Raw genomic sequence first — 72,089 nt, forward strand, 5'->3', positions numbered from 1 at the left:
TTATTTGTGTTGATTTTTTAAATCATTAATAATTTGATTTTTATTAAGAAGACTAAAGTGCTCTTTTATTTAAAAAGTAGCAATAGCGCTTCCTGTTATCTTAATGCTTTCTTGGGGTGTGATGGTTTGTATATGCTCGGCCCAGAGAGTGGTATTATTAGAAGATGTGGCCCTGTTTGAGTAGGTCTTATTGGAGTAGGTGTGTCACTGTGGGCATGGGCTTTAAAACACTCACCCTAGCTGCCTGGAAGCCAGTGTTCTGCTAGCAGCCTTCAGATGAAGATGTAGAACCCTCAGCTCTGCCTGCATCGTGCCTGCCTAAATGCTACCATGCTCCCATGATAACAATGGACTGAACCTCCGAACCTGTAAGCCAGCCCCAGTTAAACTTGACTTGGCCATAATGTCTGTTCATAGTAAAATCTAACTAAGACGATGTGGGAATTAAATATTGAAATGAACAAAAGTTTTGTTAAACTTCTGGCACACAGAAAATGTTCTACCATTATAATCTAAAGCTAAAAGCAAAAGTTCACAGTTAAAAAGGACAAGGTTAGATGCAGGTTATATCACTATCAACAGGGCTCATGAGATAGATGTAGGTGACTGCCACATGTTCTTTATGATTTCATGTTGACTTTGTTTATGCTGCTATAACAAATTGTCTGACTCTAAGGGGACTTAAGAGGGGCAGAAGATAATTTTTTCACAAAGCTCTGGCAGCTAGAAGCCTAAAATCATACTGGGTTTGGGAGGTGACAAGGGCGGTTCTTGAATTCTATGCGATCCACTTATTGAGGACCTTACATTGTATAAGAAAGAGAACAAACTCTCTTCCTCCAGCCTCTTCGTGCAGCCTTATGCTCACCTCCTACCTGAGAGTTCTACTCTCATGGCTTAGTTACTTCTTGGAATCCCACTTGCTCGTATTATAACTCAGGATAGATAGTTTTAACTTGTGAATCTTAGCGGTCCATTTGAAGCACAGCCTATACGTATATGAAAGTATTTAAAAAAAATTATAACTGGGACTGGGGATGTAGCTCCATGGCAGAGCACTTTCCCAGTACTGGAAAGGCCTTGGGTTCAATCCCCTTCCCCAGAACTTTAAATAAATAAGTAAATAAATAAAGAATAACAATGTCTTACATTAATTTTTAATGTGAATCAGATATAATGGAAACAGGAAAAGAATAAAAAAGCAAATGTATCCTCAAACTTTTGTTTGTTTGCCTGTTTTTTTTTTTTATTTTTTGAGATGGGCTTTCTCTGAATACCCTGGGCTATCCTAAAGCTCACTCTGTAGACCAGGCTGGCCTCAGAGCAGGAGATCTATCTGCCTCTGCCTCCCAAGTGCTGGGATTAAAAGCATGCACCCACTGCTGCACCCTATCTTCAAATTTCTTCTTGCCCCAGCCACCATGCCCAAACTTTAATTTTATCTGGTGTTTTGTTATTTAAGAGAAAAGTCTGGAAACAAATATCACAACTTGTTGGCAATATATTCTTCTGAGAAGCAGAATTATAAATTGAGCTTGTAGTTTATAAACTGCATACAGCTTGAAATTTGTATCAATGTGAAAGGAACAGACAAAGCAGCATGCCTCTGTTTATTCCATGACGTTTTTACTGGCTTCAGGGTAAAATTTTGCAGAAACTAGAGAGGGTAAAAACCAGTCAAAATGTGGTGGGTCACTGGTCTTTGTCACACAGTCACATAATAACCCAGGTCAGAAGTCATAAGATATACTAAGTAAAGATATTGCTAACCATAATTAAAGGAAACACTTATTTAGTTACAAACATGAATTATGACCTGAGCAATGGCTCAGTGGTTAAGGGTACTTACTAAGAACCCAGGGTCAGTTTTCAGCATCTTAATAAGATGGCTCACAACCAACTGTGACTCTAGTTCTAAAGGATTTGACACCCTTATCTGGTCTCTGTAGATACCTGCATACATGTCACACACACACACACACACACACACACACACACACACACACACAGAGAGAGAGAGAGAGAGAGAGAGAGAGAGGGAGGGAGAAAGGGGGGAGGGCACACTCATACACATAAAATTTTTTAAAATGGTTAAAAGAAAATGAATTAGAAGTAAATCAGAACAATCTACAGACAGAAGACTCTTTTATCACAGAAAGACTCAGTTTCTTCCATTCCTCCTTCCACATCGGGCATCTCCTCTCTGTGGGTATGTACTGGCACTGCAGAGTGTCCGGTCCTAGGACTTCCTCCAAGCCAGACACCTGTTAGGAGCATCTCTCAGTCCCTTCTCCAGTTGCATTAGTCATCGTTCTTAACCAGCCCCTCCACTGTTCACCAACAGATTCGCATCTTTCGGAAAGTCAATCTGTTTCCTTCCTATGTTATTTAAAAATAATTGATTGATTGATTTTTGATGTGCATGTGCCTACCTGAGTTTGTGCAGGGCATGCATGCAGGTGGCTGTGGAGGCCTGGAGAGGGTGTCACACCCCTTCAACTGTAGTTACACGGAGTTATGAACAAGCCGTTGTAGGTGCTGGGCACTGAATATGGCATCCTCATAGGAGCAATAGGTGCTCTTAACCACAATTGATTCCTCCAAGCCCTTCCTTTGCAACTTTGCCTCTGAACCATTTCTACACATTTACTGTTTTTAAGGGAGAGACAAAATAGTTCACTTTATTTTAAAATACTTCAAATTAATTTGACACGAGTAAGCTCTCTTTTGTGAGTGTGATTAAGACACACAGGATTTCTCACTAAATCACTTAGCGTACTGTACAGTAGAGCTGGCAGCTTAAGGACAATGCTTCTGGCAGAGCTCTAGAGAGTTTCCATCTTCTATAACTGAACCTCTGCACCTAATGAGTAAAGAGTCCTCAGTTTCCCTCCCAGGACCTAGCAGCACCTCCCTATTGATACAATAACACGTAGCTAGGTCTCGGGATAAAAGAGTGCCCCCCATTTCCTCCCTAAAATTAATGTACATTGAATTGAGAATTTCGTTCTTTGGGTTCTAATCTATGTGTTAGTAAATCTGATGCTTGACCTTTGGGAAAACAGAAACCTGCTTTATCTCTTGGCCTTAACTGAGAGAGCATTCACCATTGCTCTGCATTTATACCCCTCTCCCTGCCACACATTCTCACCACCTCAAGGTCCTTCACCCATCAAAATGCAAGTCAAACATTTGGCAAGGAATCACCTATGGATGCCTCCCATTCGCAGTGACAGGCTTGACTTGGTAGTGGTTTTGCATCACTGAGAGACTAGCAAACAAGGGGCTAATTGATTGACTGTTGTTTATAAAGCTGCAAATGCCAGAACTTGGAAAGTCTGTTTCATTCAAGCAGTATTTATAAACATCTATGCTCCTGAGAGGGTTCCAGTGTGCTCAGAAATAGAGGAATGAAAGCAATCACAGGACGACTCGGTTCTTTAATGTACAATTGCATGTGTACACCATAGAGAGAGAAATAGTCAGTTAGCACTTGTTAGTTAGTTGTTAGTTGTGACTTAAGAAAAAAACACACGCACACACATTCCGATTATGACCTATTCTGATTATGAAGGAAATAAGTATATCTGGGAACAAACTTTCCCAGAATGAAACTGTACCTTCCAACTGAAGTCCAGCTCAGGGCTGATTAACTGGTGATAAAGCGGCTGAAAGGTTGTGAAGGACCCTAGTTCTTACTGAAGCATAAGATCTATTAGAAGGCTTGGCCTGGTAGAAAGTAGGTAGGTTATGAGGACCCAAAGGGCTTTCACCAGCTTTACACCCTGTCCAAAGAATTTAGATTAACACCCTGCTCCAGGAAATGAGCTAACCTCGAAGACGGAAGGGCCCTTAGCAGGCCCCGATTCGAGTGCCAAAGATATCTCACCATTGAGGAGTGAAAAGGTCAATGTGCATCATCAAGGGCCAGCTCATGCTGTTGCCAAAGGCTGTTCTCCACAGTGTATAAAAAGTGTGTGCTTTTGCTACTCGGGATTGCCTCTGTCCCGATTACAGGGCCACCCCAATGCACTGGATCATTAGACCTCTTGCTTGATTACATCGCTCTCTGTCTCTGTTTTCATGAGTGGGACCTCCCGGATGTAGGGCTCATCAGGTTCTACATTTACTGGAGCAGAGACAAATTATAACTTATCTCAGACTCTCTTTAGGCCCCTTTATGAACCATTCTTTACCTACTTTTGAGTCAGACCTAACATCCTGTGACTAACAGACAAAACAAAAAATAACAACAACAAAGAAACCTGTGGAATGTAGTAACTTAAACAAAACCCTGAATTCCACCAATCAAAAAGTTAAGAATGCTGACAGATATAGCCTGCCTACCGCATGTGGGTACTCATGTATTTGAAAAGTGTCTCGATGACTTCTGGCTTATTGTTATTGTTGTTGTTGTGGTGGTGGTGGTTCTATTACTATATAAAAACATCATGAAATTACTATCTATTTCAACATGTTATTTGGGGGGATTTAAATCTATGTTCCCAGGCCATGGTCCCACATATTATAAACTACCTTAACTCCCATTTGAGAGGAGAACTGTTTTTTGGGGTTGACAGTACTAAGTGACCCAGTGCACATATACATGTTGATAAACACATTTTTTTTCCAGAAAAAAAAATTGTTTGAGTCACTACGTTACACGCAATTGACTATGTGTTTTGTTTTCTTCATTTGATTTAAAACATTAAGTCAGAATACACTGATTTTATAAGTTGATAAAACTCTTGGAGAGTGTTGGGTCCAAAGGAAACTCCAGTTCCCCAGACACTGAAAGGGAGCCCAAATAACCAGAAAGGAGAAGGCTTGAACTAAAAGATGAATTCTGGTGGTTAGATAAAAGCCAGCATTCCTTGGGAACTTGTGAAGCTGGTTTTCCTTTACCAAAAGGAGTCATTTCCTTTGGCTCTGACAGCATCAGAAGCTACCCCTGGTGTTAGGCTCCCTCAGTACCACAAGAGCTTGGTCTACATTTCAAAGTCCATGCAAGCTAGCATCCTAGCCCTTCTCAGCTCCTGCCCTACTATAAACTACCCCAGCTCACAGACTACCATGCCCCCCTACTCCTTCTCCTTGTCATTCTGATTTTCTCACTGTGTACGCCCCTTCTCCCTCTGCTCCTACTTCTCCTACTGTAGTTTTCTCACACAGATAGCCCTGGCAGAATTCAGTCTGCTCGCCATGCTACATTCTCTCTCTCCTCTTGACTCTTCTGGATGCCTCTGGCTATTCTCTCAGATCTACAATCAAAACCTTCCCCTAACCATATAATGAAACAGTCATGTCATCAATTTATACATAGATGTCTGAAAAAAGTTGCATGAGGAAGGAATTCTTTGATACAAATAATTTCAGGGAAAAATGGGTGAGGAGAATAAAGTTTAACACCAGATTCAGTTCTTCTTGGGGATCATGAAATGGGACTCAGCTTTCACTATGGCCTACTTTAGGCATCTGCATTTACATACATTTACATATTAATTTTTCTGCATCTTGAGCCTCAGTGGCCCAAAGCACAATTAAGGGGAACTTTAGTCTAAATACGTCCAAGAGTGACAAAAGGCAGGAGAGATTGAAGAGGGAGGGAAGAGAGGTCTACTGAAAGCATAGGCAGCAGAGGAACCCCATTGGTGGGTCCAAGAGATTACCTAGCCATCAAAGTAAGTAACAGAGTAACAGACGTAGCAGCCTTCTGGGAAAGTATCTGGTGGATAGAATTGTCTCTCTTCTCTTGCCACTTTCATCACACTCCATCCCTACTGAGATATTGATGTGGCATCTTCCACACATTTCAAAATGCTTTTAGGTATATATGAATTCATAAACAGTATCCATTTGGCTTTGATTTATGTAAATTGTCATTTTGTTTCCTCTAACCCTGAGCTCCAGAAAAATCTTCCCTAAAATGGTAACCGACCTATCTGGACTTTAAGAAATTAAAATCTTCCCAGGTATCTGCAGCTGGGAGAGGAAGTGACTGAAGCCCTGGGGCCATCCAAAACAGGATTTCATCCCCAGTAGAAAGACTAATGACTCATCAGATGATCATGCAGTGGACAATTTGACAGGTGAGCTTTAGAGCTGGGACAGTTAGTTGTAGGCAGAACTATACTTTGCCCGGCTGTCTAGTTATGTATAGCTGCTCCCCTCACATGAAGAGCCCCTAAAATGACTTTGGGGTACTGGATCACTTTGTCCCTTCTCTCAGGGCCACACTGAATAAATCTCCCTTGACTGCTGTTCACTATTAACCCTGCTCCCTTAGTTGACTTGCTGAGAATGGGTGGCTGAATCTGCCTGATAGGGGACATAGGCTGAGACTGCTAAGTCCAGTCATAGTAAGAGGACCATGAATGGACAAAAGGCACATTTGGGAGTATTCTGGCCACAGCAAGTTGGTCCCAAATGAAGAGGAAAGATGGGTTGTTCCAGCAGCTACAGAAGTCCTTTTTATTCCAGGGATATTTTTCCACGTCATCTTTCCACGTCAGCATTCACCTTTTATCTCTACTATGTGAAGCAGAGAAATGAGCGTCTGGACTTTGGTTTGGAGTCTCAGAGAGTCAACCTTTGTTAAGTTTCTCCCCAGTCAGTATATTTTGGGGTTTGATTTCCTGTTTATTGAGGGATTTTTTTGTTTTTGAGCAAGCTTGGGTTCTTTCCAACTATCTGGGCACCTGACCTTTGATGATTGTGCTTGTCCTTTGGGCTCCTCGTGTTGAACTCTTGGGATATTATTAAGTAGAGAAGCACAGTGATCACAGTGGCGGAGGAGGCAAAGAGAGTTCTCAAAGGCACTAGGAACTGCAGAGCTGAGGAACTCTGCTCTACCATTCATGCGATCAGAGACTTCAGGAGAGGTATGGTTTGGCCTTCTTTATCTTGGGTTTGCTTTTTCCCTGCCAGGACCTGTAGATTTTAACTGTAGGAAAGAGTAAATATTCGTTGTTATTCTGAAAAACAAACAGAAACATTAAAACTTTTGGTTTATGACAAAAAATTAAAGTATTTTTTATCTTCCCTTCTTTGTGAGGCCTTTACAAAAATGTGTTACTACCCACTCCCCACCCCCCACCCCCCACCCCCCACCCCCAGTCAAACTTTTGTTTACACAAAGGCCTCACTGCCTTCTCAGAACTAAAGTGTCCCATAGCCAACCCTTTCTTGGCTTGTCTTCATTTCTGTTGGGAGTGTGCCTATATACCTAATAAAGAAATTGTACTCAAGTCAATGGAGGAAAGATACAGTCGTTCCCTAGGTTAGGATAAAAATCAGGTGCGCATCCTGCTCCTGTGTGAATTCTCTTCTGCTCTTGTGAGTAGCACATTTCTCCAGTCAGAAGTGTATTTCCACACACTCTAACTGGAGTAGGGATCTCTTATTCCTATTGTGAGTTTTTGCCTAACAAAATCCTCACAGGGGCCGACTTGCTAGAAAGAAACACGGCTTGCTTTCTAAGACAATGAAGTCTGACTTTCTAGGGTGAATTGTCTAAAAAAAACAGGCCCACAATCAATCAATAGGGCTGTTTGTAACCAGATCTTGACAATTGAGAAGCTCTTTTCAACAAATTTGGAGTTCTGTTGAACTACTTGGGGCATCAGCATGTGATGGGAATGGTTCGGTGTTCTGCTGACCATTTAAGACAGAGAAACAACGGTGTTGAGGGAATCTGTCTCACTATGAAAATATTGAACCTTTAATATTTTGGTATCCCTTAGAAAGAGTTGTAGCTGACTAGTCTTGTATAAATTCAGAGTGCTTTGTAAGACCACATTGACACTAAACCTACAATTTTTGCCCTAGAGTAGAAAACTTCTGCCCACTTCTCCCCTTCTCTTCTCTTCTCTCCCCTTCTCTTCTCTTCTCTTCTCTTCTCTTCTCTTCTCTTCTCTTCTCTTCTCTTCTCTTCTCTTCTCTTTCTCCTCTCTCCTCCTCCTCGTCCTCTCCTTCTCTCTCTCTTTCATATATATATATATATATATATATATATATATATATATATATATATGAATTAAACTTACTCTTTGCTAAAAATTACAGTTGGCATGGAATATGTGTGAATGCGTTTTGCAATTTGGGGACTGAAAAGGTCCAAACTCAGCAGAGAACGCACCAAAACCAGTCTCTCTGCAGAATAAAAAAAGATTTATCTGCCCAGAGAGACAAAAGGCAGGAAATAAGCAAAATCAGAAGATAGAGAACAAGGTGGGAAGAAGAAAAAAAGGGACAAGGGAGGGCGAAGGGATATTTGCCTGGAAGGGACAAAGGACTGCATCTGGATCGAGAGGAGACAGACTTGGCCCATAGGCAAATGGCAGGTTATAAAGGTAAAAGGGGAAATTCCTTGTTAGGATGAGTTGGTTAATTTTGATTGGGCATGTTAATTATGGTAGCCAAAGGGGGGCTTTTGACTGCTGAATTTCAATTCTTTGATAGCTTGGTGGTCACCCTCAGGAGGAGGAAGTGGCCAAATAAAGAAATAGACTTTCATGACTTGCTTTAGAAATGTAATCTAATGGTTTAGCAAGGGAGAGGGAATGGAGGAAGGGCAAGGTCTGACCAAGCCCGGGTTTCAAAACTTGGGTCTGTGTTGGGAATGCTCAGGCCTGCTTGAGCCTCCCATCATAGGCAGCACTTGGGAGAGAGGGCCCTGCACTTCACCTGGGTGAGAGCAGAAGAATTGATCCTGCCTCCTGTGAATGGTGGCATTGTGTGGCCTAGCAGGAGCAGTGTCAGTGAGCTGCCGTGACAGAATCAGCCACTGACTGGCTCAGCTACCGCCGGATGGTAGATCCAGGGCTCTGTCTTGGCCTACGCCAAAATCTCTATCATCTGCCAATGGTTAGGATGCATAAAGGTGTCAGTCCTGCTGACCCAGGTGTGCAGAATCTCCATGACACAGGGCAACAACAGGACAATCAGGAGGAGGCCTAGTGAGGTTCTGGAAAGTTTACAAGTGAAGATGTGATGTGTGGACAGAAGGAATATAAGGTGACATACTACAACTTCCACAATGAGATGTTTTCTATGCATTGTGTGTGTGTGGTGTGTGTGTGTGTGTGTGTGTGTGTGTGTGTGTGTGTGTGTGTGTGTGTTTGTGTGTGTGTGGTGTGTGTGTGTGTGTGTGTGGTGTGTGTGTGTGTGTGTGTGTGTTTGTGTGTGTGTGGTGTGTGTGTGTGTGTGTGTGTGTGTGTGTGTGTGGTGTGTGTGTGTGTGTGTTTGTGTGTGTGTGGTGTGTGTGTGTGTGTGTGTGTGTGTCTGTGTGTGTGTGTGTGTGTGTGTGTGTTTGTGTGTGTGTTTGTGTGTGTGTGTTCATTTTAGGGGGAGGTTACAAGGGTAAGAGCAAAGGGCAGATGTGAGGGGATGGGGAGATGGGCAGGATCAGGGTACACGATGTGAAACTTGCAGAAAATCAATAAGCTAAAAAGCAAACAAAAGAACATCGGTTTCCTGCCTTGCTTTTTGGAGCTAGTTAAATGTTTGATATCAAAGCCAGGACAAATGGCCAGCTGCGGTGCCTACTAACACTAACCTGACACCACCAGGCTAGCCCAGCATCCCTCAGTCCCTACCTGTCACAGGATCCTCCTGCCTCATACCCAACCCCCTACCCTAAACTCCTCAGCCAGGAACTGGGCTGCCTTTACCTCCAGAAGCTCTCCCCTAGATAACACAGCCATTTTCTCTACACCGTTCTCATAGTCTCTCTTTGTCCAGACTTCCTCTCCTGGTTGGAGGCTCCTTCCTTGCTCTCCCTCCCCATCTTTCCTCCCTGGGTCTGGTTTAGTTTGCCAGCCACGTTCAGCCCGGACTCTTCCTTATGCCTGCTTCCTCCCTTACATCTATAATACAAATCTCCATACTTGTACTTTAGGAGCAATTATCTCCTCCTCCCCTCCCCCTCTTTTTTTTATTTCTTTTATTTTTTTCATTCATTAAAATGTGAGGATTTAAATACAATTTGAATTAAGGACAAAAGGGACTTGCTTTTGTAGAATACTCCTTCCGGGAGGCTCAGCTAAAATACTAATTGAAATGTTAATTTTAAGATTACTCCCTAATGATTGAGTTCAGTGCTTTTGAATGTTAATTTTTGAAAGTGAGGCTGAGTTTTGATTATAGGATTTAGGTGTCAGACTTAAGGCATAATTTTATTAAATGCTCATAGAGGCTGTGAGTCATAGAGGTGTTAAGTCAACTAAACTACTTGATTAAAAAGATTAGTTTTAGGATTGATGTGTAAATCAGGATAATTTTGGCTTTGTTCATTTAAAGTGTATGTTTTGTCAGTATTGCTGTGGACTAGTTGGCTTTGAGGTAAGTGTTGGGGGACTATGCAGTGCACTATAAGCAATGTTGTAAAAGTATAAGCTTTAATATATAAATAGTTGCTGGGGAATCAGCAACCCAAAAATAGGAAGAGAATTAAGAAGGAAGTTTGGAAGGCCTTTACTTTGAGAGAAGAGCAGAATGGGTAACCTCATGATCTGCCAGACATGAAGGATTGGGAAGTCTTCACAGCGTAAATCAAAATGTCCAGTGTCCAGACAGTCAGGCTTGGCAGTCTGTTCAATGTCTGAAGAAGAGATAGGGGATTGGGGATTTAGCTCAGTGGTAGAGCGCTTGCCTAGCAAGCACAAGGCCCTGGGTTCGGTCCCCAGCTCCGAAAAATAGAAAAGAAAAAAAAAAAAGAGAGAGAGAGATAGAAAGGGGTAAGAAGGAAAGTTTTCTTTTTGAGTTGGAACGAGAAAAATGCAAGCAAGTTTAACAGTGAAGATGTGTGCCTAGCTGTACTGAGGAAGCAGACCACAGAGCACAAATCTGAGATCTTTGGGACGGTTGGGAGTGTGAGGTTGCCACCCAGGGTCACAGATAGCACTCGGGGGTCAACCTTTTGACCAGGAGAAATTGCTGTGACTTAATGGGCCTTGAGCAAGCTCAGATGCTTGCATCCTCCTTTCCGCAAGGTATTTTGGGTCTTCACAATGAGCAATTATGTCACTTCCTCTGTGTGTGTGTGTGTGTGTGTGTGTGTGTGTGTGTGTGTTACCTGCATAAAATAAAGTGAGAAGGGGTCCCAGGTGCCCATGAAGAGGGGGGGTCCAACCTTACTTAGCTCCAAGCTTGGTATTTGCTTTCTCCCTTCCAGCTTAACACTTTGAGGTAAATATACACCACAAAATACATAAGAAAAAGATACTGCTCACCAAGGGGCAGTGTTAGAGCTGCTGCTTAATTTATACTTCAGATTCATATTTATAACTAGAACATTCTCGTGACACCTGCGATGCACTCTATTACTTTGGCAGATAAAACGTGATGAAAATGGCATTAGATCTATTTGTTCGGCCGTGTTTCCAAGATGCAGTGACCACACAAGAGTATCTGTGGGCACAAGCATCCTATGGCAGAATTCCAGCATCAAAAATTCATTTGGGAACCTGCCTTTTGTTCCCAGCTTTGGATAAACCCTGATGCCCTCTTTGTGATTCAAGGGGCTGCTCCTCCCCTCTCTGTCCTCTCTCCTTGGTCATCCCAGTCAATAATGCCTTGTTTGCAGGGAAAACATGGTCTTCAGTCTGGCACTGACCTGTGTTTTGAGTTTTTAGCCTTTTTTTCCAAGTCCTAATCCTGTGTATTATAGTCTGGACATAATTCGGTCGAAGAGGCACACTCCCCCACTGTTACCCTGTGCAGCCAAAGTATTCCTTGAGAGTTTTAGGAGCCTCAACTCAAGTCTAGCCAAGATCCCTGGTTTTGATGCTCCAGTGAGTTTCAGTACAAGGTAGGAAGATGGAGTTGGGAAGATATTTTTAATATAGACTTAAGCTTGTTTAAGATGCTTTTGGAAAATGTCAGAGAAAAGGAATGAATGCAGTCTTGCTCAAAACCATATGTATTCAGGCCTTCAACCTGCGTCGTCGTCGTAGTTTTAGCATAAAAAAAAATCTATATTGTGCCCATTCTCCATTCTTCAGGGATCATTGCAGAAAGGGGGACAAAATAGCTGTAAGAGTCAGAGGCCATGGATGACTGTGAAAAGGTTGTGTTGCCAGGACATAGGAGGACATCTGAACTTACGAAATCCCAGCAGCTATGAAAGCAGTCACAAGGCTTGCATAAACCAGAACAAATCCTACTATGGAGAGAGGAGGTGGGCTTAAAGTCCCACACCTAGTTAAGGAACTCTAGGCCATTTATAGCTTCTGGGAAAGGAAGGGTCAGCTTTCTTTAAGGCTGTGGTCTGGGCAGACTGACTCTAGCAGAAGGCCACACATACAAGTGTCTATGGAGAGCACCAACTGAACTGGTAAGTTGAAAATAAAGAGGTCACAAGATTAGATGGGTAGGGAGGGAGTAAGGGTGGGTTTCGGAGGAGTTTGGAGAGGGAGCAAATATATCTACATACATCGTACAAAATTCTCAAAGAATTAATAAAAATGAGGAAAATATATATTTGTGAAAAGAACTTTAACGTTTGTGGGAAGTCTTTACAGTAAATGTTAACTGTGCTGGAAAGCTTGCTTTTCAGTGTCAAGAAGCTTTACTGGGACTCTAGGATAAAAGGATTCTTTCCCTCTCATGTTCTTAATTCCCCTCCCTCAAAATTTAAAAATGTAGCGATATGAAAATTTTCAAGTCATTCAAGGATTGTCTTGTTACAGTGGGAGACATAAGAAACATGACTGGTCAGTTGCTTGGCTATTAAAATGAGTAATGGGTGGGCACACATTATCGCTTATAGAACAATCTGTGTGCTTTGTACAGGCTTTGTCATTTGGAAGGCTAGAAAAAAAAAACAGGACAATTTACTTCTGTAAATGACTGCCTGTTATCTTCTGACGTTTGGAAACTTAAACATGAATAGTGGATGGAGGTGAACCCTTCTGTATTTGTTTGGTCGGCTGACTGGTTTTCTGTCAACTTAACACAAGTTTCAGTCCTCAGAGAAAAGAAAGCCTCACTTGGGAAAGTGCTTTCATCAGATTGGGCTGGGGCTGTAGGTAAACCTGTAGGGCATTTTTCTTGATTAGTGATTGATGAGGAAGAGGTCAGTCCATTGTGGGAGGAGACACCCCTGGGCTGGTGCGCTGGTTTCTATAAGAATCTCACTAAGCAAGCTATGAGAAGTAAGCTAGTAAGCAGAGGTTCCTGCCCTGACTCCCTTCCATGATGAACGGTGATGAGGACATGTAAATCAAATAAACCCTTCCTTAGTTGTTTTTTGTCATGGTATTTTATCACAGCAATATTAACCCTAACTAGGACAGTTAGGGAATTTTTTTTCTGCCTTTGAAAGAAGACGAAGAAGAATACAAGCAATGAATTAGAATACCCCCATTACTAAATATCTAAGATTCGTCTAGTTTAGAAAGGTTTATGTTCCTACTTTTGTGAGAAGTTTGTTTCTATCAAAGGCAATGAACACAGCAAGGATTTGTATTAACTGAGCCTTCTTCTACCCCTCTGTACATGTCAGCAAGTTGTGTCAGATCATGAAGCTGAATGAACTCCAATGAATGGGACAAGACAGTCATAACCTATGTCAGTGAAAAGAATGAAAGCCATCTTGGGCAAGTGTGCTTGTCAGCCTAGGTTGGGACTTGGTGTACCCCTTGTACAAAAATAATTTCCCTATTAAACTATTTTCTCTCTGTGTGTTCCTTGACTCATATGACACCAACAAGATTCTTTATTTCTAACATTAGTACCATTGCAATTCACACAAAAGGCAAAATCTTTTATGCTTTGTAAAAATAATTTTTGATGTCTACATTTCAGACTTTTATCCTAGAGAATTGTCTTAACAAAGCCAAGGTTTATTTAAGTATCTGTGTTGAAGTCTTTTAAAAGACCTCTTTGTAAGCAAGTATTTCAATACATTTAATGCCCTACATCACTGGAAATATGTAGAGATGCATATTGGACTTTACGTGGGCAAAAGCATTGCACAAAACTTCCTCTGCAACTATGTGTGCCTGAAGGAAGTACAATGACTACAGCTGCAGCCAGAGGCAGCCTCAGCAATGGTCACAGAAGGCCAGAGCACAGGGGCCTAGCCCTGAGTCAGGCCAAATAGCTTGTGTTACTCCTGATGACCCTGGATAAATGCAAGGTAACCCCCAAAACACATGACAGTACCCTGGCTGAGAAATATGGACAACTCATGGTATTTGTGGATTCTGGGTAGCTAGTAAGGAAACTCCTCCCATCCACAAAGTTGTGTGTAACGTTGACTATTTCAAAGAACAACTGACACAAATAAAGGAATCTTTTCATGCTGTACTGGGACTTGTTAACATTTTTCTTTAGTTTCCTTAACAACTGACTCCAGAATCCAACTGGAATCTGCTTAAAATGGGTAATGCTGGATTTTCAGAGATCCTGGCCACCCTCCAAAGAAAGGTTTCACTGCATGTGTGGTATAATGCTGACTTCCTAGTATCTTCAAGACACTTAGACTTAAAGAGACCTCTTGGAAAACTGCCATCTAGATAACCTCTGAAAAGCTGGTACAATCCTCTTTGTCTAAATAAGCATTGTGTTAATGTATGGGCTCCACTTATACATAATTTTTTTTAAATAACTAACCTGGGTCCTGAATAAGTAAGAGGTTTAATATTTTGATCATCAATGCTGTAGACACAGGCAACTAAACCAAACACCCTAGATTGTTCTTTAGAAGTAAGTCAAATTAGTATGTAATAGGCTTCTATCTAGCTCTTCTGTATAAGGAAGCTAATAGCTACTGGCTCTTTACACTGTATATATGTTTCCTGTACTGTGGAAGCCTTCTAAGGATTGGTTGGCATTAGAACTTTGTACCATTAGAAGTTTGTACCAGTCACTTAGCACTAGAAACATTACATGTTGTGTGGCTTGAAATAATGTAACACCTGTAAAATAGGAGCTGGCCACCACGCACCTCTAATAAGAGATAGCCACCAGAGGCAAGATCTGTTGTGTTCATAGGACAGCTCAGATATGAGCTGAGATCAAAACATGTTTGGATATGTTAAGGAACTAACCCCAAGGTGGCATTGATAGCGTAGTGAACCAGCCTTAAGCTGTGAGACCTGATAGCACAAAACTACTGCCCAATGAGAGATACAAAAAATGAAACTTTGGAAATGATCTCTAGGCTTGCATTGCTTTGTTCCCAAGACATGTCTTCTCTAGCCTGTGTATTGCTATCCACTGGCAAGAGGACTTCAAATGGCCTCTGTGTGTGTCTCTGACTTTGGTGACCATTGGAGTTTCAGCACCATTGCTGGCTTACACATGCCCATCTGTCAGTGATAGCTGCTGGCCAGATACTCTCAAGGGCCTTCTGGACTTCCACCAAAGCCATCTTCCCAGGGTCTGTCATAGCTAAAGGACTTCATGGCAGACATGGGTTGAGCTTGCAAGCTTCTGATGCTTCCTCACTGAAGCATTCTCCAGTGGAATCTGCAGCAGCATTTCCCGCCCACCCAACTGTTCCCTGCTTGGGGAGATGTCTGTTTGACTCTTACAGTAACATGATATTATAAGGAATGTTTGCACGAGTAAACTGAGCGCGTTTGAAAGTCAGATCTTGTGTGGACATCCCAATCCCTGACTGCCTCAGCCCACAGGCTGTGCTCTCTGCACATCAATTTTGAATTAGGGTTATTCTTGTTTTTTTTTTTTTTTTTTCATTTGTTTGGTTTTTTTGTAAAGCCTAGTTTTTTTGTTATTATTATTATTATTATTATTATTATTATTATTATTATTATTATTATTGGTAAAGCCTTATAGCGTCACAAAAGCCACAGGGGACTCTACAGAAAGTCTCTGGAAAGAGTACCTGTCTTAGTTAGGGTTTTGTTGCTGTAAAGAGACACCGTGACCATGGCAACTCTTACAAAAGGAAACATTTAATTGGGGGATGGTTTACAGGTTCAGAGGTTGAGTCCATTATCATCACAGTGGAAAACATGGCGGCCTGCGGGAAGACACGGTGCTGGAATTGGAGGCGAGTGTCTTCATCTTAGTCTGCAGGCAGCCAGGAGAAACTGTGAAACGGTCAGAACGGTCAGACTTGAGCTTGTAAGACCTCAGACCTGCCCCCAATGACATGCTTCCTCTGCCAAGGACACACATGCCCCAACAAAGCCACACCTCCTAATAGTGTCATTCCCTACGGGCCAAGCTCTCACATACAAGAGTCTAGGGGGGTGATTTCTACTCTAATCATGACAGAATCTAAACAACATTTTTAGGATACTAAGGACAAACAGAAAGGATCCCTGTTACCCCTTACCTAAGAGATACTCCTTTTATACGTCTTAGGGCTTCCTTAAAATTGGCCCACAGGGTTTACTGGCACTAACCTCTAGATATCTATCATTCCTCCCATCCATGGGATCAAATCAGACCAGTCAGGACTAGTCTAATCATGGTTACTGTCAGGTCCAAAGGAAACTCCATTTCCCCAAACTCTAAAAGGCAAAAGGGATAAATGGTTATCTGTGGTGCCTATTAGCACATTCTGGCCTCCAGGATCACTTGGTATCACACATTTCAGAGTCCATGCTAACTAGCTTCCTGGCTCTCCTCACTCCCTCTACTGCCCTAAACTTCCCCAGTCCACAGACTTCCCTCCCTACTCACTGCCCTTATAACCCTGTTATTTTCAACATGTTCATTCTCTGTCTTCCTCTCTCAGTCACGACCTCTCTGTCCCTCTCCGTCTCTCTCTCTGCTCCCCTGTGCTCTCCTTCCTGCTCTGCTCCTCTCTGCTCTGTGCTCTGCTCCTGTTTGTCATACCCAGGTCCAGTCTGCTAGCCATGTTCAGTTTACTTTCTCTCTCTGTTCTGGCCTCTTCCAGAGGCCTCTGGCTGTTCTCTCTCTCTCATAGATACAATAAACCTCCTTACCCATACCATAGAGGGGTCGTGTAGTCAGTTTATACCGTTGCCAGGGACAGTGGAAAACAAACCATCAGATGCCTAATCATGTCTTCAGAGAACACTGTGCAGAGACAAAGGGGAAAGTTGTCAGGATTGAAATGGAGTCACACGGGGCAGAATAGTGGCTGCTTACAAACTCACAATTTGGGAGGCTGATGCAGGGGGAACAGAAGTTTGAGGCCAACCTGCCATTTCATGGTAGAGAGACCCCTTTCCAGGTCAACAGAAGGGATGTGTTTGTCCCAGCCTTCGAAAGGAAACTAAAACCAAGAGTTATGGGGAAATGGTACTTAGTAGGGAGCGCCTGAGCGTATTCTAACCTTGGTGCCTACTCCTATTCTCTTTGTGACTTGTTTTCAGTTGCAGGCCTATTTCACTTCAACACTAGGTGTTAAAGCAAAGAGTGGGGCAGGTTACAGACCTATCTGCCAGGAACAAACATTCTAAGGAGACATTTGTCTTCCCCTCTTTGATTACCAGACTGCTGAAAGAACTCTGAGCAATTACTCTCTTCCCCCTTCTCCTAATCTCCTTCAGGGAGAGGAAACAGCTGAAGCCCTGGGGGCATCCAGAGTAGGAATTCCTCTCCTGGAGGAAGATTTACAGCTTGTGCAATGACCTTGACCTAGTGTCAGACTGACTCGAGGGAGACACTTGGAGTTGGGACATTGGTGGGCAGGGGACCACACTTTGCCTTGTCTCTTTAGTTAGGTGTGTCCCTTGCTTTCTGTTTACACCCTACCCTACGTCATGTCAGGCCCTTAGTAGGAGTAGGGCCACATTGAACAAATCTTTTTCTGAATTTCACCATTAACTTGGCTCCCTTAATTGACTCACTGAAGAAAAGAGGCTGAGTAGAACTTGTTAGGCACACAGGCTATGACCCCTAAGTCTGGCAACAAAGTGCCTGGGAAGTTGTTGCTTATATCTAACTGCACCAAGGTATCACACATCTGCATCACCCGAGCCTGGGCTGGTTGGTTCTTTAGCTCTGAATTCCTAGCATCCATCTCAGTGCTCCTGCAGTAAGAGATCCTCAGGTACACACTCTCTCCACTGTGTGGAGAAACGTGGAAAAGAAGCAGTTTCCTCCACTGTGAGGTGGGTTCAGTGTTGTATACCCAGGACCCTTGGCATATCTGAAGTGGCTCAAGGTAACCTGCTTTCGATGAAAGCGCACATCACTGTTCAGGCTGAAGTGGGCTTTCAGGCTTCAGGCACTAATGATCTTATCTCAATTTAGGGTCTAACTCAGCCCTGACTAAACAAACAAGAGACTGCTGTGACAGAAGCAGTCGGAAGTCTGCCCAAGCAGTTCCTGCAAGCAGAAAGGGCTCCCAGCCCCCACCTAAGGCAAATTGTTGCTGTGCTCCCGCCCACAATTTCCTCCCAGGCTCCCAGGAGCCACAGAGCTGTGAGAGAGCTTGTATATATTCCTCAAAGGGAAAGGCTGCCCCAGACAGTGTTGAAGTTTCCACAGACTTTACTTGTTCGTCTGTTGAGAGGTTCGTGCTCAAGTTGAGGACCTGAGCCGCGCGCCAAAATGTGTAAGGGACTGGCAGCTCTGCCACACTCATGCCTGGAAAGGTGAGAACCGAACTTCTTCAGTGTAAGAGATGAAGGTGTGGCGAGCCTTTATTCAAGGGAGGATACCCAGAGGCACTGTGGGATGGGGTCCCACTGAGATGAAACAGATGCTTGGTGATGATAGACTTGGCATTGTCTTATCTGTAGCAATACAGAAATTTAGAAAGATCTGAGTTACGGATTCAAGAGAGGATAGTCCACGTGCCATTTAAGATACAGAGTGTCAGAGTGTTGTTTCCTACCAGAGGATGCCTATTCTGCAGGTGGTTTTGTGTGTGTGTGTGTGTGTGTGTGTGTGTGTGTTTGCTCGCTCGTGTGCGCTCGTGCGCTGTGTGTGTTAAAAGGTAACTTCCAGCACTGAAGAATAAAAGCATCCGGGTTTGAGTTGTCTCCCCTTATTTCTTGGGTAGCTTTGAGCAATTTCTTTAACCTCTCACTTTCTACATCTGTAAAGAGGGGGTAGGAAGCAAGTCTATCTCACAGGCTGGTCTTGAGGGCTGAGTGAGTGTTCATGTGTGTGAAGTGCTCAGAAGAATGTCTTAACTCAGTAAACTGTGGGAAGAGTGACCTGAATTCACACAGAGATGGGGTGTGAGGGCTCTGCAGGCAGGTTTGCAGTGGGGGCAGAGGGAGCTCCCCATTATTCCCTACTGGTTAGATAGGAGTAGCTGGATTACTGGGCAAAGGAAAAGCCCCTGGGAAACAAGGTTTGTTTGTGACCTGGAGCTCTGAGACACACGGTTGTCCAGGACTGTGCTATGGTCTGTAGAGAATCCCACATCTAAAGTAATCATCTCACTAGAAGGGGAGGGGGGAGGGGGATGTTTGCCCGGAAACCGGGAAAGGGAATAACACTTGAAATGTATATAAGAAATACTCAAGTTAATAAAAAAAAAAAAAATAAAAAAAAGAAAAGGCAATAAATGCAATTTGTTTAAATTAGTTCTGGATAGGTAACAGATATAAAAGGTCAAACTTCACTGATTCAGAAATAAGATGGCAGATGTACTTTTGTGAGATACCATTGTCCAATTATTAAATTCCTTAAGACTTGGTTAACACATGAAAAAAAAAAAACTTAACCGGATGTGATCTGTTTAGGTAGAAAGGTTCTGCGCTGTTGGTGATTGGTCCTGATTGGATTTGCTTTGACCTTCAATCATTAAAAGAAGTAAAAATGATGGTATTTTTGCATTTATTTCTATTGCTGTCATGTAGTAGGTTCATTATCAACAGTAGAATTTATTTACATTTTCACTTACCATTTATTCACTAAAGCTGAGACTTTCTAGTTGGGGGTTGGTGCTCTTCTTGCTGGAAACATATTCATTTGAAACCCACTGCAGCTGATAGGCTAGTGACATAATTGAACACATCTCAGAATTCATAATGTTAAGAACACAGTAAATTAATCATGGAGAGGAGAGGCCACAGAGAAACTGTGAAGTCTTAATGATGAAACAATTTCAGTTATTCCAAGCCTGTGCCCATCTCTTAGGCATCTGGATGGCAAGCCATACCCTGCTCACAGGACAGTGTTCCCTAGGTAGGAAGGTAAATGAGTATTCGTATCACTGAGTGCTGTGGGCCAGCAAAGAGGAGTAGGTACAGAGTACTCACTAGAAGTAAAAGGTGGGGACCTGGATGGGCCTCAGAGCCTTTGACAGTTGGGGAGGACTTCACAAGGGGTTCAAAAAATGACGCTTAAACTGATCTTCCAGGGTAGAAGAGTCAGGCAGGTATGTGTAGGAGAAAAAGATGTGAGGAATGCCTTCAAGGCCAAGGGGACAGGCTGCATGTACAAACAAGAATGTAAGAGGGTGCAGAAAGTTTGGCCAGTGTGAATGCAACCCGTACCAAGATTCAGGCGACATGCATTTGTTGTGTGTCCACTGTGAGGACATACCATCTCTGACTCTCAAGGTCCTGCCTCTGAGAGAGTCTACCATCTTCCAATAGCACCTCCTACAGAGCGAGCATTTTGTGTGGATCTTTGGGGAGGCATTCAAGATACGAACCATAACAGGGCTTAGTAGGTGGTTCTCATGAGACCCCCCCTCCCCTCACTGTGTGGTATTTTCCTTCATATTACACCCTCTCTAATGCAAGCCTCAGGGACATATTTATCAAGGAGGGGCACCCCCAAGTTTTCAGCCATACTTGGCACAGCCTCAAAGGCAGCACTCCTCACTCTTTATTCCATGGTTTGGATTTGCTTTGTCCCCCAAGGATGTATGTGGTAGAGATCATCTCATAGCGCCATTGAATATTTAAGAGCTGTGGCTGTGGCTGGTGGATTTTCATCCCAATAACAAAACACCTGAGAAAATCAATTTACAGAGAGAAAGGGTCCACTTTAGCTCTGGGCTTTGGGAGTTCTAATCCTTAATCAACTGGCTACACTGATTTTGATTTTGGACCGGTTTACAAGATGGAGCACATGGAGCAGCAAAGCTCCTCAGCCCATTCCCACGCTAGAAAGGATGGGAGGCTGGCGGCCTCACACCCCTGTGAGGACATTACCATCCTTGGCTCTCTGGGTCCTTCCTCTTAACGACCCCCTCCCTCCATTAGCACCTCCTGCAGACCTAGCATTTTGTATGCATCTTTGGATCTCTGGGGAGAGATATTAAAGACACAAACCATAACAGGGCTTAGTAGGTGGTCCTTTTGGGACCCTCCCCTCACTAAGTGGTGTCTTCCTTCCACACGTAATGTGATCCTCACCAGGTCCAAGCTGGCACCAGGACCATACTCCAAAACCTCAAGATCCTACAGAACTGGAAGGCCTCACGTATTTTGCTACAGTGAGAACTAAAGACGTTTGCCTGGAATAAGATTCTTTCTTTGCCTGAGTTTTACAAAGACCATCAGCCTTTGCTATACAGTGGGCTTTTGATAAATACATTCCTGAAAACGTTCTTGACTAATTGATAATAGCTGGAGACAGGGCTGCCCAATGTCCGCCTGGCACTTTTCTCTGCTTTCCAGGGGGATCTGGAAAAACAAACATTAGCAGGGACATGCTAGGTCACAATGGGGGAAAAGTGATCATGTTTCTGAATGATGAGGTATTGAGGGTTTCCTGCAGGGTTGGGGGAGGGTGAGGGGAAGAAAGTGAAAGGAAGCCCAGCATTTCTACAACCTGGGCAGGGAAGGTTTGGTCAATAGGAGCGTAGTCTGTTTCTGAGGATGGCAAAACTTTGGCTTTTAGACTTTAAGGAAATTCACAGCCCCGTCTGTTTCTCTGGGAGCCACCACCACAGCTGCTTTTGTGGCTTCCTATATTCCTGTATTCACTGATCACCTCTCCTCGCTCTCCGTCTCTATTAACCGGTTTATGTTGTCAGTTTCCAGAAGCTTAGTCAGGAAGGGTCTTTGGAAGGTTATCTAATATCTTCTTCCTTTTCTAGTAAGAACTACAGATTAAAGTGGGTAGATGATAATAAAATGAAGTTTATTGATGTTTCTTGGGCCGGTGTCAATGGCTTGTCTTGCTGGCTGGAGAGAAAAGGAGTGAAACTTTAATTAATCCAGGCAGGATCAATCATTAGCAACAGGAAGCAGGATGTGAATGGAAGCCAGCCAATAGCGGTTCCTCTTTCTCCTTTTCCTTTTGAGTTTCAATCAGCTCCCAGATAACATGTGGACTGTGGACCATAATTTAAAAGCTGAGTTCAGTTGCAAGGCAGCTATAGACTGACCCTCTGACTGCCCCAGAAAGTGACTGGGGGACAGACACACAGGCAGCAGAAGGAGGAGGATGCTTCAGGGCAGGAGAGGTAGCTTTGTAGTCTCCCATCCCTGCATCTGCTTTAGCTCTGGAACAAGGATGCAGAAGAAGCAGAGACCACACGGTCTTTCTCTCACTTCCCCCAGGGAGCCAAGGAAGCCCTGGCTCTCTCTGAGCCTCATTTTCTCACCTGAAAATGAGTTAAGAATCTTGTTGAAAAGAAGTACCACAAGAAAAAAGCCACAATAAAACCCACAAGGTAGGGTCACACATAGACCCTACCAAGAAATTCCCCGCCACCATCCCTCTCTGTATTGTAGGCAGCCCTGAAAACATTCTTTATAATCAGTTCTGCATCAAAGCCTTTGTCAAACATTTATTTCATACATAATCATTCACCATCCTGAAGTATTCATGTTTCTCTCTCTCTCTCTCTCTCTCTCTCTCTCTCTCTCTCTCTCTCTCTTTGTTTTAGAAAACACACTGAGCACTTTGTATACAACATTAGAAAACTCATTAAAAACCATGATTCTTATCCAGAAATTAACAGCAGTGCTCTCTAACACTTGTGACCATTCTACAACTGGGCTCTTTGAATTAGGATTCACAACTTGACATACCTTAGATTGGACTCTTAGATCTCCTAATAAATGCCCCAACATCCTCTCCCATCACTTAACACATGATTTGCAGGTACAATTTAGGAAGCTATGCTTATGCTTTAGACAGTTTTTAGAAGGGGATTGGGCAGAGTCCTGAACTATAATCTTGGCTTTTAATAGCTAAGGGCCAGTCCTGAGCCCCATCTCTAGGACTCTCTACCATACTTACAAAGAGACATGATCATGCATGATCCTCCATACTCCTAGCCCTGCCACGTTTCTTTTCTAAATTTGGACTTTATATATTACTATTTTTCATTTTCTTTTAATAATTTTCTGCACCTAGATCCAGTGCACATATTTAAAAGCTGTAGCAATTATATCTCACTAGATGTGTACCTATCCACAGAGCTGTCTGAAATGTAGAATTTAAAAAAATATTACATGTATTTGTTGACAGTATTATATTGTCTTCTACCAAACAAGTCTCATGCCTACTTGTCTGAGGATTTTTGTTTGTTTGTTTGTTTGTTTGTTGTGTGAGTGGGTCCCATGTAGTTTAATTGAGATTGATTTCGTGAACATGGAGTATGTACTGTAGGTGCACCCATACCTCCACAGGCACACAAACACATACCTACCTGCTTACACACCTCTGCACACACACACACACACACACACACACACACACACACCAGGGTGGGGTGGGCCAATTGGGTCTTTCCTAGAATATCAGTGGTTCTAATCAGCCTGAAGGTCAGAAGCATGTATTGTCAACACATCCAATCCACACGTAGCTTTGGGCTACTCACCTGACTATAGAGCTCCAGGAATAACCACAAGATGCTTCCAGGAGACGCATTCTACTGTTGCTGTACCCAGGAAGATACCTTAACTAGCCACCTAATATTTTCTTTAAAAAGGAAATGCTTCAGGGATTAAAGGGTTGAGCCAAACAACTTTGGAATTCTTTGGACAGTAACAACTTGAGCAGATCTACACTGTGAATAGCAAGTTAGACGAAGACCGGTGTTCTGTCCTCTCTCATTGCCTCTCCTGACACTTCTCAAGCAGCACCAAGTTCAACTGGACAGATTCTCACTTCTATTTCTTAAACCCCATATCTAGAAAGATGTTGGAACTGTCTCTTTAGAATCAGAGGAGGAGGAGGAGGAGGGGGGAGGGGAGGAGGAGGAGGAGAAGGAGGAGGAGGAGGAGAAGGAGGAGGGGGAGGAGGAGGAGGAGGAGGAGAAGGAGGAGAAGGAGGAGGGAGAGGAGGAGGAGAAGGAGGAGGGGGAGGAGGAGAAGGAGGGGGAGGAGGAGGAGAAGGAGGGGGAGGAGGAGGAGGAGGAGGAGGAAGCAAAGTGCTTGTGACAGTGTAAAGCACCCTGCTCCCTAAGCATTTATTATTAGCAGTGAAGTGCAGACAGCTATTTTGGTCAAGCTGTGACTTCTGTTGATTTGTGTGTGTGCAGAACATCTGTTTTTTTGGTGAAGCACTCATCTACAGGATTCAAGAAGTTTGGAAAGAATTAAGACATTCCATCTAAAAAGTGGCTTTCTGTATTTTGGCAGCTTGCTTTAAGTGGTAGCTTACAAGGGACATTTGGGTCTCTGGACCTATGAGACCTAACATGCCTGGGGGGGATTGTGTAGATAATCTGGTGTCTGGCCCTTACTGTGGTATAAGTTTCTAGAATCTTACATCTGCTTCTGAGTCCCCCATGTCTAAAACAAGTAAGCCAGTTGAATGAGTAAATTAATACATGAATCCTTGTATGGTACTTTTATGACTTTGATAAAAGATGTTTCTTTTGTTGAAGTCAGGGGTTTACTCAGACACTTTGGAGAACTGAATGACTTTCTCTTACTGCGTTTATTTGTGTGTGCAGGTATGTGTGTATGTGGTGTGTGTGTGTGTGTGTGTGTGTGTGTGTGTATGTAGTATGTAGTATGTTAGACTGGCTTTTAGACTCTGCTTTATGTGCAGTTAACCATATCTCAAAAGCAACCATGAGACGATGGTAGACTTATTTCCTGCTGCCAGTGTAACAGTTGCTATGAGTTCCGTGGCTTGAAGCAACACACATTTATTCTCATGCAGTTCTAGAGACTGAAGTCTAGAATGGTTCCCCAGGGCTGCTTTCATTCTGGACATTGTAAAGGAGAATGACTTCTTTGCCTTTTACAGCATTAGGAGGTGACTGACCTGTGTTCCTTGGCTTATGGCCCTAGCTTCATCCTTAAAGCCAGCGATTTCCTAGCATCTCTGCTCTCATTGTCACATTACCATAAGATCACGGTCCTCGTGCCTTCTTTAGACAGTGACCGATTTACAGTGAGCTCACCTTAATTTTATCACATCTGCAAAAACTATGTGTACATGTGGGAGATGTGAACATGAAACCAGATGTGACTCACTCTCCTCCCGTGTCTGCTTCTATTCTATCCTGCCTGCTGTCCATCATCTTCATCGGAAATATCTCAGCCATAGGCCATGTCTTTTCAAGGCTTTTCACAGATTTTCTTTTCCTTCTAGAAGATGTTGCTCATTGCTTCTGTCGTCTGTGGGATGCTCCTAGGCTCCCTCTGGCATTGCTTCTCCAAATCCCCAGACCTTTCTTTTTTCTTGGACAGGCTTTGTATCAATTCTGACTTACAACACGTGATAGATAGATTTATGTCTTTCTAAGCTGGCTAAAGTCCCAGTCAGAGGAAGGTGCTCAGTCCAAAGGCTGACATAATATGTGCTCATGTTTGTCAACATCATGGCTCCTGGCTTGTGGCAGCTGAGTGACTGCCTGCCTGGTTCCTAGACCCTGCTGCCACAACAAGCCCAGATCTATAATTTAGTAACAACTCCACGCACTTTCTATTCTTCAGTATTCAACATGTGAAAGCTATATAATAGACTGCATGGGTCACTTTGAAAATTTTAAAAAGTGTTTAAGGAAAATGCAAACTTCCACTTAAAGTTTGGGAAGAATCTCTGAAGAGTTAGGGCAAGGGTAAGAAGAAATTGAGATTTCTTGGGTTCCAACAGACACCTCTACACCCTGGCATACAGTCTTATCAAATCACGCACCCCCAAACAATGGTCCTTCTGTAAGTTTCTTAGAATCCTTGTAATCCCCCTTCCCCTCAGGGAGAAACCATTCTCCCTCTCTTGAGTTCCCCCACAAAAGTTTTTTACCTTCTACACAGCTCATACCACTTTTGGGGAGAAAGGGAGGTGGGGTGGGGATGGCGTCACACCTGTAATCCCACTGCCTTGACCTCTTGTGCTGAGGTTGCAGATGTGAACTACCATGCATCACATCTTCCCCTTTGGTTGGATATTTGGTATCGAATTTTCATAACAGTCATGTGACATAGATGTTGTCGTGTCGCTAATTTACTTAGGAATAAATGTCTGCTCTTAGTCAGACAAGGAACCCCACAAACCTCAGTTTGACCACAGGTATGTTAACACCAAGTCATCTTCAAGCTGCATTCAAATAAATCACTCCATCCTGTCTCAATATACAGGGGAAGCTACCAGAAGCCAGAAATGTTTCTTACTAATATTATAAAGTATTCCCACACTATTTATCATAGACTATGACAAACAGCAGCTGCTTCATTAAAATGGGATAAGTAAGTTACTATAGAAATAAATTTATGAGTCAATGGGTAACTATTTTTTTTAGTATAGAATAGAGTTTATCTGGGACACGGGCATGGGGAGGAGAGTTGAGGATGAAGTAGCATGGATAACTCTTAAAAAGAGAAATCAATAGTTTTTTTCAGGGAAAGAGAAAAGATTATTTAAAATCCAATTCTAGCCATGGAAGCCATTCTCTGGTTCCTCATTGCTAAGCCATTATTTCACTTACCAGACCCTTTTAGTCATTTGGCAAAGAGAAGCATTGAATAAGACCCTGAGTGTGTCAGGGTGGCAAGACAAAGTTTGTGAACTGATACAAAGCAGGCTGGTCTTTAATAAGATCTCCATCTTGGTGAATTCTCCTCTTCTCTTTCTTTCTCTCCTTCTTTAGCACCCTTTATTTATTCTTTCACTTGGGATATGCTAAATGAGTTTAAAGTAGGAGCCACGTGCAGGAATAAGTGTTTAGTCTGGGGAGCCTCTCTGTGATTGAACACAAAAGGATGTGTGGTGGTTGTGGGTACCACCAGTGTCTACAGAAGCTCTCGTGGGAATATCGCTGACCCTTCCACCTTTGGAGCTCAAATTTTCCACAAATATCTCTCTTCCCCAACTGCAGGACTGTTTCCCATTATCTATTATCTGGTTTCCAAATGTAATTACCAAAAGTCCAGCATTCCTGCCGACACTATTTAGAATAAGATGGGGAACTGAAGGTCAAAGGGGAATGAGTTGTTCTGGCCTGACCATCTTGTCCCTACACTGTTTCTTCATTACACCCAGTAACCTACCCTGAGTGATGAGTATGTCAGAGACAGGCCATAAAATCTTGGGAAATGTCCCAAATATCCTGGGAATTTTTGAGTAGGGAGAGACAGAGCTTGGGAAAAGCAACATCATTATAAAAATACACAGTAAGCCAACAACACAAGGAAAGAGATACTACAACATCATTGCATTGCACTGGGCAGCCATAGGAGCCTTACAGCAGGTAACCTCATAGAACAATCTCTACACATCCTCCAATGCTTTCAGAGTTGCTCATGTTGTGAGGTAGAGACTATCTGAAAGAAACTGATCTTAAGGTCGACTAAGCACAAACCTGTTGGGTGTACACTATCTTCTTGTTCAATGCATGTCTATCAACCCACACAGACCATGACAGACAGCAGCTGTTCCCCTGAAGTCTGACATATAGACCAGTACAGAAAGGCTGTAAGGAACCTGTCTACACAATGCTATGATAGGGACAGCATTAGTAACAACACACATGCTTTTCAGATATTTACTGTGCACAGAGGGCTACTGTGGACACCTCAGTGAGATAACCATATCACTGAGGTGTCCCCACAGATCTCCATCACCATTTTGTTATGCAAAGTGAGTAGTGATGCTCAGTGGATGGTGGGAAGTAGAAGATGCAGCCATGCGGTGTGACTCGGCTGGCTTCCATTTTCCACTCCACCGCAATAGCTAAAGCAACCTGATAGGCTGAAGTGGTAACAGATTTTGCAGGCAGGAAGGAGATCAGAAGGGTTTTTAAACTTGTGTGTGGTAGAAGAGAGATGATGGGGAGTGCATGTAAGAAATTATGGGAAGACAGTGGGAAACAAGACTGGTAACTGGAGATGTGGGAAGCCAGAAAGTGATGTTTTGAGTTTGGGATAGACAAGCAGCTCATCCAGCCATGATAAGGCTGTGTGTCATGGTGGTGGGTGATACCATGGGAAGGGAAGGATGAGGATAGTGAGGCAGGCTATTACATGAGGCAGGATGTCACACGAGGCAGGATGACACTGCAGCTCAATTCTTCAGGACTGGTAAATTTAAGTGTGGAGGACACATTGCAAGAATTTTCTGGAAAGAAAGAGCAATCAATCAGCTGTTGGAATGAGGAAGACAGTCTGTAAGGATCGGGGATAGAGGTTATGGGAATAAGATGGTCGTAGTTACAGATGAAACAGGCCATTGAAAAGGTATAAAAGGTACCACTCACAGCTTATAAAGATTTTGGGCCCTTGGTTTTCTTATTTATATTCCAAAGATGTCAAGTGTTAAAACCATGAAATCTCACTATAGCTAGAAGGTCAGCAGGAGTCTTACCACCTACCCCCCCACCCCTTTTGACCAGACCAGAGAACTCAAATACTTACCCAAGATCACTCAGCAAATTGACTAGATTGTCAGAAGGATTTAATCAAAGGCACATTGTCACAACGTGTTTCCCTTTCTGCCGATTGCCTTTTGTCCTGTGACTGCCCTAGACATGTTCCTTCCTTAGCACAGGACTTTCTGTAACAACATTAGAAATTATAAACCCTGCAATTTATGGTGTGCCCTGGTAGATGTACTGGGCACCAGGGGAAAGGCCTCACATGCGGTAGCTCATTTCACTCTCATAAAAGATACTTAAAACGTACGCACAACTATTTTTGTTGTATTTTAGAGATCTGAAAACAAGCAAACAGATCAGGAAGTACCCAAAGCTGTGCGTGAAGCAAGGTGATCTGAGAAGTCCGAGGCTGCCATGTCTGCCTTGGGTCACTATGCTATTCTGTCTTTTCCTTTGAGAAAAAGGAGCTTGTTTAGGATGCAATGAGAGCTGTCTGGTCAGGCGCTCAGTATCCCCTTGGCTTCTCTCAAGGAACATCCCTTCCGACGTTGCTTTTGGTCCCATGATCTGAGGTGGGATTTTTACCAGTTAAAGGCAGATGGGTCTTCTCTGCCAAGTGCAGGGCAGAGATTAAACAGGGTTCGATGGATTGTTTGTAAGTATAAGCTGGACTGCAGATCTGGAAAGTGTCATATGATGTCACTGGGATGGTTCCAGGTGGTCACATGACCTGGTTATCCAAAGCAGCTGGCTGCTACTCTGGCCTTGATGGCTTTTCTCGGTAATGGAAACTTCTCCGCATTTACTGTTCACTGTTTCCACGGTTTCATCACAGTTACAGCTCATAAGTTCTCCTAAACGCCTCCTGTTTAAATCTGAGCAATCTTGCTCTCTTCTGCTGAAACATTTTTCTACTTACCAAAAAAAAAAAAAAATACTGATTGCTTGAATCATGTTAAATGGAGACCATTATTTTTAAGTTTCTTGTTTGAAGCTCCAGCATCTCTGGCAGTCACTCCAGGGTCTCAGGGCTAGGTCTTGGGTCGAGCTGCAAGCTCTGCGGCTTTGGGTTTGGAATTACTATGGGCACTGTCTATCCTTCTTGCCACCAGTGCAGTCCCACCATCATCCCAGTGTGTGTGAAAATGGGCAGAGACGTGCAGCTGCAGTAATGGAACTGACTAGTTCTGGAGCCTAGTAGAGTATTGTGGATCTCTCTCTCTCTCTCTCTCTCTCTCTCTCTCTCTCTCTCTCTCTCTCTGTCCCTCCCCCCTCTCTCTCCATATATATATTTGGAACATATATGTATATATACACATATATTTTCTTTCTGTGTCTCCAATACTGTTTATTGGAGGAAGTCATAGTGTCCCCCTGTGGAGGAGAAGAGAGACTGAGGTGGAATACTGCCCTCCCCTTCATCATCATCCATTTTTATAGAAGTTCAGGGTTACAAGTCCCCAAGGCAAAGGAATATTAGAGTTAGAGTTGGCACTGGGAGGGCTCTGCTAAATGAATAGACATGGTGATGATGGTGACCATGATAACAATGGTAGTAATCACAGTGGCCAGCACAATGGCATACTGTTTATGTACCAGGGACTGGACCAGCCTGTACAGTCATCCCTTGCTCTCCTCGAAGAAATTCTTACATCGTCTCCTAATTCATCCTAATCTTACAGATCTGTTGTTGAGGCGCAGGGGTCCACAGCTTGCATCGGTTCACTCAGAGAGTAAGTGGCTAAAGGAGAGTGAGATGATCCGTTCAAGGCCAATTCTAGGTTATCTTTGGCAGATAAACAAGTCTATTAGTGGTTAGTCGTGGTTACATTAGCTAGACTAGTAGTCATTTCTCAAAGCTTCACCATCAGTTTATGAAAGCAGGACCACTGTACCTGCAATGGAATCAAAGTGAACACATACCTTTTCTAACAAGCTGATGTAAAGTGTTTATATAATTCATTCCTCAGTATCAACAAAGTCCTGGGTGTCTGTGTTCTGCTTGCCCCTGTATGAAGGATTTGCTAACCCACAAGAGGATCTGAGTTGAGATTCTGATGCCCTCGTGGTTGATACTAGACAGGAAACCTCAGGAGTCAATGACTAAACCACAGGGCCCATCTCTAGGAGTGAAAGGTTATCTCCATCTTTATAAACTTGGTTTAACATGGTCCACAGTAGGCTTTACCAATCCAAGTCCGAGCATAGCTCCTGTGACTAGAGAGATTATTATTGACTGCACATTTTTTAAAAAGTCATTTCTAGCAAACATTCCATTATCAATTGTCTTGATCAGACCAGCAGGAACAGTTATAGAAGGCCTGACCAGAACCTGGACTTTCTAAAAAGGCTTGCAGATCACCACTGAGAAGTACACATCGGGTTAGAGCAGACACCTACTGACCTACACCCATCTCACAGAGTATCAACTGTAAGCGGCTGAAAGTATAATAGCTAACAGATTTCATTGTTCCTCATCCTTTGGCTTTTGCCTTTGATTCCACAGAGTTCCTTACAAGTGGTAGTGTGTGACATGGGCAGGCACACTGCAAAGATACTGCTCCTTAGTCTCTTAAGTAAGTAAGTGAGCGCAGAAGAAACTGCGTGTGGCCTAGGTTTATAATTGACACTGTCTTATGAAGACGTTAGCTTATCTGGACAAGTTTTCTGTTGACTACCTGTGCATGCGTGTGTGTGTGTGTGTGTGTGTGTGTGTGTGTGTGTGTGTGTGTGGTCTGTACATATATGTGCACATTTGTGGAGAGGTCAGAGGACAACCCTGGTGGTCATTCTTCAGGGTTCGTTTATTTACTTATTTGTTTATTTTTGAGACAGAGCCTGTCATTGACTTTTAGTTCATAAAGTAGCCCAGGCTGACTAGCCAGTGAGAAACCGAGAACCTGCACGTCTCCTACTATCCTGCATGGAGACTATACGTGCACACCACAGTGCCTGACATTACCTTTTACACCTAGTTTCTGGTTTCTTCATGCCTACAAAGTGAACACTTTCTGGGCCCGAGCCTTTCCTAGTGTTTCGTGGCCTTTGCCTATGAGGGCATCTGAATGACAACGGTTTGGGTACAGCTCAATTAAGAGCACAAAAAATGGCAGTTGTTATTAAGTCTAATAGGAAATGGTGTGAAGTAACAAGAGCTTGAGGGATGTGAGAGATAAATGTTTTCTCCATAAATATGCCATAGTTGACAGCTGCTGTTGTCAGTTCTATTATTTTCCAACTGTCTCGTAGTTCAGAATGTCGTCTAATGCAACTAATCACATGAGCGCTGGGAGAGAGCTGTCATTGCTGAAGCCACATCTCAGTTTCTTAACAATGATGACACTGTATATTTTTTGCCAGCCTTCTTCACCTTTCTACTGCTTATGTCACCCAGGGATATTTTATACAAACTAACTGTAAGGTCATTTGCCTAAGATATCATAAATAAATTATGAAAAGCAGGTAAGACATTAGGCAAATTTTCATATAACACGCTGTGTTAGATGGCTAAAACAAAAGCAATGGGTGTTTTGTTTTGAGTCAGATGGAATAGTAGAGTGGTGGAGTTGAGTCTTTCGCCATCTATATGGTCCAGCCCTGCCTTCTCCCTAGTCTTGAGAAGTCGAGCTTGATTTTTAGCAGTCATGTTCAGAAGATGTGAGAGGAAGTAGCCAAAGACAATAGATAGCAAGCATCTCGTGTGTGTGTGTGTGTGTGTGTGTGTGTGTGTGTGTGTGTGTGTGTGGTGTGTGTGTGTGTATGTGTTGTACACATATTCTTGGGTATTTATTGGGGCAGCAAGATTCTTTTCACTTTTGTGGATGAAAGCCTGCAGGGTTTCCTTAGCCAGATCCAGGGCTCTTTCTACAGCAATTGTAGCTCATGCCTCTTCATGGCCAGCAGGGGGCATCTGCAACACAGATTTGGGTTGTGTTGAGTTTCACTGTGTCCAAGGAAAGAGCAAGACTTTTGGAAACCAGTTTTGAAACAGAGGCCCAAGCTGCCGGCAAGTGCTTTTCTTTGTGGGTGTTCTTGAAATGTGTCTGGTGTCTAGGATTAAACCTGTGTGTGATTGCCAGATGTGTCCTAAGCACAGGACCCTTACAGCCCCTCTGTCTCTTTAACATGGTGGGATGTAGGTTTCTCATTATATTCAGATTTCTCTTCTCATTAAAATATACCCTATATAAGTGATATGAATAACTGAATGCATGTTCCACTTAAGCCCCACTCACCAGTTTTCATCTTGCTTCTTTCTTGTTTTTCTTCTTCTTTTTCTTGTTTTTATTTCGGGTGCTGGAAACCTACCCAGGCCTTTTCCCACGCTAGGCAAGCACTCACCAAGCTTCATTCCCAGCCTCTGTAGCTCATTCTCTGACTCTGATTACTTTAAAGATAGGAACAGAACTCAGCCATTTTATGGTCCTTGCAGTCATCTAGTGGCCTTATACATCTTTGGTCATATTAGGTGATTGTAATTTTAAGCAGTTATATTCAGAAGATCTCAGGGAATTGAGTGTATGTGTGTGTGTGTGTGTGTGTGTGTGTGTGTGTGTGTGTGTGCATTCCCATAGAAATTTATTGTTTTTTTTATGAAGCAAGAACACACATCATATCTTCATTCTTGTGCTCCATCAATACTTTTAATGATGGGAAAATGCCTACTATGAGTTTATGTGTATACAATGAGCTCTTTGGAGTTGTTCCAGATACCACCAGGGCCAGAAACACCATCTTAATCCTTGAAACATCTAGAATCAGAGTCTCTCTATAGGCTCTCAATCAAGTTTTCTTGAATATAGTTCTAGCTCTTAAAAGTCAGCCATGTGTTTGTTTATAGTGAGTCCTGGTGCTGGCCTCGCACATTCACACATATATCTGAAGGTTAAAACTTGCCTCCTCTTGGGTTCGGTCCCCAGCTCCGAAAAAAAAGAACCAAAAAAAAAAAAAAACTTGCCTCCTCACTGGCAGAAAGGACTAAGGTGGTCGGTGGGTTTCCGGGATTTCTATCCTCTGGCCAACATCCTACACTGGGAGCAGATTCGCCATTGCAGGAGGCTACTACTATTTGGACCTTGAAGCTTGAGAATTATCTTCTCTGATTAAACGCTCCACCAGGCATTTCCAATTGACTTTATTTCAAAGCAAGTTTTCTTTTTCCTTGTAACACAAAAGGATAACAGACCCAAGCAGACACAAATCATCTCTTGTTAATCAACATTCATGTAATTTAGCCAGGGAGAAATGCCTCGTATGCAGTCGAAGAAAGCTAGGGACCACAGCAGATGCGGTGAACACATTAGAAAGTTCTCCTCTCCAGATAGAGATGATTTTGAAATTCAATTAATGTCAGATCTGTCCAAATTATCCAGAAACGGGAAACGAATTTGGCCGAGTTTGAGCTTATTCGGTTTTCCCATCGATTTGCACTATCCCCACTCTGTGTGCGCCTCTGACAGGAAGGAAGGCAATCGAGGGTGAGGCTGTTTTCCAGGAACTCTTGAGAGCCATGTAGCAAATCTGTGGTTTTGTTTTTTGATTTCGGGGGTTTTGTTTCCTTGCTTGCTTTGTTTTTGTGAAGATGCTAAGTCTTCAGAGTGACTGGAACTGTTTTAAATGGTTACTGCTCGATGAGTGTGAATAGAATCCGACTCATCCTTTTCTGCATGATTACACATGAATAAGTAGGTCAGTTGGACTTCCTGATGACTTCTCAACGTTTCCTTGAGCCTATGTAACCAGACCAGGAATGAAGCCTTGGTAACAGTGCTCTCCGAAGCACAGTTTCCCCTCTCTCGAATTGCCAAGGCGAAGAGGAAAGGAGGACCTGGTGTGTGCTAGTATAGGATGTCAGGTCTGAGAAGAGGAAGACACATGTGTGCATGGTCTTTCATGCACATGTGGGCACGCGCACATGCATCTACCTGCCTTGGCATCCTATATGGTGGGATTATAGGCTTTGGTCACTATGCCCAGTTTACATGGTTCCAAGGTTCAAACCCAGGACTTCTTACACACTAGATAAACAACCAACTGAGGTTTATCCTCAGAACATGATTTAAAAAAAAATAAGTGATGTTAAAAACAGTACTTCTTTTCTAGATCCCACAACACACAAAAATGGCCACTTGACAATTGATATAAATAAACTCTGTCTAGAGTTTTGTTTCACTTGTGTGTGTGTGTGTGTGTGTGTGTGTGTGTGTGTGTGTGTGTGTGTGTGTGTGTGTATGTACTGTCTTAGGAAATGAGTGGCCATTTATAAACACTCCTTCCTGGAATGTGCATCCAGCAATGGACTGCCAAAGACAACTTGAACCAACCCAAGTTAATAAAATAGTTGGCCTCCTCTTTACATGGAAACATGGAAGCATCCTCTCTCTGGTTTTAACTCTTTCTTGCACATGTGCCAAATATGTCTCAAGCTAGGTACAGCATACTGGTCCCTTGTCATTCTTCTTCCATTGGCCTCATTCAATACAACTTTGAATCCCTACATCACATTTCACAATCAAGCAGTCCATTCATCTGGCCTTCTCTGTCCTGAAAGGTCAGTCAGGCTATTGTTAACAGATATGTAAGAAAAAAACAGACAAACAAAAACAGAACTTGCTCAGTTGGGCGACAACTGGCCAATCTCTAACTCTACTTCTGCCTCTTTTGAGAAGTTCCCTGGATTCACCCTAGTGGGAACTGGGACTATTTCTTCAGGGTCTGCTCCCTTCTGGAAACCCCAATGGAAGGACTTCAATAGGCTATAGGGATCTTAAAAGCAAAGACCAAGGCCTATGGGTGTTTGTACGATTATTATGTACTTCCTGGTACAGCAAACATAGTCAATTTGTAAATTAGCAAGAATATTTTAACTCTGTTGTTACATTGTCATGGATGCTTGACCGTTGCTCTTGCATGAAAAATTATAAAGCAGAACCTTTCTGCCTTTACAAAAGCAAATGGCCCTGATGAAGCAAAAGAGAAAAGAACAAAGAATTAGAAGAGGAGGAGGAGGGGGAAAGGGAGGAAGCCTAAATTCTAAAGGACCAACAAAACTATTCAAAATCCCCAAACATGAGAGCTTATCACTAGTCTTTATGCAAGGGTTGGTGGATTCAACGTTGTGTCAAGACCAACAGTGATAACAGCTTTCTTTATGTGCACTAAGGGAGCGGCATGTGGAGACCAGGAGGCAGATGACTCTTCTTACTGGATAATGAGGTGTGCCTGTGAGAAGACAGACCTTGTATTTCTGAGAGCAGTGCTTCATACTGACCAGCAAAGGGTAGTCACAAGTGCTGGACACATTGCCCAAGCAACTCCCAATAATACATTTTTTATTCCAGATATTATAATATGGATAGTCTTACATCCAGAGTTAGAATGTTAGAAAAACCTTTTACGACTTAAAAAAGTAACCTAGCTCATTTTCTTTCTTTATGTTTATTTTCTTTTTTTAATATTTATTTATTTTTAACTATTTTTATTAGATATATTTCTTTACTTACATTTCAAATGCTATTCCCTTTCCAAGTTTCCTGTCCATAAGCCCCCATCCCCTCCCCCTCCCCCATCTGGGTGTTCCCCCTCCTTCCATCCTCCTTACCCCCTCCCCCACACTCCCCTGCACTGGGGGTCCAACCTTGGCAGGACCAAGGGCTTCCCCCTCCTATCTAATTTCCTGACCATTGCATTTGGTGCTTATCGGTGGGAAACAGAGGCTCGAGCTGGATGAAAACAATGATTGTATAATTAAAGCTAGCACATTCCATCACCACAAAAGTCTGAGAACTTAACCATTTCACCAGTCCCAACTTCCAAGCCAGAAATACTTAACATGAGATAATTTATGTAACTTGTAGAGCCTGAACTCAAAGGAAGAGTATATCACTCACTGTGTGATGTAAGCCATCCCCTCCCCCACAACCCTCCCAGCAGATCATTCTCAATTCTTATCATAACACTTTGTTTAGCTGAGCTCTGCCTGATGGTAGGCACTCTGGAGCTGGGTTCACTCACTGGGAAGTGTCTGCAGAAAGAACAAAAGCAAAAAGAAACACAAACAAAAAGATAGCACAGACTATTTCTAAGTCAGTTTCCATATCATATTCTGAGCTAATAGGACAGTCAATACAGTAATTGGGTATCTGTGGCTTTTGTAAGTTAAAAACGGGGCTTTCTCTAAGATGCAAAATTGTTAATATTGGTCTGTGTATGTCACCTCCTCGCTATCTCTATGCATCAAATAGGAAAGTAGGTTTGCATTATCAAAATTCTGTCTGCTTATAACGTGACACACACCCCCGCCCCCCGCCCATAGCTCTTTAAGGCTTTGCTTCTGATTGGCACTGACTTGGAGACAAATGTTAACAGATTGGTAAGAAATAAAATCGAGATAATTTCAGTTCACATTGACAAATACTATTGAATATTTGCTAGGTTGCCAAGCAACCGTGCCAGGCACAGAGATTAAAAGGCATTTAAGACTCAACTCCTACCTTGAAAGGGTTCTTCTGTACAGCTTAGAAAACAGGCACAAATCAATAGTCATAATGCAATATGATAAGCCCTATCCTAAAAGTGCACGTGAAGAGCCACAGTGATAAAGGACAAACACTCTGGGGTTTCCTAATACACAACTGAGCTCTGAGTTACTATTTGAGATTAAGGTTTTAGGACTGGAGCGATGGCTCAGCTGATAAACACACTTTCAACACAAGCTCCCATAATCTGTGTTCCATCCCCAGAAAACAAAACAAGCTCGTTCCTGGGGCTCAAATCTGTAATCCAGCCATGCCTACAATGAGATGGGAGGTGGAAACAGGAGAATTATATGGAATAGGTCAGAGCATTTAGATTGGAGGATCAGAGTCTGGCTTCTGGAAGATTTCCCAACTTGATCTTGATCTTCTTGGCCCTGAAAGACTAGATGTCAGGGGACAAGAATGTCAGAGTAGCAGAAATGAAAGACCTTTGCCCAAACGAGGAGGTAGGAGAGAATCACCTACCCAAAGTTGTTCTCTGACCTTCACAGATGTGTCTTGGCACATGTGAACACACACACACACACACACACACACACACACACACACACACATACACACACACACTATAGATAGATGAATAGATGATAGATAGATAGATAGATAGATAGATAGATAGATAGATAGATAGATAGATGCATAGATATATGCACAGAAAGAAACATAAATGTTTATACAAATTTCCATGGCCTGTTTAAAGTATAATCATGAAGAAGACTTGCTTCAAAGATTGGTTTTAAAACCGAGTGAAAATCATTGCATCCCAACTTATGATGAGAGACTATCCAGAATTCTGACCACATCTGCTCACTAAAATGCTGAAGTTAAAGGACTATGAACTCTCTAGTCTATCCACTGAACAGGAATCTCTTCTGGGAAGGTTGCGGCAAGTAGGCTACTCTAACAGCTATAGTGGAACAGAGCAAGGGTTTTTAGAACAATTAGGCAAAGATACTGCAATGTTAGGATTGCAAATGGCTTTCTAAGACAGCTAGCTTTACTCTATGCTTTCATAGAAGGGGAAAAGAGATCTGGCAGTAAAAATAAAAACAAAATTACTTGAATGTAATGCATCTAGTTGATGGCCAGAGCCTGAGCCCTCAGGAGACTGATAGACATTTCAGTTAGTAATTACACTTGGGAATTCTGGAGACAAACTACTTGGGCTTGATCGCACACTTACTGGGCTGTATTAAGATATTTAAATTTTCTGTCATTCAGTTTTCCCCCTCTACAAAATGGGAACAAGACCATATTACCTGCCATATAGAAATTAGAAAATATGAAAAGAACAATTAAGATTGGAATAAGATAATGCAAATAATTGGTGTCTTCTAAACCATGTGGAACCCATGTGCCCTGTTTTCTTTCTTTATGCGTTTTTGTTATTGTTGCTGCTGTTTTTGCTGTAATAGAAATGGAAGAAGTGAAAGAGGTTCTTTGCATTTTTCTTTCTCTGATGCAGAAAAGAAATCAGTGTTTTAGATTTGTGTGCCCATGTGTCATTCCTGTCCCCTGACATTTATTTTTTCAGGGCCAAAGAGATCAAGATCAAATTGGGTATTCTTCTCCAGAAGCCAGACTCTGCTGTTGACCTTGTCATTCCATATAATGAGAAGCCGGAGAAGCCTGCCAAGGCGCACAAGTGAGTTCCGAATATGGGATCCTCTCATTCTCCCCAAGATGATGGCTGTTTCTCAAGCGTATGCTGCTGCCACTCATCTGTACAACCACCCCCTTCAGTTATTCACTGAAGAACAGCTGAGTCCTCTGAAAGTTGCTTCATAAATAGTGTGTGTGTTTTTTAATACTCCCACGTCTAGATCCTAACATTAAATAGTTACAGAATTAAAAGAAATCAAGCCTTGCCTCATCTTTGGAAAGATGAACTGTACTTTATAAAATGGCACCAGCCACTCAGTTATTGACTAGAAGGTCAAAACCTCTGATAATTTATTGGCTTGGGTCAAGCAATCCTGATCCAATTAATTGTAAGCCCCGGGCACTCAGATAAAGTAATAGCCAAGGCCTCTTCCTTGGGAGGGATCTGTGAGCAAGTGCATGCTGACGAAAAGGCAGACAATCTAGGACTCAATAGTTTCTTCTTGAGTATACTAGGTTCTCTTCAAGGTCTGGCGGAAGAGCCAAATTGCTACTTCCGGGAGGAATGAAGACTTGCCTGGCTGTTCCCACTTAATGCACACCAAGTGTTGCCTTCCCAACTCATAAAAAAAAAATCATATTCTTGATCGTGGTTTTAGAGTCAGCTTGAGCTGTGTACATCATACCCACTCCCTCTCTTCAGTGAAAGCATAACAAGAAAGTATGATTCCAAAACATGAAGAGGCTATGCCCATGAATTCACCTATGTTAACTCAGTAATACCACCCATACTGTCACCACTGTCCATCATCTTCCATTAGCTCCCTTACTGTCTGGACAAATGCACTGAATCCTCCTTTTATAGCAGACGTATCCATAGAAATGAAGAAGGGAAGCTGGACCATCCGAAGGATGCTAATTCCTTCATTCTAAAAAGCTCCAAGATCACAGATGAGTGGGAAAAGTAAAGTACTTTTTTAACTTTCGTATCTCCTTTTAAATCCAATATTTGTATAAATTGGCCATCCTATCCTTTGTCCAAATGACCTTCAACTTAATATAGTTGATTGGCTGGGGGATAGAGAACTGGGTTATTCTGTTTTTAAAGTCATTTTCCATCATCCTAAGTGGATATTTTCCATTTTCTTCCTTTTATTACTTCAAAGTGTTCACAAACCGGAAGTGAGGCATAATTGAATTTTCTGCCTTTAAAAAGGAGAGGCTAATTCAATGTGGAGCAGCAGGCTGCCTGGACTGGTGGAGAGCAAGAACCACCTCATAGCTAGCAGGTCAAAAGGTCTATTTTGAAGCAAACAATGTGGTAATTATTGATCTGTTGGGATTAACATTTTCAAATGTAGCCCTCTATTTCCTACCTTGATTGTCTACTTAAGAATGCCACACAGACACTTGAACCACCTGGCTCTTAGGGAATCAGAAGAGAAATTGTTGGAGAAAACCTGGGGCTGAAACTTATTGACTTACCTTCTCTCCTTGCCTTTCATTCCTTCCCTTTCTTCTTCCAAAAATATTATTTCTTTCTGGGAAAGACAACACCCTCCCAGCCCCCCACCCCCAGGGGATGCTTGTATGTGACAGCTGCTTTCCACAGTGAGGAAGTGCTCCTTGCAAATATAAGTGCCCTATTCTATCTCTTCCCTTTGGATAGATTTCTGTGCTTTTAGCCTTCAGGGAACGACCTTGCTCTTGCTCTGCATGAGCACAGGCAAACTCATTTCTTCATTTCCACATTTCTCTCCGTGGGGTTTTTTTTTTTATATAAAACCCGTATCTTCTGAGGAAAAAATAAACCTCTTGATGGAAGGTATGTATTTTTAGCTTCTCTCATCTTTGGGCAATTGCTTTGAAGAAGTGCTTCTATTTTTTAATATATTTTAAACTCTTCATCTGATCAAAAACTTGAGCCCCTGGGGAAAAAATAGAAAAGAAGCTGTCTTATTTGCTTGTACCCAGTCCCAACTTCTCCTATCATTTTGGTATTTCAAAATTGGCCCTGGCTCGTCTTCCATTAGGAGAAAAACAAGTGTTCTTATTCCATGCTGGAAAGAAATGTCCCTCCCTCATCCTTTTGACCCTTATTCCTTTCTCTTTGCTTTCATTGGCTTGCCTGCAGACTTTCTCCTTCTCTAAAAGGCCTATATTCTGGATGAAGATATTGTTTCTAAGGCTGGCTGGCTGACTTATATGGCCTGCTGTCATGGCTTCCTCTTTATCAGAACTCTCTTTTTTAAACTCATTTAAAAATTGTTCTCCCTCTCCTCGTCCTGCTCTGCCCAACCCCTGCATTCTGAGAGGCTCTGCTCCGGGTCTTCAGAATAAATAATAACCAGAAAGGTAAGCCACATACATTGAGTTTGTAATAATATTATGGTCTGTAATACACACTGAATTGCAAAATGCCAGGGGCAGACAGTCTTTCAATAGGTTTCTTTAAAGTTCTAAATGTCCCTCCTTGACATCTGTTACCAATTTTAACTGAATGCATTGATCTCATTGTGTTGGTCATTCTAAAGCCCAAGAATGGCCTCCAAAAGTCACCAGTCAGAACACCGGCTGATGACTAGTCACAGCAAGTCAGTCATCCTGTGTGTTCCTGCAGCTGGTTAACTACAGAGTGAGCCTTGAAAGAAAATGTGTACAACTTTACGGACACAAAGAAGCGGCCTTTCAAAAGTCTGCAGGAGTGCCACTGGCCGTGGAGCAAGGACTCAATCAACGGGCATGGACTTGAGCCTGCTTGGACTCTGGAGGACAGGAAGGAAGAATAAATCAGGCTTTCATAAATAACACTGAGGAACTCAAGGTTTGATTTCCTTGTCAAAGGCAAGAACATGGGCAAGCATGATCAAGGATAATGAAGTATTGTACAAGACACTGTAGAAGACTAACCAAACCAAAACCAAACGGAAACCTACAAACCCCAGCCACTGGTGCTCAGCCAAGCTACCTTCTTTTCCAGTGCTACAGATAATATTGGCCAGTATCACCAGCAGGGGTAGCAATGGCTTGTTTGTTCATTCAGATCTAAGTATTGAACTAGCTGTGGCTTTCAAGAAGGTTAACTCTGGGTAAACTAGGGCAGACTTTGCCTTTCAACTTGGCACCTGTTTACTAAAAGATGTCTCTGCCCCTGACCCCTCAAGCCTATAAACATGGATTGGGCCCTCATCCAATTGCCATCACTGAAATACAAACTATACTTGGGTACAGATGAAAAGTCTTGCCATATTTTGATGTCCATAATTGAACCTTTATCTCTGATCTTTGCAGCCAACCTCATTCATTCCTTCAGACTGATGCTGTGGGGAAAATCTCCAGGAATAACACAATCTCTACAGGGGTTATGCTCACTGTTACCCTATGAAAGGTCCTTCAAGTGAAGGGCATTTAACAATGGGAAAAGCTCCGGTTTCCAAACTGATGTGGTCACTTCCTCAATCAGATGGCATTTGCACTGGGCATTAGAAAACACATAGCTAATGACTCCTAAAACTGTCCATCTTGTCTTTTATCTGTGCTACCTTCCTTTCTGTCCCTCACACCCACACAGGGAGAGAAGACTCTGCTTGCCCTCTATGGTCAGCAGTGACCTTGGGGAAAAGGATGCTCATTGGCTATTTAGATCTGCATCTATCTTGTTTCCAAAGAAGTCACACTTAATGAGGGCTGGCAAATTCTGAGAATCAGGACAGGATGAACCTGTTTCCTCCTAGACTGGTAATCAGAACACTGGGCTACATGCCGCGGGGGGATGTGTCCTGTTCAACTACACCCTTAAATCAATTTGGACTAATTTCACCCCCAAGCAGACTCGGCACATGTCCCTTTCAGGAATTTAATCTTGGCCGTGATGTGCTGCTGATATTGACCATTACTTGGTTTTATAATGAGACCTTTTGGGACAGATTGCATCTGGTAATATGTTTAAGTCAGGGACACTTGCTTGTGGCATTTTTCCTGTGTGCCTTTATACTAGCCAAAGAACATGGGCAGAAAAAGCTATTTCATTTTATGAAAATACATATACAGTCAGGAGACTTGTGGCATGAACCAGGCCTACCCTTTGCTCTAAGTTAGTTTCTTATTGTTTCATTGAACGTGCTCTGGGTTCTGAGAACACTTGGACATGAAAATGTTCTGCTATGTGTAAAGTACATACAAAAGAATATGCATGGAGCCAAAGTGCTTGGTATGCGGTAACACCAAGTGACCAAAAGGAGTTATCGGCCATATGAAAACATGCCATTTTGTGTTATCAATGAAGTGAATGAAAAAGAACATACTTGTAAGCCATCTTCATGCTATCTCTCCTCTCTCTGTTCCTTTATAGTAATCAGGGGGGAAGGGGAAGAGGGAAGTCAGTCCATGTGTGAGAAATAACCTTGTGAGGAATTCATTTCTTTCATCTGAGATTCATGTGTCCAGCTAGAAAAACAGAACCTATCAAAGTTTATTTCACAAGATTTATTTCCCCTGCTTTTTGTTAAGTTTGGCTTTCAAAAAAGAGAAGACACAAATTTGAGAAAAAAATCAAATCAATTTAGGATTTAATTGACACATAGCTTACAAAGAGATTTTAGGAGGTGGTCACAACACTGGAGTTGAAAGACCATCTTGGATTCCTCACAGAGATACAGTGAGAATGCATAAGCCTGAGAAGTAAAATACAGACTGAAAATTATTTCAGTAACATCAGTTGCTACTATCAATGACTTTACTCTCCAAGGATATGATTTCATAAAAACTAGAAGCAAGAATGTTTCTTAGTTGTCTGGAACAGTTACTAAACAACCTAAGACCTAGGGAAAAACACCTTATCATTTTCGTCTCATAATAAATGTCTTGCCTGTCTGCTTTAGTTGGATGATAAAGACCAAATATAGTGATTCAAGGATTCAAGCACGATGCACCCTGGAAGGTACATTCTGATGAGAGAGGAGAGTATAGCTGTGGGGTTTCTGTGGATGCAAATGTTAAAGGAAAAGTAGATTATTATTATTATTATTATTATTATTATTATTATTATATCTTTGCTATTAACAATCTTTTAAGTCAACACTTATGTTCAACATTCTGACTTAAGAGATACTAAAGACTTTTCTTTTGAGAAAATGTAAACTTCCAAAAAGTATCCCTCTATCCTAACTGGGAAGGAAAAATAAATAAATAAAGGTAGATTTTATTTTTCTATCATACTCCCAGTACAGGGTAAAATCAAACTGACTGTCTTCTATTATCCTTAATGAGATAGCTGTGGTGTTGGGGTCTCCACCAAATACCATTTGCTGGTTATGTCGGTGACTAATGTGTGGCATTGTGAAACCCAGAACATTATTTAGCCTCTGTGAAGGGACAGTCGGATTTCATTAACCTCTGTTTGAAGTAAAGATAATCTTGATTCACTCATATGGAATTTATAAGACTACTGGACACAGCCTCAGGACAAATAGACTCTACTTGTAAAAGAAACCTGTTTAATCAGATTGTTCAGAAAACAATAAAGATGCCTGCAGATATCAGGTAGCAAACTAGCTAATCAGACCGCATCATGAGAAAATAATCCATCTGTCCCTATTCTGAGTTCCAATCATCAGTTGTGTCATCGCCACCTAAGAGAACCAGTCAAGTTATTGTCACGCATGTGGTTAACCTCCTTCTTATACTGTCCCCCTTTGTCCTTATCCTTGGTTTAGGCCCTCGCTGGAGGAGGTCCTGCAATGGCGCCAATCCCTGGACAAACTTCTCCAGAGCAACTGTAAGTTCACATGGTTCTCAGGAGGAACAGACTAGGGACAGACACAAAACATCTTTGTTCTGCTCCTTCCTTCTCCAATGTGTGGTTCGAGCAAGTAGAGAGAGCCTGGGAGTACAATTGTGCAGTTGGCTAGAGGGGGAAGTGACCAGTGGAGAAGGTGAGGACAGATATTTGAGTCTATGTTCATGCCTGTCCTTGTTGGTTTGTATAAGCCACATCATGTGCCTTTCTGGTTGGGACAGGGTATCATGTAGTCCAGGCTGGCCCTCAAACTCACAATGTATCTGAGGATGACTTTGAACTCTTGATCTTCCTGCCTCCACCTCTCAAATGCTGGGACTGCAAGTGGACATCATCCTCTCCGTTTCTGTATGCTTCTTCATGGTCTCATGAGTGGGCCAGAGAAACCGACTTTTTTGCTTTGCCTCATAGATTAAGACTAGATTTAGTCTTATTCAAACAAGCCACCTGCTTAGCTCAACCTGCTATCAACTGCTCTTTTGACCTTAGAAGAATGCTATCTCCACCCCTTGACAGACCCTCTCTACAACTCTGCTTCCTCTTTTGTTAGCCTTGCTTTGAGAACTTCATTTGAGATACAACAAGGACACACACTCTGTTTAAGCTAGAATGAATACAACAAGTATTACTTACCCTTTTCTCTACTCCTCAGCCCTTACTGGTTCCTAAAGCTTACAGTACCAACTTCTAATTGCCAATGTTTAAGACTTCCCACAATAACCACATCCAAACATTCTCTGTTTATGAGAGATCTCCATGTAAACTCTTTGACAGACATAGCTTGTTCTTAGATCTTTATTGGAAGAAGTTCTCTTTCTTGAAGAGCTAACCCAAATGTCAGATGCCTAGACATCCTTGGCCATTTAGGATGAATCAGTCACTCTAAAAAGTTCCAACGCCATTTGTCAGCACATCTTTCATGGTGCTTAGTCCTGGCTATCTGTGTTCTGTTGTTTTCCTTCTGGGACATGTTATAAGCTCATTCACAGTCTGGATGTTGTCTTTTTCTCCTGGGTGACTCAAAAGACAAAGTGCATGGGGAATAAATATCTATTGGCTGACTCGCTCTAAATTTGTGACCAAGTTACAATGTCCTGCTTATTTATCTTCACAACAAGCTTGGAATATGAAATGTCATAAAATGATTAAAATAATAAAGATTTAAAGAGTGCTTTTTACTAGAGCCCCATGAGTACAGAGGGCAGAGTAAATGACAGTGACTGCATGGTGGATTGTATGTAAATATTTTAAAACAAAGTTTCAGTTTTTATTTTGTGTGTGTGTGTGTGTGTGTGTGTGTGTTGCCTACATGTACTAACGTGCATATTATGTATGCCTGGTGCTGGTGGAGGCCAGAAGAGGGTGTCAGATGCCCTGGAACTGGAGTTACAGAAGGGTATAAGCTGCTGTGTGTGTGCTGGGAACCAAACTGGGGTCTTATATAAGAGTAGCCAGTGCTTTTAACTACTGGGCCTCTCTCTAGACCTTACATCAGTGTTTTCCCAGTTTGTTTATCATGGAGTAACTTCTGCTTATAAGAAATAAACTCTGTCTCTAACTTTTAGAACAGAGACCCAAAGCCTCTAATTTGAAACAGTTGAATCATATTCACTTCTGATTCTTCTTTTAGTCTTTTTAGGTTTCTGCTAAAGAGAGTACCATACCCTGACACATACAAGGTGTTCAGTGAATACTCTTTTAAATGGCTGAGCAATTTAATTTAGTTTGCTTCTTGGGACTAGAAATCCCATAAATGTAGAACAGCTGTGTAGAACAAGGACATTTGTGTTCATTTATTGATTTATTGTCTTATTTCAGTAATTTTGGGGCCAATAGCATTTTAGCATAGTGTGTTGATAAGTTATGAATGTTAAGTAGCCTACACGAGTATTCACTGCTGTTATAAAGAAACTTAAAAGTTTGCAGAATTCTTCAAAGGGGGGATAAGTATCCAATGTATTTGTTTGTAATTCTTTTCACTCACCCTAATTCTGAGGCCCACACACTCATATATCTTAAGGGGACAGAGAATTATTAGAATAAGAAAGCTCGGGGTTGGGGATTTAGCTCAGTGGTAGAGCGCTTGCCTAGCAAGCACAAGGCCCTGGGTTCAGTCCCCAGCTCCAAAAAAAAAAAAAAAAAAAAAAAAAAAAGAAAAAGAAAAGAAAAAAAAAGAAAGCTAAGTGAGGGAGCTAAGCCAGAAGTATGTAATGTTAACACCTTAACATAGTGGAGGGACCACAGTCTTTCCAATTGTAAGGCCTGAGATTTCACTGTAATGTTTTCTACTTTTCAGAGGAGAATTTATGCTTCTATCTATGAGTATTTGCTCATATATGTGTATAATTTTCTCAAAGCAATAAATGGAAAAGCATTCAGTATTTATTTTAGCCAACCCTTTCCTTAAACATGATATCTGTTCATTCCAAGTAGTTCCATCAATAGAAGGGTTTGAGGTACGTGTATGAAAGATCCAGTGGAAACAATGGAGCTGTGCCTTGTAAGGAGGGTGAAACTGTGAGTAAGACTGTCTGTTATTTCTGTCTGTCTGTCTCCATTATATTTCTATTATTGTCTCTCATCTCTGATTCTCACTGAGGCTCTTCTTTCTCTATGTCTTTCTTACTGTTCTGTCTCTGCTTTTATTTAAATCTCCAGTCGTTTCTAAGTTGGAAACATAGGGACCACAGGTATGCCCAGAAAGTTCCATGCCAGCATCCAGGCACATCAGCGTCACCAGCCTGGAGAAGCAGAGTGTGACTTGTTACCTGCCTGTCAGCCATTATGCCTCATGGATAAATGTAAATCAAGCTATGGCTATTCAATGTCTCTTAAGAAGTATCCCATTTTGGGTCTGTTGAAACTGATAACCTGTCATCAGAAAGAACTAAATAGCTGTGATTGAAGCAAAGCAAGTAAGAAAGGCAGATGCATTAAAAAGGCATATTATCCCAAGTATAATGATTCCTTCCCGCATGCTTGTCTTGAGAAATTTAAGCCATCTGAAGTTGAGCATGGTGGTTCATACTTGCAATTCAAGTGCTTAAGAGGCTGAGACAAAATGACTATTGTGAACTTAAGGCTAGTGTGGGCTGCATTGTGAGCTCTGGACCATCTAAATTAAAGAGTAACATGTCGGAAAAAAAATAAAACAATAATACCCCCAATTCCTGGAGGGGTAGGGGTAACATATTTTTCTGATTTACAAGGAACATTTGGAATTCCTTGTGTTAACATAGGCTATTGCTTCTCTCAGACTTGATAGTCACAAAAGCATTCATTAAATCAATTTTTCTTTAATAGAAATAAACCCTGTACAAGCTGATGTTCAATCTCTTCTTATTAGCAATGATATACTTACTCAAAATAATTTTTAAATTATTAGTAATGCATGCAGTGTGTGTGTGTGTGTGTGTGTGTGTGTGTACATACACATGTGTGGGGAGGTCACAGGGCAACTTTCAGGAGTTGGTTCTCTCTTTCCACTGAGGGTTCTGGAACAGATCTCAGGGCATTGGATTTGCACAGCAAATGCCTTTACCAGCTCAGTCATTTCACTGGCCCCCAAAATGATTGTTAATTATTTGGGGGGTGGGGTCTTTGATTTTGTTCTTAAAATACATCAGATTTTTAGGAGTTTTCCCTTCAGTTCTGAAACAGGAGCCATCTGTTTTCACTTGTTAGGTCTATAGGGCACATAGCAAGTATGTTGATCTTTAAAACCAAAAATAAACTGCACATCGGGGCTTGCATAATTTCATCCTAGCATCACCAGGGACATGGATTCTCCCACATGAGCATTTTTTAAGAGCAAATGGGGACGAAGTCCAGTCTGTGGAAGCACAGTCTTTATTTGGATTCTCTTTTCCCAAGAGTTGCAAAAGGTCAGAGCATTTCCTCAGACACCCCCGTGGGCTGGCCTGTCTCTTGAGGCACGAAGCAGTGAGCTCCAAGCTGATCCTCTGGTTCCCATCTTCACAGTTGGCTTGGGCTCTCTTTCTTTGCTTTCCAGTTTTCTTCCTTTGGTGTCATGGGTCCCCATTCTCATATTTCACTGATGGGCAGCCATGATTTTCACCTATGACAATGATTATAAAATGCATGATAGAGACAAGGTATCTTTCGTTCATATATTCTATCTGTTGTTCTAAGTAATTTGCATGTATTGGTCTATTTAGTGATTGCAGTAATCTTGTGACTTAGGTGCAATAAGAACCTTGATCTTCCAGAAAAAGAATCCATTATTCGGAGAGTGAATAATTTCTTTGGTCCTAGAGGTTGGAGGGATTTCCTAGTCCGCTGAGAAATAATAGGTGCATATATTCGAGGAAGGGGGTAGAACAGGGAAGTGAAGATAAGGAGAAGTCAAATAGCTATAAACCTCATGGAAAAGATGGCTGAACAAGCAGAGAGTCCCAGGGGAGAGGGGTGGGGACAAAAACCCTCAGGTGAGTAGGTGGCAGAGGGAGAATATGTCCCGGATGATATAACATCTGTGCTGGGCTTGTAATAATGACAGATTGTAATTTCCAATTTGTTGTAAATAATGATGATAAAAGCCAGTGTGTACTGAACGTCATGAGAATTAAGTTTGGCCCCATAGAAGAGTCACATGTGTGAATTATTTAGTCTTTACCAGAGCCCTGTCATGTAGGTTTTATTATCACTTTCCTTTGACAAGTGACAGAGGTTCCAACAGGCCAAATAACTTATTTGGGTTATTTCATAAGGTAAAGCCAGGAATCACCACTGGGCAATCTTGGGTCTAAGACTGAGCTGAGCTCTGGGATCAATAAGCCATGCTATGGTTCTTATAAATTACTGATGCCATTTCTGTCTCCTCCCTACCCTGTCTTCAATAAAGCATCTGTACTAATCTCATTTTCAATATTTTATGACAATATGACTTGGATTCTTAGATTTGTTTAATGCTCTTTTCATCTTCAAAGTAGTTTTTCCAGATGGTTCCCTCCAACCCTTCCCACTCTCCATACAAGGATATTACTCTGATTTGCCTAATGTCAAAAATTGCTATCACACATGAGGGGCAGCTCAGAGAGTACAATGTAAGGGGGGCCTTATGATGTATGAGTACTGTACCTACAGAAGGTTTATGGCCAGTCATTAGATGGGCTTCATCAGAGTCCTGTGTAGTGAGTGGTAGCTGTGTGTGCTAAGAGGTATGTTAAGGCTCTGTGCTGGTTCATACAGGTCTCATAATGCTTTCTTGGGGTTATGTGCTGGAGTTCTGTGGTATGAAATCCCCAAGTAAAAGCAGTGGCTTATGAAAGATATGTGTACCTTGTAGAATAGAGATATTTGGACTAGAATCTTTTCAATTCTGACTCAAAAAACTAACTAGCTGACTGACTGACTGACTGACTGACTGACTGACTGACTGACTGATTAACTAACTAACAAACCATACATGCAGATGTATGGGAATTCAACAGAAGTGAGTCCCTGAGGAAATGACCAATAGAAAACTAGAGTCTGTGGAGTAGAATGTTGACTGGAAGTGACTGTGTAGGATTCTACTAAGAGAGACCCCATAGAGAGTCCTCAGGAGCCATATGTAAGAAAGAGTAGCTTTAAATAGTTCCCAGACCAGTAGGGCATAAAACTCTTTTATGTGTTTTGGTTTAAAGTGCATACTTTGACAAAAAAAATCCCTTGAAATAGTATTGTAGAATTCACCAGAGAGATAAAAACAGTATTCAGGATATGGCTTTCTGCAATAGAAAGCAGGTTCATAAGTTCATTTCCTGCTGTGAGGTGAATGCTCAGGTCACTGAGGAATCCTGACAAATGTCCTCAGGTCTGAAATATCACTGTTTGGGAAGACTGACCATTATCTCAAAATTTTACAAAGAAGCAGAATAGGCAACTCGGGGTGCCTGATAATTTGTGGGTTGAGGTGATGTGGGGCTGAGGGGCTGAGGGGCTGAGGGGCTGTGGGGATGTGGGGCCAAGGGACTGAGAGGCTGAGGGACTGAGGGGCTCCAGAGTTGAGGGGCTCTGGGGCTCTGGGTGTATGTGGCTGAGAGTTTGCCACAGGCATAGTCTACAGAGTTATTTTCCTCTGAAGTCTGAGACCTGGTTGTGCGGATGCCTATAAGATCTTATTTCCTGGTAGCTAAAACGTGACAAGAAGTTTTCCATTTCAGTAAAGAACATCTAACACATTTATTAAAAAACAAACAAACAAACAAAAAAAAACCCCAGTGAGACAGACAAGGACGGGTGGGTCTTACTTCTTTCAATGTATATGTTGACCAGTTCTCATTAGATAATGTCAAGTAATACAGAAGAAACTACAGTGGGGAAGAAGAAACATGCCTGATTTTATCAAAAAGATTTTAAAGTAATTCAACTAACCAGCCAGGTTCTTAGAGAAAACTGCTGTTCAAGCAAGCTCATGCTCCTGGGTATTTCTACTGTTGATTCACAATAGTGGCCTAGAAGGGCAGAGGAAGGATTAAGTTGCTTGAGTCCTGGGATCAATGCTGAACCTAATCCCAGTTAATTTCCAACCTGGCCATTCTTTTCCTGAAGAATCGAGTGTGGCTAATGAAAATAATATGAACAGCCCAGGAGGAATAAAAAGGTATCAGCAAGGCTGCTCAGTGGTCAAGTGCTACCTTGTAATGTAAGTAAAAGGACCAGAGTCTGAATCTGCAGAATCCAGATAACTACCCAGTGGGAGTGCTGACTGGCAGTAATTCCATGCCCCTTGGGACACAGACAGGGAAACCCCAGAGCAAACTAGCCATTGAGACTAGCCTTATAGCAAGCTCTGGGTCTGACTGAGAGTTCATATCACAAAGAATAAGGTGAAAAAGCAATGTAGATTCCAGACCTTGGGCCTCCACATGTACCCACACACATGTGCATCAGGATCCAAGAACAACATGTATACCCACACACAATTACACACATATATAATACATGCACGTGCACGCGTGTGCGCGCGCGTGTGCGCACACACACACACACACACACACACACACACACACACAAAACTTTTCAAACCAAATTCTAACATCTGTATCTGTAAAAAGAGAATCATGTTATTAGGAAGAAAAATGGAGATTTCCAAAGGAGAGGAAGCATTCTAGTTTCCACAGCCTATGTCAAAGTCACAATCTTAACAGCATGGCCTGGTGTGCCATTTGTCTTCCGAGACAGAAGACAGAAATGATAGCCATCAACTTCAGAGAACAGGCTTCCCCTTACTTCTACCAGGACCTCTCTACCATTCATTATTTCTGTTTAGGAAACATATTCACATTCTAGATTCATTTTTTTTTTTACGGAATTCCAATTCATTTCTCTTTTCCTTGAACACTTGTGGCTGTCTTCACTGTAGATTGTACATTTATTACACACACACACACACACACACACACACACACACACACAGAGGCTATATTCTTTAATACCAGAAGGAAAACAGCATAAATTTAGATGTTTTCTTTTTCATCTTCAACACCTTGTTAAATCCTCTTTGCAAATTCTTTCCACCTATCATTTGGAATGTTCTAGAAGGGCAAGAAAGAGGAAAGGATAAGGGCCAGGAATTATGAAAGGTACACAGATAACATCTATGTCTGCATACAAACTCAAGGTTGTTATATTACATTCTCTGTATTCTAAACACAGACATACAATTAGCTGATGGACATAATAACTCTGTGTGTGTGACACCTTCACCTGGTCCTTTCATCCAGACATCAGTGGGAATATTCCTAATTCATGTATTTCACCGTCCTTGCTAACTGAAGCTAGGCTCATGTTAGGACTCCGCTGCTGCTCTTCAAAGGTGTCCCTTCGTTGGGTAGATGTAAAGCTGTACCACGAGTCTCCTCTTTTATTATTTTCCTTTCTATTTAGAATCGCTAAACTTTGCTGGGGAACCAAGCTTATTTCATTTACCATAGTGACTTACACAAAATTCAACTGTAAAAAGAAATGAGATAATAGTTTCTGGCAGTGACTACAAATACTACTTACTTTGACAAACCAAGTTTTAACTATTTTCCCTGGGGCTGGGAACATAGCTTTGTGGTAGAGTGCTTGGGTAGCAGGCATGAGGCTCTTAATTCAATTTTCACCACTAAGAAGAAAAGTTTTCCTTGGACTTGACATGTGTCCTCCATGTCATCAGCACTGATGTGAGTCCTCAGCATTGTACACATTTGTCACCTGAACGTACACTGCATTCCCTTGTGTAGCACACTGTGAGGTAAAGCCCTCTCTCCAGTCTCAGAGTGTATGTCAGGCAGAGCTGTTCTCTTTTGTCTCTGATTCTGTCCCAGCCTGCCTGCATCTGAACAAAGGGATAAGGCAGGCAAGGATAAACTGAAGTCTGTGCACGGGACAGCATCTTGGAGCCTTTCCCCATCATCCCTAGCACCTTTGTTCTAGCCTTCTGCTTTTCTCTCAGTTCAAGGGCAGGAGAGAGTAGACAGCTCCTAATGGACATTTCCTGTACCAGGAAACAGAATCATACATCTCTTGACAAATGCCTGAGGATAATAGACTTATCTCATAGAATCAGATAACCTGGCTCTAAGTCCTGGCTCTGTACTTACTCACTGGGCATTTGGGAACAGTTCCTTAACTTCTGTGACCTCGTTTACAAATGGTCACGTATAGTACCTGGTCTTGGGCATATACTGAGAATTAAATGAATTTCTATTTGTAAGATTTTTACATCCATGGCAGACTGTGTTGGAAGTAAGATTGGGCTATTTAGCTAGATACAGATTCAATGTCAAATCAATTAATGAAATTTCCCTGATGATTTTTTACCTGCTAGACGGATTTGCCAGCTTCAAAAGTTTCCTGAAGTCTGAATTCAGTGAGGAAAACCTTGAGTTCTGGGTTGCCTGTGAGAATTACAAGAAGATCAAGTCCCCCATCAAAATGGCAGAGAAGGCAAAGCAAATCTATGAAGAATTCATCCAGACAGAGGCCCCTAAAGAGGTTGGTACTGGTGGGCATGTGGCTGAGTGCAGCTGTGTGAGAGCCAGACGGTCACATTCCCAGGTACGGCTTCGAGAGCTGCAGACATAACATTTGGAGCTAAAGGCTCCCCGTACTTGTGATTAGAGTGCACACATAGTAAGCACTGACTGAATACAAAGGCAGTGTGATAGGGTCAGGAGCCTGATTTACATGCTGTACAGACAATTGTGCAGCCAACAGCTATTGGAGTCTCACTTCAGTGCCATGTAACCTTTAACAGGAAGGAGGCCAATGTAAGATTTGAGACAAAACGAGGGGACTGGTTTCCTCCCTTCGAAAAGTAAGAATGACTGCAACTGTTTTTGTAAAGTTGTGAGAATTAAATTAAACAGTAAGTATAAAAACACACATGAATGTTTGAACTGATTGATGCCAGTGAGTCCCCTGTTGTTAGCCTTTGACATTTGTCCTTTGTTGAGGCAACAGGACTCCCATTCATGAAAACCAAAATAATTCACAGTGCAAAAGGAATTTAAAGCCAGTATACCACGAATTGACTGCTAAAGACCAGATATATTCAGGTTTCAAGAAAGCTTTGGGGAAGTTTGTCTGCTCTCATCTTTGCTATCAATGAAACCAAACTGAAAAGCTTGTTGGAAAATTCCAGGCTAGCCACACCCAGACTAGTCCATCTGGGCAGGAACTGTAATCCTACATGGTTCTCTTGAATCCAGCATGGGCACCAAATTGTCATCAAGGTTTGGAGTCAAGCACACGGGTGATTGAGTGAGCCATTTGTGTAGTCTGTGATCTATTATAGATGCCTTATAAGAAGAAAGATTCCTACCATTTCTCTTCTAGTGCATGTGTGATACACCTTATAGATACAACATGAGATATCTATTCCTTTGGTTGTGTAGTATCTCTAGTTGGCCCTCTTAAGAGAGGGATGTGGGTATAGGGATGGAGCTCAGCATAGAGCACTTGCTAGTATCCAGAAAGTCCTGGGTTCACTCCCTGGCCCAGATTTACCACTCAGTAGATAAAGTGCTGGTCCATGGCTGTATTTGTCCTGTCATCAGAACTACTGTTTCCTCATTTGTTGTCAGGAAACAACAATTCTAAAGCTCTGAAATCGGTCACGGGTCAGTTGGTCACACATTATTTGTTCTCTGTCACTGCCATCAGAAAGCATGAAACTTAATGGGTTAGAAACATGAAATCATCATCAATGATGATGCATCAAAACATGCACCAATTCATGTGCATTCAAATCTGTTTCTAAAGATTTGACAACACCTAACAGAGAGATGATCTTAAGCCACTTTACTTTCTATATATACTCTAAGGTTGCTAAAGGATGAAATAGTATAGGCATAGATTGGGTACTTGTGGAGGACACCTGATAGGTGTCCAATAGCCATCCGATATGTATCTGAATCACATGTTCACTCCAATATTGGTTCTTCTGACACAGCAGTGGCATGACATCCTCCTACCTCTCATCTTGCTGGTGAGAACTCTACCCCTCTGGTACCCTCTTCCAATCCTGAAGCCTGAGCTGATGCAGTGCCCCTGTTTCCTGACCCACAGGTGAACATTGACCACTTCACTAAAGACATCACCATGAAGAACCTGGTGGAACCTTCCCCTCACAGCTTTGACCTGGCCCAGAAAAGGATCTACGCCCTGATGGAGAAGGATTCTCTGCCCCGCTTCGTGCGCTCTGAGTTTTATAAGGAGTTAATCAACTAGTAATTGGGTCAGGCATCAAAAAGTCACCCTGTGAGTTGAGTTACATCCTCTAGAGCAGTACAGCATCCCCTAGGCACCTGCACATTTCTCCATAGCAGCTTTGCTCCAAGACACCCAAACATAGGCGAACCACAGGCCGTGTTGCTAACTCTTTCACTCATGTTGGTTTGGTTGTGTGGATCTGTTGTCTAAGGCCCTTCACTTTCTTTTGTTCTTTCTGACTGCTTTGTAATAAAGATTTTACCAAGTTACTGTCAGTCTAAGTCACAGAAATGCCCTGTTAAACATAAAGTTGTCTGTGCAAAGAATAGGTGATAGACTGCTCTTGAAACTAGACTGTAAAGAAAAAAACATGCGAGTGTCCCCTTTCATGGGGATTTGACTGGTCTTGTTTATTGTTTTAATTCTTATCCTCTAATGACTTCAGAATTTGGGTAGTAAAGAGCAGCAAGCTGGTTATAAGGCAGCCACCATTGTGTTTTTAAGCAAATACATTATTTGACATTACTGACTTCTCCTTTCTAGAGTACCGCTGTGTTAGATGGACCTTCTCAGTAAGACGTACAATGGATATATTGTGCTTCTAGACAGAAGTCATTTCAATTCCGCCCTTATGCTTCTGAATCACGAGGGAAAAAGTCAACCTTTGACTCTCTCGAACAATCAGAAATGCTAAATACCCCCAAATCTTCTTGAGCTGTTCCTTAAACAATGGAAAAAATTTTAAATTGAAATATTTTATTCACATTAGTTGGATATCCAAACGTCTGAAAATACCCAAGGAACCAGCCGGCTATTATACACTCACCCAGATGACTCTTGCTGTGGAGACCTCAAACGACTGTGCTTACAAACTGACTGAGTGAGTGACTAGTCTTGTCAGTGCAGGGTGAGGAGGGTGGGAAGGGCGCCTCAAGAGCAGTCTGTGAGGCCACAAAAGAATGCAGGAAGGTATGCTTCTGCAGTCTAATGGCTGCATTATATATCCAGACATTTACTGTATCTCTATATAATTTTAAGTTTAAAGCAATATATATATACACACACACACATATATATATTCTTCTAGCATATAAGACAGCCAATGGGAGGTAAGTATTCTAGATCCAAAGGAGAAGCCAAATGTATTAAAATTGGACTAGAAGCATTTTGGAGGGAAAAAAAAAAAGACAAGAACAAGCCTCTGTGTTAGTAGTAGTTTCTATGGTAACAAGAAGAAAATACATTCTTTCAAATCTGAGAAATTAGGAAAAGTGGGATGACCTTTCCAGGAAAAGAATATGTAGTATTTGTTTAGCATTCCTTCCCCCTGCTTCCCCTGCTCGACTGTTTCCCTTGAGTAAATTGCCTGAGAAAGTATGAAGCTTACTTAGTGCATGAGCCCAGGGCTGCTTGGGTCTCCCTCTTCCAGGAGAACACAGCTAGGCTAAACGTGGGTCTGGGATGTAGGAAAGGGTCGGGTCTAAACTGTGGTCAGTGAACAAGAGTACGTGCTTCTTGTTCTTGAAGGAAGCCTGTGGTTCACCTAGGAACTGGCCCATAGTATGGGTTTCTGCCTGAGTCTGATATAGTTCTGGGTTGAAGGTCAGATTAATCTTTAAATCAAATCAGCAGAGACCATCGGTCTCAGGAGTCTGTGTCCCATGTGTGTGCATTAGAGCAGGATTGTTCATGTAAATAGACACACGGACACACACACATGCACATGCATCTGCACACATGCACACACACACAGATACAGACACACAAACACAGACATACACACAACGACACAGACATGCACATTCACACACACACTTTGTCCTATATAGAGGACACCTTTCAAAAGGCAGGACCAAATATATGGAATATTTTACCCTCTTCGTTCATATTCCATACACCACCATACCTTACTGTAAACACTGAACTTTTAGCACATTTTCATTTTGAACGCATGAGGTGAATTAAGAGAAAGTTTTTCTTTTATTCCATTTAAAGACATAGACTTCTTGATTGATGCTCCTTCTGTATAAAATCCATTTCAATGAGGATTCAATTATTTCCCGAAGAGCAATCGGCATCCATTAACAGATCCACTGATAAGCTAATAAGCACTCCATTCCAGGGATTTGCCAAATTATGCCATCATACAAGAGATGGTTTGAGAATTCTTTAAGTGGCCAGTTAATTGGGAGGAATGACTTTCACTCCTGAAACCGTATCCTCTAACAGGCACTTCCTTCACTTCCTGGGGATTTAGCAGATTTTGAAGATAATTGGACACAAGGAGAAGGATAATAAAGCAGAAAGGGGAAATAGCAAAGAGTAAGCGCTCGGGCCTAGGAAAATTAGCCCACTGGCTAGAAAGCACAGAGGCACAGCCCAACATAAAGGATAATCAAACCGCATCTCACTGTCTTCCTGTGGGGTTACAGATGGTGTTTCAGGGCTCACCATGAGGCGAGACAGGGAAGTTCATCTTAAGATCCTACAGGAAATTAACTAGAGAAACGGGGCAACGATGGAGGGCTTCTTTTCCAGTAGACTTGGGATGGGGGGGTGGGGCAGAAAGTAGAGAGCGGAGGGTTCAGTTTGGCGCATCCAAGCACCCAAACCACAGAGCTAGCGAACTCTAGGCAGGTTTGGGCTGTAAGTCTTGGTGAGTAGACTCTCCAGAGTTGAGTCTCCGTTCCACATGCCTTGCAGCATCCATTTAACATTCTCAGCACAAAGCCAAGAATTTCAAAGCTACTTCCGGTGTTAGACCCACTTCCCATTAAATAAGTCCTGTGGCTAATGAAAGCAATTGGTAACCGAAGAAGAAGCTTTCTGTAGCCTCAATAAGCCACCCTGGAACTGAATAGTGTCTGCTGTCCCCACTAGGAGACATCCGGGACTCTAAATGAAAGCTTATTGCAGAGAATGATGAAGACAGCCCATGGGGAGCTTTGGAGTTTTATCCTCAATTCACTATTTAATACTAATCATACGTATCGAGTAGAGAGGCTATGTAACCATTTTGCTCATACTCACTTTAATATGTTCCCTCATTTGATATGCCTTTTCCTCCTCCCTCACTTGCTCTCCCCTCCTCCCTCTCTGAAACACCGTAGCTCACACTACTTAGGTAATAGTGACTATGTTTAAGAGCACGTAAGTTCCTACCTAAGAAGAGGCACAGACAAAAGCATAGACGAAATGAAGGGAAATGCTGAGAAATAGGTCACAGGAGGCGAGTAACACTTGCCAAACATTGCAGGATGTGAAATCATGGAGATGCGAAGGAACTACAGTTTTGTTTTTAATTCTATAAGTTGGGAGGTTATTCTTTTGGGGAGTAGAACGGAATGGGCTGAGGGGTTTATTAAGTCCTGTGCCAGCACTTCTCTCATAAGTTTTAAATTCTGGACCAATAATGTTTGTTTCATGATTATTGTATCCAATATTTTGTGTAGTATGTAACTCACTCTTACTGATAATAAAAGAAATATTAGCCTATAACAGAAATCACATTTTATGTTAAATATGTATGTATGCAATGGTCTCCTGAGTTCTTCTTGACTTCCAAATGTTCTTTGAGGAAGCATTTTTTCCTAGGAAAGGATCATCCCTCCTTGCCCCTCACAGTGTTTACAATTTGTGAAGCTTTGATGTGTGGAAGGGTTTCCTACCAACAAGATTCAATCCCATCAGGGGCTGCTAAACAAAACTCAGAAAACATGAAATACAAAGCATCGAATCTTCTAGTGACCATTTCTCCTTGGGTAGCAGTGACAATCACCCGCTGGCCCAGCTGCTGTCACAGAAATAGTGGAGCAGTATAATTTGAATCCTGTGATATTCAGGGCACATATTAAGTCTCTTAATATTGGCCAAAAGCATCAACTCAGTGCTACTGTGAACAGTTCAAATCCCACAATTTTAAATTTGATGTTAGGATCCTTTAGGTGAGGTGTTAAGATCACAGCTAGTGGGATTGGGACTGGGTAGAAGGGCAGAGCTTATGTAAAAATGAAAAAGGAAGAGAGAACAAATAAATAAGACTAGATTTACCAAGGAGAAGCAAAGATGAGAATTTTGGAAAGACAAAGAGGGGGAGAGAGTGAAAGAGCAATAGAATGAGTTGTCATTCCCAGTTCCCATAAGGCCTATCTGTATTCACTATAGATAAAATGTGGGAAATGGATTTCTGCCTTGAATCATGCCAGAGCAGAATTCTGGGAAAACATAAAAGACACTTAAGAGAGTATTAGAGCAGAAGCAGGAGGTTCAGTGCATAAGGTGAACAGACATTAATGCCTCATTATTTCCTTTAAGAGAACACTTACTTGGACCTCTTAATTTATCAACTAAAACCCCAACCTACTCCAGTTTCTCTAGCAATTAACCGAAAATGAGTAAGGAGAGGGTGATAAAATATTAAAAAACAATCCACATTCAGAAATCACTTGTATATGCCCACACAGGATTAAGGCTCACTTTTTTCTCTACGAAGGTTTGCTTCAGCTGAAAGAACAGCAGCTGAGGGCATAAAGATTGGAGTCCGCCATGGACTCATCTAAACAGGCAAATCACCCAAGGAATTATTAACAGCAAAATACAAATTCACTTTGAAGATTTCTAAGTATCGGTGGCCTGACATTTTGAATAATTTAAATCAATATACAATATTATTACTTAACCTCATGTGGGGTTCCTCAGAAATCACTTATACTTTGAATGAGTTATTGAACTAAAATGTTGACGGTGGTCACTCCAGCGTCCTGAATCTTCAGCTGTTACTCAGGTTCTCTAAGACGGTAAGTCACGTGCTACTTCTCAAAGTCCTCACCACGCCAGTCCCTCTCCTGATCAAGGCCTTTGATTATGTTCCTCTGCCTTCACCCTATTAATACATAGGCATTCTCAGAGAATTTAGCAAGCAAAAGTCACCTTCTCCAGAGACACCATTCTTAATCCACCCCCAACCATACCTAACCTCAATGGATGTCATCCCTCCAGAACAGTCAGGAAATTCTCTTAGAAGAATGTTAGCAAAAGAGAGGTTTTAATGTATGAAAAATCCATCCACAAAAAAAATGTACAGATACCACCTCCTCTGATTTCTCAGGAAGACAGACAAATGAAGGAAAAATAAAGTTAGTATTGCTTCAAGCTTTACCGTCAAGAAGCAATGGTCCTCACACACACTGACATCTACAGTGATAAATATCTATTCAGAGAGGAGCAGCAAAGGCTAAGCTAAAAGCAGATGGAAGACAGTGGCCTGCAAATAACCACAGACTCCTCTGGGCCCAGGCTTCAGTTTGTCTCCTTTAAGGTGTCTGTTCTGCACGCCCTGGGCTCTGACACCAGCTTCTTTTCTAAATAAGTAGGTCAGGCAGCTGTCACATTCTTTGTTTCCATGCACCTCCAGCCAATTTTCTAAGTAGAAACTGGAAAGGGAGACAAGTAAATGAACTGTCTGGACTATCTTTTCTGGCAGGTAACGACTGCGTGACTTTTCATTCTGATATCAGTTCTACCTCCCAGTTGGGGGTAAACATGGAGAGAAGGCTAATCTCACTCATTTGAAGCAGTTCTTGCTTCCTCCAAAAAGGTTTAATGGCATTGGGGATTTGTGATTTCCCCGAGTGGTCTTTTAAAATGACTAATTGTATGTGAAGGAAGTAAAATAGCCTATATTTTTTAGCTTATATGAGGGGACCTTTTATTTTATTAATCAGCATGCAATAAAGTGTCTGCATATGAGGGTGAAGACAGATGAAATCAAAATGGACACATTTATTTACATCCTAACTCCTCAAACCACATAGCTGACTAAAAGGAGACCTCAAAGATCCAGAAGTCATAAATTGATACAAACTAAGTCCATGGCTCTTTGAACTGTAAGGGCAGGCGTCCAGAGATGACCTTAGGGCTGGGAGAATGGTATTCTAGTCCTAACCATCCATCCTCTCCCTCTGGATGACTCAGTCTCCTGTGGCTTAGAGTCACATAATTTGAGTTTGTAGGCTACATTCTCCCTCTCCAGGACCATAGACAGCACGAATAACTCCTGAGCTGAATCATTTTACTCTGGTGCCAAAAGGATATTTTGTAGCACAGAGAAGTGATCCAGAGTAAATATAATTAATGAAATCTATGAAAGGTTTGGAACCTGTGAGACAAAGCTGTTTTCTGGGCTCCGTAAGTAGGCCAATTTGCTTCTTGCACCATCTGCTCTAGTTCCTCTAGGTTGCTGTGATAAAACACTGTGACCAAAGTCAACCGAGGGGAGGAAAGGGATTATTTAGCTTGTACTTCTGGGTCATAGTACATTTTTTGAGAGAAATCAGGGCAGGAACTCAAGCAGTTCTTGAAGCAGAAACCATGGAGCAACATCGTTTGTTGGCTCCCCCATAACCTAAAGCTTAGCTAGCTTTCTTCTATAGCCAAGAATCAACTACATAGGAGAGAGTGCTGTCTACAATGTGCTAAGCCCTCCTATATGAGTTAACAAAAGATAACCCCCCACAGACATTGGCCTGGCCTGTGGGCCAATGTGATTTGGGAAGTTCCTCAGTTTAGCCTCCCTTCTCAGGTGAAACTAGACTACCAAGTTGACAGTTAAAGCTGACTAGGGCAGCATCCTTCTGGTATGAATTATTAAGGAATAGTCAGAGAGAGAGAGAAACATTATTAGTTATTATCAGGAGAAAGAGAGAGAGAGAGAGAGAGAGAAAGAGAGAGAGAGAGAGAGAGAGAGAGCGCAAATGTTACAGGTCTTCATCATCCTAGTGCTAGTTTATAACTGTGAGCTACAATATGTATGGAGCTGTGTTTCATCCATTATGTCCTGCGAAAATAATCTCAACAGTTTACGCAAAACTGGGAGCAGCTAACTGGTCTACCAGCTGTCTGCTGGCGATGCCTTGACCCTTTAGCTATGGATACCCTATGACCTCATTATAACTACTGCCCATGCAGTTTTCCCCCACTACATTTCTTTGCTCATCATTGTAACTTGGTGAAGTGAAAAGTATGATTCAAAAAGCTTACTCTACACATAATAAGTCTGAACCTTAGAAATCTAAAGATTTTGCAAAGCCACGCTGTTAATAACAGCAGAGGCCAAACATGGAGGGCACAGAGGACAGGAGAATGGGCCCTGTGACTGAAGTGCGCTCTCTCTCTCTCTCTCTCTCTATCTCTATCTCTATCTCTATCTCTATCTCTATCTCTTTCTCAATCTACATCACTCTTGTTTGTTTGTTTGTTTGTTTGTTTATAATTTTTTTAGACAGGTTCTTGCTCTGTAGCTCAAGATGTCCTCAAACTGGCAGTTCCCTGTTTCTTTCTTTCTTTCTTCTTTTTCTTGTAGCTTTTTATTGCTGTAAATGCATTTTTTAAAATTTTATTTTTCTTGGATATATGCTGTATTTACATTTCAAATGTTATCTCCTTCCTCCCTTCTCTCATACCCTCCTCCCCCTGCTTCTATGAGGATGCTCTCACTCTCACCCACCCACTCCAACCTCAACACCCTAGCATTACCCTACATTGGGGAAACGAGCCTTCACAGGACAAAGGGCTTTTCCTCCTATTGATGCTAGACAATGCCACTCTCTGCTACATATGGGGCTAGAGTCATGGCTCCCTTCATGTGTACTCATTGGTTGGTCATTTAGTCCCTGGGAACTCTGGCGGGGTCTGGTTGGTTAATATCGTTGTTCTTCCTATGGTGTTGCAAAGCCCTTCAGCTCCTTCAGTCTTTTCTCTAACACCTCCATTGGGGTCCCCTTGTTCAGTCCAATGGTTAGCTGCAAGCATCCTCATCTGTATCAGTAGGGCTCTGACACAGCCTCTCAGGGGACACCCATACCTGGTTCCTGTCAGCAAGCACTTCTTGGCATCAGCAATAGTGACTGGGTTTTGTGGATGCATATGAAATGGATCTCCAGATGGTGGAGTCTCTGGGTGACCTTTCTTCATTCCTTGCTCCATTCTGTCCCTGTATTTCCTGCCATGAGTGTTTTGTTCTCCCTTCTAAGACGGAATGAAGTATCCACATTTTGGTCTTCCTTCTTCTTGTGCTTCATATAATCTATGGATCTTTCTGAGGTATTCCAAGCTTTCAGGCTAATATCCACATCTCAGTGAGTGCATACCATGGGTATCCTTTGTGACTAAGTTACCTCACTCAGGAGATTTTCTAGTTCCATCCACTTGCCTAAGAATTTCATGTAGTTATTTTTTCAGTAGCTGAGTAGTACTCATTTTGTTAATGTACCACATTTTCTTTATCCATTTCTCTGTTGAAGGATATCTGGGTTCTTTCCAGCTTCTGGCTATTATAAATTGACTGCTGTAAACATAGTAGAGCATGTGTCCTTGTTATATGTTGGAGCATCTTTTGGGTGTATTCCCAGGAGCGGGATAGCTGGGTCCTCAGGTACTACTATGACCAATTTTCTGAGGAACCTCCAGATTTATTTCCAGAGTGGTTGTGCCAGCTTGCAATCCCACCAACAATGGAGGAGTGTTCCTATTTCTCCACATCCTTGCCAGCATCTGTGGTCACCTGAGTTTTTTATCTTAACCATTCTGACTGATGTGAGGTGGAATCTCAGGGTTGTTTTGATTTGCATTTCCCTGATGACTAAGAATGTTGAACATTTCTTTAGGTGCTTCTCAATCATTAGGTATTCCTCAATTGAGAATCCTTTGCTTAGCTCTGTACCCCATTTTAAATAGGATTGTTTGATTTCTGGAATCTAACTTCTTGAGTTCTTTGTATATATTAGATATTAGCCCTCTATCAGATGTGGGACTGGTAAAGACATTTTCCCAATCTGTTAGTTGCCATTTTGTTCTCCTGACAATGTCCTTTGCCTTACAGAAGCTTTGCAATATTATGAGGTCCCATTTGTCAATTCTTGATCATAGAGCATAAGCCATTGGTGATCTGTTTAGGATGCTTTTCCCCTGTGTCTATGTGTTCAAGGCCCTTCCCCACTTTTTCTTCTATTAGTTTGAATGTATTTGGCTTTATGTGGAGGTCCTTGATCTACTTGAACTTGAGCTTTGTACAAGGAGATAAGAATGGTTCAATTTGAATTCTTCTACATGCTGATCTCCAGTTGAACCAGCCTGATTTGTTGAAACTGCTTTTTTTCCATGGGATAGTTTTACCTTCTTTGTCAAAAATCAAGTGACCAAGGGTGTGTGGGCTCATTTCTGGGTCTTCAATTTTATTACATTGATCTACCTGCCTGTCTCTGTACCAATACCATGCAGGGGTTTTTTGTTTGTTTTTTATCATAATTGCTCTGTAATGTAGCTTGAGATTACAGTGGTGATTCCCCCAGAAGTTCTTTTATTGTTCAGAATATTTTTCACTATCCTGGGTTTTTTGCTTTTCCAAATGAATTTGCATATTGCTCTTTCTAATTCTATGAAGAATTGAGGTGGAATTTTGATGGGGATTGCATTGAATCTGTAGATCGCTTTCAGCAAGATGGCCATTTTACAATATTAATCCTGCCAATCCATGATCTTGGGAGATCTTTCCATCTTCTGAGATCTTCCTCAATTTCTTTCTTCAGAGACTTGAAATTCTGGTCATACAGATCTTTCATTTGCTTGGTTAGAGTCACAACAAAGTATTTTATATTACTTGTGGCTATTATGAAGGGTGTAATTTCCCTAATTTCTTTCTCAGCCTGTTTATCCTGATTTGTTTGAGTTAATTTTATACCCAGCCACTTTGCTGAAGTTGTTTATCAGGTTTAGTAGTTCTCTGGTGGAATTTTTGGGGTCCTTTAAGTATACTATCATATGATCTGCAAATAGTGATATTTTGACTTCTTCCTTTCCAATTTGTATCCCTTTGAACTCTTTTTGTTATCTAATTGCTCTGGTTAGGACTTCAAGTACTTTATTGAATAGGTAGGGAGTGAGTGGGCAGCCTTGTTTAGTCTCTGATTTTGGTGGGATTGCTTCAAGTTTCTCTTCAAGTTTGGTGTTGGCTACTGGCTTGCTGTATATTGCTTTTACTATGTTTAGCTATTGGGCTTGGATTCCTGATCTTTCCAAGACTTTTAACATGAAGGAGTGTTGAATTTTGTCAACATCTAACAAAATGAGCGTGTGCTTTTTTTCCCTTGAGTTTGTTTATATAGTGGATTACGTAGAAACTGAGGAAATTCAAATACTTATCAGATCCTATTATAAAAGCTTATACTCAACAAAACTGGAAAATTTTCTGGAGAAAATGGACAATTTTCTAGACAGTTACCAGGTACCAAAGTTAAATAAGAAGCAGTCACTAAGTCTCCCAATCAAAAAAGAAAAAAAAAAAAAAAGCCCAGGACCAGATTAGTTTACTGCAAAATTCTATCAGATCGTCAAAGAATACCTAATACCAATATTCTTCAAACTATTCCACAAAACAGAAACAGAAGGAATACTACACAATTCATTCTTTGAAGCTACAATTATGCTTATACCTAAACCATACAAGGACCCTACAAAGAAAGAGAACTTCAAACCAATTTCCCTTATGAATATTGATGCAAAAATTACTCAATAAAATTCTCACAAACTGAATTCAAGAACACATCAAAATGATCATTCACCATGATCAAGTAGGCTTCATCCCAGGGATGCAAGGATGGTTCAATATATGGAAATCCATCAGCATAATCCAGTCCCTTGTTCCTACATCACGTGTGCTGGGATGACCCACTCCTTTCTCAGCTTCAGAGCTCATTTTCTTATGTCAGATTCTCCAGAGTGCTGCTAACAAATTCAATATTTACAGTATCTTCCCTTTCTTACTCAAAAATTAATAGTCTATATTCTTGGTGAATACTAAGTCAGGTGTTTCACAACATAAATTTTTAAAGATTTTGCTTTATGATTTTTAATGATGTCTAGGTGTATATGTCTGCAGATGATTGGAGATGCCAGCAGTGTCAGATGCCCTGGACCTACGGAATAGAACTCAGGTCCCCTGCAAAATCAAAAAGTGCTCTTGACTGCTGGTCATCTCTTCAGACTCTACATCAATTTTTGCTCCATTTTTTTCTCATGAGGAACTGAGACTCAAAGAATATCATCAGTGACCCAGTCCCACAGCTGGAGAAGAGCCAAGGTAGGGAACTGGCATCAACAAATACCACATGTTCTTTCTCAGTCTTTCCTTCACTTCTGTTCCTTCTTCCTTTAAACTTCAAACCAACATATTTTACCACGAAGGAGACTTAGGTTTTCTTAGGTGTGTTTCTTTCAGTGGCCCCGAGCTCCATGTTCAGAGTGCCTCTCCTGCTTTCTCCACCAGAAAAATGACTCTTGGTCAGTACCTCACCCCTCTGTAGAAGATCATCACCATCCTCTCAGAATGTCCTACAGGATCCCAAGGAACTCACGTGTTTTCTGAGCATAGGAAGTAAGGACTATGCTGAGAGTGCCAAGGGGTTACAGAGATTTTCCGTGAGAGTTGTCATGTCAAACATGCTCTTGTTTTCCTTCCAAGTGCACTTGTCAGACTCTGTGTTCCTGCTGCGAGTTTAGGAACTCTGCTTCTCCTGCTACATTCTGACTTCTCCCAGACACCATGTTTGTATAACTGGAGCAATGGTAATCAATCAGTAGCAGTAGGAAAGCACATTCCTAAACTCCGAAAGACAAACAGCTCAATTTTCTGGATCATGAGTGATTACTGGAACAAGGCACAGGGAGAAAAAGAAAACCAAACTTCTTTTAGGAAATGCAGTCTATAAGGATAAACGCAAGGATCTCAGATTGATTCTGAGTCTGAGAAAAGCAAATCCCAGAGCCCCACACTTTTCTTCATTTTAAAATCATCCTAATTTCATCTATTTGCAGTTACCCCATGGGGATGGGTATATGAACTGAGTCTTGGCTGTGTGGTAGGCTGTATGCTAACTAGAGATACAGACATAAGAAACTCTAAGTCTCTGCTCTCTGGGACTCTGGTTTTTGTTGAGATCCATGTGCAGACGGAGTACCAAAGGAGGGGACAAGTGACATGCTGAAGCTCACAGTGTGGGAATTGATTGGAGAGAAGGAAGCCTCCTCGTGACTCAAAAACCCCATCCCCACCCCTATGTAGTTAGTCCAGCAAGTGAATTTCAATGTTTCCAGTGTCACCCTGTCACTGCTATTTACTTTCTACCTCAGAGCTGGTGGTGTAGGGCACACAGCCCCATCCCCTCTTCTTACCCCCAGTCTTATCCCCTCCCCCCTTCGCTTGCCTTCTTCATCCATTTTTTAAAGACACAGCCATGAGTTCACTTACTTATGGAGAATGTATATTCTAACCACACCTCCTTCAAAGATGGACTATCTTTCCTCAATGGCATCTCTCTAAAATAAAACTTGTAGTAAGAATAAAATTTTTGTTTCTGTTATATGCTAGGTATTTTACCTAGTGCTTTCTGCCTACTATCACAATAGCTTCTAGGAACAAGTAGGAGGTGGTATCAGCAATCCTTTTTGAAACTGGGAGGAGAGGTTTAATAACTTACCAAAGCCAGTGTTTCTTTAACCGTCTAGACTGTGACCCCAATGTCTTACTTGATTGCGTATTCCAAAGAAATGGGTCAGAACTGTGACTGGGGTAAATTACACATTTAAAGTGTATTTTTTTTTAGTGAGTCAATCAAAGGAAACCAGGCACAAGTGCCACTCAACTGATTGTGTAAGGTAGGGAAAAGCAGATGTGAATTTGAAGAAATTAAGAGAGTAAGTAATCTTCCTGCGTGAATTCCATAAGCAGAAAAGAGTTGGGATCTGTGTATGTCATGATTCCTAGTCCGGGGTTGCTTTAATACCAGGTGTCACCCTGCCAAAGCAGATCTCTGAGGCCTTTCCCTTGACCTCCCACACATGTTGGTCCATGACATTGCTCTTAGTCATCAATCCCACAAGTCAATTTGAGTTCACAACTGCTCTAGCCACCATGTCCTATGACCAGGACACTGTGTCCGACCCACAGGACACTTACTTAATGCTGTTGTCACTGACCGCCAATAGTCCATAGTCACATCTTGCTCCCAATTCCAGGGTTTCTCAAAACAACACCAGAAGCAAAGTATTTCTGTGGTTCAGGCATTTGATCCAAACACCTCTGGACTTGTTCCGAGTTCCTACCAAGTAAGACAAGTTAGGTTCCCTTGAGAGGAAATTAGCATATCATTGAGCAGATTCTGTCAAATTGTTATTTTTAAGGATGAGGTAAGATATGGCGGGATGAAAGGTATTAATTGTCGCTATTTTGCTACTGAGACAATCGGCATTGTTAACTAAATTTATTTGACAACTTCCTAATAGTTATTCGTGAAATTCAAAGCAATTTTACTAAACAATTTAAAAATATACCTAGAGTATAAAAGTATTTTATTGTTCAGGAGTAAAGTTGTGCTAATCATTCTCAGAGATTAGCGTAACATCTAGCAAATTCTGTTGTCATTTTAATTGTAATGAAGAGGACTTGTGGAGGGAAAGGATTTCTTACTCTTGTGGCTAGGAAATGGTTGCAAACTGAAGGACAGACTACAAGAGCCAATGCTCCCTCAGCAGGCAGGCAGACCTGTGACCTTCCTTCTGGGCTTGAGTATCCTGGAGCAGATAGGGTGTGTCACAAATGACAGACACACTCCTGTATATGTAAACTAACATTCCTCTCCCTACTTTCAAAATAAAAAAATAACATTTCTGTGGCCTGATGTGGGGATTTTTCTACATATCCCTATTAGTTCTCCAGTAGACACGAGATTCCTATAAACCAATTATGGCTGATGGCATCAAATCCCACAGATTGAAGGTCTAGTCCCACTACCATCCCAACCTCAGTTGCTTCTGTGAGCAGTCATGCCCACCACTAGTGAGCAAGCTTTAGGTCACATTTCCTTCCGTACCTTCCTTCGGTTTGGCTCATTTGCTAGGTTGGCTCAGGGAACTGAGGCTAGCACAATTACTGATTTACGACAGAAGATACTACAAAGAATCCCACAGTCATCTAGACAAGAGGGAAGAGGGTAAGATATGGGGGTGGGACAGAGAGCTGCCATACCCAGGTCAAGTTCAGCACTCCCTCGGCACGCCCACATATGTTCAGTGAGTTCATGCTTCTGAAATATGATGAATTTAAATGTGAAAGGGTTAGACTCACTAGCAAAAGACAAAGTGATAGTCAATACACTCAAGATGAAGGATGTGATCCAAAGATGTGCTATACACATGCTATCCGTCTTTCGGAAGACAGTCACTGGAGAAGGATAGTCAGCTCAGAAGAAAAGATAGCGTTCAATAAAAACTTCTGCGCCAAACAAAGTAACACTAGAGATAATCTGATGGCGAGAGGCAAGCGCAGGAACCCAAGCAACAGAAACCAAGACTACATGGCACCATCGGAGCCCAATTCTCCCATCAAAACAAACATGGAATATCCAAACACACCAGAAAAGCAACATCTGGTTTCAAAATCATATTTGATCATGATGCTGGAGGACTTCAAGAAAGACGTGAAAAACTCCCTTAGAGAACAAGTAGAAGCCTACAGAGAGGATTTGCAAAAATCCCTGAAAGAATTCCAGGAAATCATAAATAAACAAGTAGAAGCCCATAGAGAGGAGTCACAAAAATCCCTGAAAGAATTCCAGGAAAACACAATCAAACAGTTGAAAGAATTAAAAATGGAAATAGAAGCAATCAAGAAAGAACACATGGAAACAACCCTGGATATAGAAAACCAAAAGAAGAGACAAGGAGCTGTAGATATGAGCTTCACCAACAGAATACAAGAGATGGAAGAGAGAATCTCAGGAGCAGAAGATTCCATAGAAATCATTGACTCAACTGTCAAAGATAATGTAAAGCGGAAAAAGCTACTGGTCCAAAACATACAGGAAATCCAGGACTCAATGAGAAGATCAAACCTAAGGATAATAGGTATAGAAGAGAGTGAAGACTCCCAGCTCAAAGGACCAGTAAATATCTTCAACAAAATCATAGAAGAAAACTTCCCTAACCTAAAAAAAGAGATACCCATAGGCATACAAGAAGCCTACAGAACTCCAAATAGATTGGACCAGAAAAGAAACACCTCCTGTCACATAATAGTCAAAACACCAAACGCACAAAATAAAGAAAGAATATTAAAAGCAGTAAGGGAAAAAGGTCAAGTAACATATAAAGGCAGACCTATCAGAATCACACCAGACTTTTCTCCAGAAACTATGAAGGCCAGAAGATCCTGGACAGATGTCATACAGACCCTAAGAGAACACAAATGCCAGCCCAGGTTACTGTATCCTGCAAAACTCTCAATTAACATAGATGGAGAAACCAAGATATTCCATGACAAAACCAAATTTACACAATATCTTTCTACAAATCCAGCACAACAAAGGATAATAAATGGTAAAGCCCAACATAAGGAGGCAAGCTGTACCCTAGAAGAAGCAAGAAACTAATCGTCTTGGCAACAAAACAAAGAGAAGAAAAGCACACAAACATAACCTCACATCCAAATATGAATATAACAGGAAGCAATAATCACTATTCCTTAATATCTCTCAACATCAATGGCCTCAACTCCCCAATAAAAAGACATAGATTAACAAACTGGATACACAACGAGGACCCTGCATTCTACTGCCTACAGGAAACACACCTCAGAGACAAAGACAGACACTACCTCAGAGTGAAAGGCTGGAAAACAACTTTCCAAGCAAATGGTCAGAAGAAGCAAGCTGGAGTAGCCATTCTAATATCAGATAAAATTAATTTTCAACTAAAAGTCATCAAAAAAGATAAGGAAGGACACTTCATATTCATCAAAGGAAAAATCCACCAAGATGAACTCTCAATCCTAAATATCTATGCCCCAAATACAAGGGCACCTACATACATAAAAGAAACCTTACTAAAGCACAAAACACACATTGCACCTCACACAATAATAGTAGGAGATTTCAACACCCCACTCTCATCAATGGACAGATCACGGAAACAGAAATTAAACAGAGACATGGACAGACAAAGAGAAGTCATGAGCCAAATGGACTTAACAGATATTTATAGAACATTCTATCCTAAAGCAAAAGGATATAGCTTCTTCTCAGCTCCTCATGGTACTTTCTCCAAAATTGACCATATAATTGGTCAAAAAATGGGCCTCAACAGGTACAGAAAGATAGAAATAATCCCATGCGTGCTATCAGACCACCATGGCCTAAAACTGGTCTTCAATAATAATAAGGGAAGAATGCCCACATATACCTGGAAATTGAACAATGCTCTACTCAATGATAACCTGGTCAAGGAAGAAATAAAGAAAGAAATTAAAGACTTTTTAGAATTTAATGAAAATGAAGGTACAACATACCCAAACTTATGGGACACAATGAAAGCTGTGCTAAGAGGAAAACTCATAGCTCTGTGTGCCTGCAGAAAGAAACAGGAAAGAGCATATGTCAGCAGCTTGACAGCACACCTAAACGCTCTAGAACAAAAAGAAGCAAATACACCCAGGAGGAGTAGAAGGCAGGAAATAATCAAACTCAGAGCTGAAATCAACCAAGTAGAAACAAAAAGGACCATAGAAAGAATCAACAGAACCAAAAGTTGGTTCTTTGAGAAAATCAACAAGATAGATAAGCTCTTAGCCAGACTAACGAGAGGACACAGAGAGTGTGTCCAAATTAACAAAATCAGAAATGAAAAGGGAAACATAAATACAGATTCAGAGGAAATTGAAAAAAATCATCAGATCTTACTATAAAAGCCTATATTCAACAAA

General features: G+C 41.8%; 1 protein-coding gene across 1 annotated transcript; it reads left to right on the forward strand.

The window, feature by feature from the left end:
* The first annotated feature begins 18,501 nt into the window (after positions 1–18,501).
* Rgs5 (regulator of G-protein signaling 5) lies at positions 18,502–55,300 on the forward strand. Its single transcript, NM_019341.1, is given in 5 exon segments — positions 18,502–18,545; positions 38,711–38,821; positions 44,493–44,554; positions 53,397–53,563; positions 55,139–55,300. Coding segments are annotated over 5 exon segments (546 nt in total).
* The last annotated feature ends 16,789 nt before the right edge of the window (positions 55,301–72,089 follow it).

Source organism: Rattus norvegicus, chromosome 13 (assembly GCF_036323735.1).
Source record: "Rattus norvegicus strain BN/NHsdMcwi chromosome 13, GRCr8, whole genome shotgun sequence".
In the NCBI taxonomy this organism is placed as follows: Eukaryota; Metazoa; Chordata; class Mammalia; order Rodentia; family Muridae; genus Rattus; species Rattus norvegicus.